This window comes from Ammodytes marinus (assembly GCF_949987685.1).
Source record: "Ammodytes marinus genome assembly, chromosome: 16".
Lineage (NCBI taxonomy): Eukaryota > Metazoa > Chordata > Actinopteri > Uranoscopiformes > Ammodytidae > Ammodytes > Ammodytes marinus.
The window spans coordinates 17,812,939-17,880,692 of record NC_137220.1 but is presented as its reverse complement, the minus strand read 5'-3'; the positions used below and the strand labels follow the sequence as shown (position 1 = coordinate 17,880,692).

The following is a 67,754-nucleotide window of genomic DNA, read 5'->3' as shown; positions in this document are numbered from 1 at the left end:
GGCCCATCCTCTACGTTGGAGCATTCCATCAGGCCAGCTATGGTGAGGTCTACTCTCTCTGACTGATGACTGATAGATTGCTCTACTGTGTTACTTTTGTTGTGATTTGATGTGTATATAAACCAAATGGATTTACCAGCTCAGCTCTCGCATCTTTTCCTTTTGACTTGACTCGACACAGTTGAGTTTCAGAGTCTGTTATATGAATGTCTGCTGTGTTCAACATCTCCAGCTGCGTTACCGTAACGACAGCATCCAGTCCACACTCCCCGAGCCACCGGAGAAAGCATCGCTTTACCGCAGGGAGAGGGAGAAGGAACACGACTTCCACCCGCGCAGGTAGTCACAGCCCTGTAACAATTCAAGACGTATCAGTTAAACTATAATAAGTATCTACACTTTTCCCCCCAAATTTGGGCTTGTTTGTATTTCATTTTCCTGTTATGAATGGCTGCAACGTTTGGTCTCTTTTAGCCTCTCGGACTTTGATAGCGACAACATGGAGATGGAGTATGGTAAAGTTTTTCCCCTGTTTTTGGCTGTACTTTACCTTCAATATACAGTATACTATTTTTATTAAATATAGTCTGTCCCTTCTTTAGAGGACGAAGTACAGCCGCCTTCTATCCACTCCTCTTCATCGTCCTATCAGTCAGAAGGGATGGACACTTATGACCTGGAGCAGGTCAACAACATCTTCAGGAAACTCTCTCTGGAGAGGTGAAGGCCACAGCGCACACACACTCACTTTTACCAGAAATGGTTACAATGAATGGACCAGCTTACTTATTACCTCATCTGTGAGGGAATTTTGGGTCTTTAGTTGTAATATTAATGGTAAAGATGAATAGGTCATACCGTATATGCCTATTAATCTTTACCATTAATATTACAACTAAAGACCCCAAATTCCCTCACTGATAATCACATGAATGAATGTATGTGTGTGTGTGTGCAGGCCCTTCCGTCCGTCTCTGTCCTCCTTCTCGAGGATCAGCTCCTCCCTGAAACCAGTGCAGGAGCTGTCGTTGCTAGGCGACAACCTGTTGAAGGACATCACTCTGGTGGGCGGCAACCACAGCGGGATTTTCATCTCCGCCGTCCAGCCTGGCTCCGTGGCTGAGAAGGTGGGGCTACGAGAGGGCCACCACCTTCTGCTGGTATGTAGTTTACTCACCATCTATGGGTCCTTCAACTCCAGCTTCACACTTTGGCTGTATGAAGAGTACAGGTTGAGTGAGGTACCTTTATGTTCAATTATAAAAACCATTGGCTGTAATAGCGGAAAAGAACCAGCAGGGGAAAACATGTACATAAAAATGTACAGAAGACAAGGTTGAAAACTTTTTTTTAATTTCTTGAGATGCCTGTTTTTTGTTTCTTTGTTTTAAAGACCTTTAACTATAATACAATAATTTGCAAAAGTGCCGAAAGTAGACATAAACAACCAAAAAAAATGAATGCTTTAATAAAATATCCATCCGTCTTGTGTGCTTACCAGCTTGAGGGCTGCATACGTGGAGAGAACCAAAGCATTTCATTGGATACCAGCACTCAGGAGGAAGCCCATTGGACGCTGCAGCACTGCTCTGGGCCAGTCAAGCTGCACTTCCGACCCAATTACGATGGTAAGATTTTTGGACTTCTTGATAAAGGTGGAGTCGGCTATTCTGGAGTACACTTGTTGTCAAAAAACACTTTTTGTCAAAATCAGTAAATATCTCCTCACAATCCGCTACCTGTCCATACTGTGTGTTTGTCTGTGTCAGTACTGACAGCCTAGGCTCTGTAAACGGGCATGTTGCTAGCTGCGTGGGTCCCTTTGTTTACATACCCTAGCTTTACATACCAGTGTACCGAGCATAGGCTGATTTTTCTTTCAGTGTACACACACAGTACGGACAGGTAGCAGGATCGTGAGGAAATATTCACTGATTTAGCCCAAAAAAACTGACTCCACCTTCAAGTGTAATATTCATAGACACTGTTTATGCTTTATAAACCTGTTAAACGTGTGTGCTTTCTAGCATACCGCCGTCTTCAGAGGGACCTTGCTGACGGCTCACTGGCTTCAGGGGACTCTTTCTACATACGGGTCAACCTCAACATCTGTGGCCAGTCAGACAGCTGCTCTCTGAGTGTGCACTGTAACGAGGTGGTGCACGTGCTGGATACCAGGCACCAGGGCCGCTGCGAGTGGATCTGCGCTCGTGTCGACCCCTACACCGGCTGTGACCTGCCCGACCGTGGCACCATACCAAGCAACTCACGGTACTATAGACAAGTTATTTTTTTTTTAATTATTTAAAAATATAAGCTTGGAAATTCTGACATTGAGGAAGAGAGTCGGATAAAACTAGAGATGTAACAATACACGTATTCGTACCGAACCGTCGCAAATACAGGCCGTACCGAGGTTCCAGGGGTGAACTGCGACACGTAATTATGGCATAAATAGCGTTAATATGACTTAAATATGGCGAATTTACTCAGGCTTATTGGTTTGATTGTGGTGCGGAACTTTCGCAACTTTTATTTGAAGTTGTTTTATTTGTCCGAGAACTTGCAGCAGTATTCTTTGTATATATATTTAAAAAATATATTTTATTAAAATAATTTGTACGTTTCATTTAATTTGAAACACTTGCTGAGTCGCTGACAGTTGAATGAATGAATGAATGAATGAATGAATGAATGAATGATTTTATTTGACTATTTGATATCAAATATGAACAGCAGCACTCTGTGTCATACATTAAAATACATAAATAGCCAGGGATAACACAAAAAAGCCCAAAGGCTTATTTCCATTGTGGTCCCTGTTGGGCAGGGAAACACACTGTTAACACACTGTTATTGTGTAACCAATAATGTTCTCATTTCATTATTCTCCAATAATGAACTCATGTTCCTCATTACAAAGAAGCAGTTTTTTTTTAGCATTTTTCCTCTTAACTGAACCAAACCGAACCAAACAGTGACTTCAGAACCAAGGTACGTACTGAACCGTGACACCCTTAGATAAAACCTTTTGGATTATGAAGGCTGCTTATATAATAACACATGTTCCATACCCAGCGTGGTGTTACCATTTCAATACTAGAAGAAGCAATGTGTCAGTTCTGCTTTAGTACTGCGGGATACTTGAGCACTAGGCAAACTAGTGATGTAACACTTGAGCAACAATGGAAAGTTTAGCAGGGGGGTCTTGAGGTCTTTGTTCTATATCCTCTTTTCAGGGTGCAAAGTTGCACTGATCTTCACAAAACAGCAGAAACATTCATCCACACACCATGGGGAAGAACTGGGCCTAATATTGTTTTGGATCAAATGGTTCAGAGTCTGAAACTAGTGAAAGAGGGACCTTTTTGAAAAAAAAATGTTAAGACAATTACTCAGTTATAAAAATACCTGCTGTTTAATTTTGAAGTCCATTGATCAATCAATTATTCAAATCGCTTTAACTTGTGTTAAAGCCACACACGATACCCCTATAGTGCTAATGAACTAGAAAGTCTCAATAAGTCACTGTTTGTGTGTGTGTGTGTGTGTGTGTGTGTGTGTGTGTGTGTGTGTGTGTGTGTGTGTGTGCGCGTTTGTGTGCTTGTGTGAATGCAGGGCCCAGCAGCTGCTCCTGGTAAAGATTCAGAAGTTAGTGTGTCGAGGGGGGAGAGAGGAGAACGATAGCCGGCGCAACAGTAAGGTAAGAAACTCGACCCTGGAACACTCGACGCTCCTCTTCCTCCATGAATGTTTTACAGAAATGTACATAAGCTGTCTGTCTGTGTATGTGCCTGTTCAGAGTATTTTACTGCCAGAAGAAGCCAGCGCCTCTCCCGAACCCAAAGCCAGCCCACGTATGTCTAGAGCAGGCATCTTCCTCACTCAAATACTACAGGTAACCAAGTGGAAAACAAAACTTCCTGTCGCAGAACCACATCTTCATGTCTGTGCAGTGCTGCACCTACTGTATGCCGCAGCTTTCACCCTCAGATGTTTATTATCTTTTACTAACATGCCATAGCTTCAAATTTCCTGAGGACACATTTCGTAATCACATTCTTGCAAAGTCTTGTACCTGCAAAACAATATCAAAACATGCAGTATGTTGCCTTTTTTGCAGTAACATATCTGCCTGCTTCGATTTGCAGTTTGTCAGCAGAGTGGATATCAAGTACAAGCGAATGAACAGCAGCGAGCGTGTGAGGATCATCAACTCAGGCAGCATGACACTACCCAGACCAGAAGGTGAGTACAGAGTCAGGCAGGGGGATCAGAACTGGAAGAAATAGATTAGTACAGAAAAGGGCAATTCTACAGACTATTAAACAATGTTTGTTGCTGCTGATAATTCACAGTTGAAACAAAAGCATCTCGCGTAAAAGTGCTGAAGTGAGTTCAAACATCGATCAAAGCGTAGATGAGAATAACTAATCAATAAAGCTGAAAGCCTCAAAATAAATTGTAGCCAGTTCAAGTGTAATGAGTGGACTGATAGATGATGACAGCTAAAGTGAAAGCAGTGAAAAGTTTTTTTTTTTTGGGGTGGGGGGAGGGGGGTTAGAATTCAAGACCTGACACATGAAAGGGTGTGAAGCTTATGTTTGAGCACTGAAAGAAGTCGAAATGTCATTTGAAGAGTAAAAGATAAAAAGCGTTAAGATGTCCGTTGACATTGACTTTCCAGTTGATGGGAAAGTGGTGAAAAATAGTTAAAAAAAAATCGGAGAGGGTGTGAGAAGAACAAAAAACTTAAAACTGCCATTACAGACTATAACATATTTTTTAGGGTTAGGGTTAAAGGGTTAGGGTTAAATAGGGTTAGAGGGTTAGAGGGCAGGGTTAGGGTAAGCATAGAATGTGTCCAGAAGAATAACTATATATTAAGAGGAGTGTGCACAGTAATTACACATTTTGAAAACTATTATTTCATTATACATGATTTGATCTGGTTTTCTATTCAAATGGCCTTGAACAATGGCCGTCTCATACTAAAGCCAGGTTTACTAAAGGATATATCATTGTGTGTATCATATCTTTCCGTATGTGTGCTGTAAACAGACGCTGGCGACCCGGACAGTGATCTGAGCAGGAGCTTGAACCTGATTCCGTACAGTAATGTAACCCACCAGCGCACCCAGAGGAGAAGACCGGTCCTCTTCACCCCTGCTGCTCTAGCACAAACCATTATCCAGAAAATGCTCAACATGGGGGGCGCCATGGAATTCAATACCTGCAAACCAGGTCGGTGTAAGGTCCCCCTTAAAGGTGCACTGTGTAACTTTGCTTGTGTCAGAGAAGTGAACACTAGGTAGGAAAAGCTACCCTAAAAGTTACTATTTCACTGTCCTTGTTTACAGCAGCAGAGCCCACAGTTTTGTTCACAAACATATTCTAGACTTACATTTGGTTCCAGCTGCCTCAAAATAATACATTTTTGATTTATGATGATAAAATGTTTTAATATTAAGAAGATTTAATTATACTGAAACTATGTTTTGTAAACTAACTGCAGGCTCTACCAATGTAAACAAATCTGCACTGAATCTGCATAATACACTTTTAAAGGAATATGTGTGTTCACCTTTTGTGAATCGATAATGGCATAGTTAACGGGGGACAGACAGGGGAAACAACTATTGAGATCCAGGTCATGTATTGTACTGGAGTGTGGTGTTAATGTTAATGGTTGTAACCAGAGAGACAGTGAGCGCACGATGGAAGATGACCTATAGTTTATAAGATGCAAATGATGAGTTTAAGTCCCCAAATAGAGGCATGTTAGACATTGTCCCTAGATCAGTTAATTTCCTGCGTTATGTAAAGTTACTGGTAGAATATTAACCACTCCGGTCTTGTGTCAAACGGACTGGAACATCTGGTGGCCTGAAGAGACCTCCTGTGTCGTCGGACGTCTTTGTTACATGTACAGTATGTTCCCAAGGGCAAATACCTCTAAGGTTTCTGTTCCCTGTCTGTGTTGCGTGTGTTGTGGTGATCAGTAGCAAATAAATAAGAGTATATGAAAGTGCCAGAATTACAGTAACACAACATTTTTTTAAATGTTTTGTCTATTCTTCTGTTTAGACTCCCTGTCCAAAGAAGAGTTTCATCTGAAACAGAATGTGGAGCCCTTCATTCACTACAAAGAGAAACACGCCACGTTTGAATGCATCACCCGCGAAAACATAGAGGCAGTCGCTACTAAGGTAAGCTGTCTTTGACTGGTGTGTGTGTGTGTGTGTGTGTGTGTGTGTGTGTGTGTGTGTGTGTGTGTGTGTGTGTATGTGTGTGTGTGTGGGTTTGAACACACTCTTTGTTAACATTTGAAGCCCATTTTATTCCACTCTCTTGACCAGGGCAAACACTGCCTGCTGGAGGCCGAGCTGGGCTGCGTCAAAGACCTTCTGCGGAGAGAAATCTACCCGATTATCATCCACGTCAAGATCTGTGAGAAAAATGTCAAGAAGTTACGGTGGGTCCAACGTGTCTCATTCATTCTCACACACTCATCTCTCACCCACACAGCTGCCAACCACAGCCCTTTTTATTTCCAAATGCAAATGCATGTCCATCCTTGCATGACACTTCTTAAAGGTGCAGTGGCGTTTTTCATAGCCAACTTGGTAGAAATGTATGTATATATGTTTTAATTATTGAATAATTGCTTGAAAATTATATATTTTTTTATTACCTTAGAATAAACGTTTTTATATCTATATAGGAGTGGGGCGCCCGACATGGAGGCCGCCCGGATTCTACAGTAGCTCAGAACGGACATACTTAAACGGCCTAGAATAAATAACTTAATGCATCTTCACCTCATCACTAAATATTGTGGAAAGACTATGACGCCATAATACATTCACTGTTATTACACCCTTTAGTAAAAGCAGGGTATGCAATTCAAACAACTTGTCGACAAGTCCACTGTTTTGACCCTCCTAAACAAAACAGTTATATCTGCCGATGACATACAGCATCCTGTAGACAATACTGGCAAACTTTAAAAAAAAGTGATACTGAGTAGCTGCTTTTTTTCTGTAAAAATACACCTTCTTTTGAAAATACAAAATGTCCTGTGGCTGCATTTAGGTCTGCTGAGTCGATGATAACAATGCCAATTGAAATTCGATGCTGATTGGACTGAGTGTCTTAAAATAGAAAAATCCTATATGAACCTCCAGTTACTGTCATTGTAATCATTCTGAGAATTTAAAAACAAAGCACAAAAACCACTGTTTGCAAAAGTCTCTACACGGGCCCTTGTCAGAGAGTAGCTTGGGTTCCGAACATTGCCACATTCACCGCAGCAGCGTTGCTTCCTTCCTGTTTCCTGTCCACACAGGAAGCTGCCTCTGCGCGTGGACTCGGAGGATGAGTTTGTGAGGTTGTGCCGGGCCAAAGAGAAGGAGCTGGAGGGCATTCCCTGTCTGTACGGCAGTGTGGAGCCCGACGCCTGGGCAGGGACTGACGACCTCATCAGAGTGATCAAGGAGCGAATACTGGAGGAGCAGAGGAAGTCCATCTGGGTGGAGCAGGACCTACTGTAGACACACAACAGCTTGTACATGGCAGACATAAACACATTCACAAACAAACTTGCTTCTATGCATATCTATTTATGCTCTAACTCAGAAATGCACACGTGGAGACTGTTATGGACTTAAAGGCATTATATATATTTTGTAAATGTGTTCCTTTCATTTGATATAGAAAAATAAACACAAAAGGTGTTCAAAGTTCTCTGAGCTCTACTTTCTGTTTCAGTCTGATCCTACTTAACTTTGATTATACTGCCCTCTAGTGGCTAATGAAAACAAATCAAATCGTAATTTCTATATATTCATACAAATGCATTGTGCAGTGCAGAACTTAATTTATTTTAAAGAAATATGAAGCTAAGGAGATAGTAATCGAATAGAGAATAAAGTGGAATAGCCTTTTAATATTTCAGAGAACATGTCGAGGTCTGAGCACAGGAAGGCTTTACACAAATACAAGGGTTTTGAAAGGGCCTACCACTTGTGACCACTTAACATGAAGCAATATCTCCGTGTGAGCCCTCCTGACAGCGTAGAAGTTCCTTAAAAAAGGCATTTTATCTCCTCGGTTTGTTTCATTTTGATTAATTTTCAAATGCCTTGAGGAAGTAAAGCTACACAGAGAAAAGACATGTCTTCTTGTAGCATAATTAAGTTGTTTTACTTATGGTCTGTGTAAAAGATCATCCCAGGGTACCTTAGTGGGGGTGTGCCGACCCCCCGGTTTGGGTCAAAGCTTCTCTGTGGTTGCTTAACTTTTACTTTAGTTTGGTATGTTGGCTGGTTTTCATCTGTGTTTTTAAAATGGCCTGTTATTGGATTTTGAAAGTTGTGGCAAGTTTCAATCCTGGGATATAAAAAAGAAAGATCGTAGAAATTGGTCATCAGTGATATGGATAAATAATACTGTGTGAAACCCCTTTGTTGATTTCTACAGCTTATTAAAGGCATACAAGGTCATTCTGGAGAATTTGTTTTTTGACAAAACACTTTTTGTCAAAAAATTGGTATGTAAACAAAGGGAATGTTAACTAAGCAGGCCCGGCCCCTTTGTTTATACATACCAGTTTACAGAGCCTAGGCTGTGTATTCAAAACAGATTATTTTTTCAGAGCGCACACAGTACAGACAGGTAGCAGATTGTGAGATATTATATTCACTGATTTTGACGAAAAGTGATTTGTCAACAAACATTCTCCAGAATTATGTATGCCTTACCAGTGTTTAGACTATAGCCTGGCACCGCCCGCCTATGTACTTCCATCAATGAAGTACGATGGTCTGGTAGGACCAGGCTATGTTTAGATGTTTTTTGTTTTTCTCAGAAGACACCAGAAGGTTCAATTCGACAAAACCCAGCAGGCCAGTTGGGGATTTAGAGTGACCTCTTTCATCACTATGCCAGATTATCTCAACATCTGCCAGGACTGAAATTCATACAGCAATATGCAATATTCCCAAAATATATCAGCCACATACTGTTTATAATACACCCTAAACATTTGTGCATTTTTGCTCTGTTTACTATTATACAAAGGCTAATATTTATAAACACTGACTATACTATACTTTCATTGTTTTGTTATTGTTTTATAAATGTCAGAACCAGCATGTGTCAACCTTTTAATCAGCCACGTCTGCCAGTGCTTGGACATCATGTTTTGAAATAATGACCTCAATTGCACTTTCTCTTCCCTTTTCTTGAGAATTTTTGAAATGTTTTTTACTGTGTGTGTGTGTGTGTGTGTGTGTGTGTGTGTGTGTGTGTGTGTGTGTGTGTGTGTGTGTGTGTGTGTGTGTTTAAAGTAGGACTTCTGGAGTACAAAGTTATTTAAAGCAAATTCATGAGAACACATAGCTGAGAGTAAAATAATAAGTGTGGGTGAAACGTGCGACTGAATGAAAGCAGATGATTGTGTATGCATGTGTGTTGCATCATGAATCAGCGCTCTGTGGGGGGCTCTGTGCTACCTTTGATGACACAGGATGAATAGAATTTACAAGGATTTGAAGCACATTAGACAACAAAAATGGATCCCCCACAGCCACCTTTTCCATATCATGATTCTTCTAGGCTATTCCTTCTTCCTTTATTGAAGATACACATATTTTTTTTATAGCAGACAAATCAGGTTATTTCCAGCATACTTTTCCTGGGAAAGGCAGTGTGTGTGTGTGTGTGTGTGTGTGTGTGTGTGTGTGTGTGTGTGTGTGTGTGTGTCTGGCGGGGGAGAGAGACCATCAACATAAATCATCCCAGAGTAAAGAGAGACACGTTACACTGGAGCTGACCCAGAAAAAGTAAATTTTTCCCTTCATGAGCTGAGCTCACTCTGCAGAAAACCCCGGCTGCGAACTCTCGCGGTGATTTACGTGCTCGCGCTCCATCTCCTAGAAGAGAAAAAAGGGGGGCTCTCATCCTCACAGGCAGGCGCAGCTGACGCGACGCTGGGAGCTTGTGTGCACTAAAAGAGGTGAGAAGAATGTGTTGTTTTTTATTACTATTTTTCTCATTATTAACATTTGACGTGATATTTCATGTCTCCGTAGCGACAACGCTTTTTTCCATGCACATTTTGCTTCAATGCCGAGCTCTACTTTGACACCTAGGTAGAGCCAGAGACACACTAACAGCGTGTATTGATAGTGAGGAAGCGCGTTGTTTTCCTTTATGATACTCTCTTTATGCGTATCTCTCCTCGTAATTGTGACTAACGGCTCCCCACGCGACGCTTTGAATAATTCTAGCCACATGTCGCGAGCCTCCCCGGTGTGAGGTACAGCCCGTTCCCGCGGCGCCGCGCTGCTCCCCAGTCAAAGGCTACATTGTGTCCGCTCGAGTCTGGCATCCGCCGGCGGCTGCTGCAGGCAGGACGGTGTGATATGTGATATATCTGTCCATGGCTGAGCTCTGGCTGTTGTTCACACACAGCTGGATGGTCACCGGCGTTGACCTGGTGATAATCCCAACGCACGATTTTTATAAGATTTATTTATGGATTATGATTAAAAAGATTGGTTTGATGAAGCTACCGCACAGAAAGGTGAATCTCATTTTTCTTTTATGGTGTCCATTCTAAGATGAGCAGAGAATAGGCTACGCTTTTTAAATGATATGAAAAAAAACCTTAAATGTTTTGAAGAACTGGTGATAGGATGGAACGGTTGCTTACTTTCAATGTTTTACATTTTAGATTCAGCAGAGTAATCCATAAAGAAATGATTAAAGTTGCAGCTGTAATTGTGTTACTTGTTGTTACACATAAACGTGTAAGTAACATGTTGCTCAAAGGAGCCCATTTGAGCGTCATGTCTTTAACAGATGAGCCCATGTTTTCTGTTTCTAAAATCTTAACTCGTAGAGTAGTTGTGGAGTAGAAGTATAAAGTTGTAAAGAATCTAAATACCCAATTCCCTTAAAATTGTACTTAATAAGACGAGAGTAGTTGAGTGAAATAACGTTCTACCAGTAACATGAGATGTTCTTATTTTCTTCCTCTGCTAGGTCTGGTATGATGGACATAATGGCAGTAGCAGTTGGTGTGCAGAGAGGGAGGGGGGTGTAGTGGTGTGCAGTCTCAGGAGAGGGGAATGATGCTTTTCCATGTCAATGGTCCCTTCAGTGTCGGGGAAGAGGAAATAATACGAGGACTGTTGCACCAGGGCTCCAAATTTAGACGAGTGTCAGAATGGAAAAGCGACGCCCTGCCACTTTAACACTGCACACAGGAAGGAGGAGATGGACCGAAGATAAAACGTCGGATTAAAAATTGTGCTATCTATTCCTGCAGGCAGCTCTCCATACCGTTATCGCCTATTCTGTGTCACTGCTTGGGCACAGTATGCTTCAGTGTGTCTGTCTGAGCGCTGAACGTATCTAGGTTAGGTGTGTAAAGTGTTTGCAATTGGCCACGTTTCATAGGTTGCTAACATTGGGGCTTTTTATTACTTCAAAAGGTGCTCTGTATAAAAGTGTGCCAGCCAGTGCTGTACTATAATCCATAGGAAGCCTGGTGTGGGTACAGCAGGATACTTGTGCAATGCAAAAGTTATTACTTGCCGGTATGCAGCAGAGCCCCCCCTGGCATGCAGTTATTTGACAACCACTTGTGATTTTACTGCCGCAGGTGGGAGTTGAGTGAACTCGGAGAGGTGAAGGAGAAATTCAAAGATTTTAAGGCTGTAAACTGTCTCACTTGCTTTGCTGTAGTTTTCAAGCTCAGACTCTTCCTTTGTTTTTATTTTTCGACTTGAAGTCTGATGCTCTGCCTAGGTGACTGAAGAGGAGGGATTTTGGAAACACAAGGAATACAGCACTGCACCGCTATTGAAACCTTAAATGATACATTTCCAAGTGTTATTTCGTAACCTTGATGTATTATTATACTTTACATTTAACTTGGTTTGTCTTCAAAGAGCCTTTGTTATCTTTGTCTTAAGGCGACACACTTCAGGTGAATAATATTTAACTTATAGATACAGTATCCTTTTAAACTTTGATGATTACTTACATTAAGAAAATGTATATTAAAGATTGTTCAGACAATTTTGAATAAATATGCAAATTTGACAATATATAACTAATATTATACTCTAAAGTAATTACAAATCAGATTAAAAAATTAATTTTTTATGTTTTTTGCACAAAATTAACATTTGATAATTAACAATATTTGAAAAAAAATCCTCCTGTAATAACCTTTAGAATAGTGCTAACTAAGAAAGGTTATGGAAGGTTTAGTTGAGGTAACTTGTGCTTTAGAAGTTGAGATTTTTGGTTCAGAGTATTGAAAAAAAAAGTATGAAAGAAGACCTGTTATGGAAGCAAACTGGACAAATATCTCAAAACGGACCAGTGCTTTAAAAAGTGAAGTTTTTACCTGCAATGTTTCACCTCAAAATGTTTTTGGCTAGCCAACACTAATGTAAAAACTTCACCTGAATTTAGAGCTAGAGCTAGAGGTTGTTATTAATCTCTGTGGAATATATAACGGATGCTTTCCCCTGTCTGTCTGCAGGGTGCTGCAGGCATGGAGCAGAGATGAGAGTTGACACGTGGATGGCCAGTTCCACTCCCTGCAGTGCACCCGCATCCTGCCATGGACTCTGCTGTAGCTGCCATTCATCTATCGCCATGGTAGAGGAGAGCTGCTGGATCCCGATTCTGTTGCCACGGTGACCCCATCTCACAAACCTTTTTTTTTTCAATTCAACCTGTTGCCCTGGTGATCAAACAAGAGGACCGACGTAACTATTTTCAATCTGCTGCCATGGTGACGCTATAGAGACGCCTTTATCAAAGTCAGTTGCTATGGTGATACTGTAACCAGCGAGCAAGCGACAGTCACCATGGGAACGTCCAGGATGTTCCGCATCTTTGTGGTGCTGGGCTCGGCCTTCATGATCCTGCTGATCATCATCTACTGGGACGATGTGGGAGCGCCACACCTCTACCTGCACACCCCCGTATCCCCGGGCCCCAAGATCCCTCCGCCCCCCGCCCCCCCACAGAGGCCCCAGACCTCCTCACGCGCCCCCCCCTCATTCCTGTCAGACATCGACGCCTTCGTCAACCAGTTCCTAGAGCCGGGGACAGGTGAGCCCACAGAGCCCGCCCCCGCCGACAACGGGAACCAATCAGAGAAGGCAGAGGAGCGCTATGTACCACGGCAGGAGTGGAAGATTCACCTGACTCCAGTCGCGGCAGAGCTTCGTGAGAGACAGGTTAATACATTCAAAAATGAATATTATTATTATGATTGTTATTGCCTTAAAGGTGCACTATGCAGTTTCAGGGGAGGGTCATTTGTTTACATATGCAAAGCCTGCAGTTAGTTTACAAAACATGTTTTCTCTACATGTAACTCTTATCCTATTGAATAATTCTATCATCTTAAATCAAAACTAAATTATTTTGAGGAACCTGGAACCAAACGTAAGACTAGAGTATGTTTGTAAACAAAACTGTGGGCCCTGCTGCTGTAAACAACAACAGTGAAACAGTAACTTTTCAGGAAGCTTTTCTAACTTCAAACAGTGTTCAGGGGAATCCTATTTTCCTGTGAGTAATTTCAGTTCATTCAGTTATAAGAATATACCTTAGAAAATTCACTTCTATGACACACCCAAAGTTACATAGTGCAACCTTTAATGTTTTTTTATCAGTTTTTCTATGTAAAGACCGTCGTCCCACCTTCACGTGTGTCAATTTGAAAAGAACAATTTAAATTGCCAATAATAAAATATGTTTGTTGTTACAAAATGCATAACCAGGAGCAGCGGCGGAGGTTGCTTCAGGAGATGTGCGCTAATGACAGCGTGGTGTTTCCTGGCAAAAACCGCTCGTTTGACGACATTCCAAACAAGGAGCTGGATCACCTTATTGTGGATGACAGGCACGGTATCATCTACTGTTATGTTCCCAAGGTACGCAACACCTACAGTGCTTGGTTCAAATTACACTTACTGTAGTATACTTAGAATGCAAGTTAAATGCCCCTTTTGGCCTTTATACCCATACAGAAAAAAACAGTTTATTCTCTTTCTAAATTAACATACACTTTTATTAAGACATATTTAATTTTTTATTTAAAACGTTATTTATTTGTTTCAATAAATGGTAGTTAAGAGCTTGACCTCTTAAGTTGTAGCTTTTTCATATCTGAACGCACACACACACACACACACACACACACACACACACACACACACACACACACACACACACACACACACACACACGTGAAGTATTGTTTTTATGCCAATACGAATCCCACTTATTTCCTCCAGATTCTACCCACTGGGAATTCACTGTAATAACTGCAGATTAATGTATTGCCCTTAGGTTGCGTGCAGTAACTGGAAGCGCATCATGATAATCCTGAGTGAAAGTCTGCTGCGGGACGGCGTGCCCCAGAGAGACCCTCTGGCCATCCCCAGGGACCTGGTCCACAACAGCAGCATGCACTTTACCTTCAGCAAGTTCTGGAAACGCTACGGCAAGTTTGCAAAGCACCTCATGAAGGTTTGTTCAAATATTACACTATATGCATTGCTGTAAATGCAAATGTGCTGCACGGTGCACTATGAGGCTAAGTGCTGGTGAATTGGCATTTTTTTTCCACAGGTGCAGAGCTTCGGGGCTAAAACTGAATTGTTGTTAAAGTGACAGTGACACCTGCTAAAGCGTTATGTACAGTGTAGCCGGTACTGAAAGTGCTCCTCTCTTAGGACGTGCTTGTTTGATTTGTGTCAAATCATAGTATCAATCTCATATTGTCACAACAACTAGCTTGAACTCTCTCTTAATGATTCTGTGCCCACCACACAAAGGACATCAGCTTAAAGGAGAGGTAGGCGATATGGTCCTTTTAGGAAACTTGCTGTCAGTGACAGCAGTTAGCAGTCCCCTCCCTTGTCCCTATGTCACCACCACATGTATGCGTGCAGCCATCTTGGTCAGATAGGACCACGATGGAGATCAGCGAGTCATCATTCACGGGCACAGTTACCCGCCTCTTTAGAGCGCTCTGTCTACTGATTGGATAAAAACAAGCGGGATACTCAAAATCTGATCTGTCAATTACTGCAAAGCTGAATGACTGGGAGACATGTGTTATGAACTGCTCATAATGTTTAAATAATTGCTGTATGAATATAGAGTAATTTGATACATATATGTAGAATAAAACATCTCTTACTTCTCCTTGAATTGAATTTATTTCATTTTGTTGAAGGTGAAGCTGAAGAAGTACACCAAGTTCCTGTTTGTGCGCGACCCCTTCGTGCGCCTCATCTCCGCCTACCGCAACAAGTTTGAGCTGCGCAACGACGAGTTCTACCGGCGCTTTGCACAGGTCATGCTGCGTCGCTACGGCAACCAGCCCACGCCCCCGGCCTCGGTGGACGAGGCGTTCGGCGTGGGCCTCCATCCCTCCTTCTCCCACTTCGTCCAGTACCTGCTGGACCCGCAGACGGAGAAGGAGGCGCCCTTTAACGAGCACTGGAGGCAGGTGTACCGGCTGTGCCACCCGTGTCAGATCCAGTATGACTTTGTGGGCCACCTGGAGACTGCGGAGGAGGACGCGGAGCAGCTGCTGCGCCAGCTGCGCGTGGACAACGTGGTGGAGTTCCCCACCTCGCACCGCAACCAGACGGCCAACAGCTGGGAGGCCGACTGGTTCAACACGGTGCCTCTGGAGGCGCGCAGGGAACTCTACAAGCTCTACGAACCTGACTTTAGGCTCTTTGGCTACGACAGACCGGACTCCATCCTCAACGAGTGACTCACGTTTTCTACAAAAAGCTGACCACACCCACACACACACACACACACACACACACACACACACACACACACACACAGACACAATGTTTTTTATATGTCATTAAAATCAGTGCCATGCTCAACTCAACAAAATGGGACACCTGCCTATTGTTGTGGGCCTTGCAGATGTGCTTTGCAGATGTGTTTTCCAGGTCTTATCTGCTCAACATGGAACAGACCAGACCATGAACCATGACTGTTTTTAAATGACAAAAGATAAAAAGAAGCACAGAGTGGGCGGAGGCAGTAGACATGTGTTGATATTGCCAGCAGAAAGTGTTTTTTAAGATGTAGCACATTCAGTACAGCCCTTAAATCAAAAGTCCCAAGCTTGATGTCATGCCACGTCTTGTCATGTCACTGTTGTGTTGTGACTGGCCTGTGATGATCACACAGGCTTTGTAGCAGGGTCGCCAAGTGAATGTGTCAAAAGTTTGGTCAAACAAGGTGTTACTAGATTAGTTTAAAGTGTTACTTTTCATCTAATGTATTCATGCTAGAAAGGGATTTTTATGTTGAAGGGAAAACATAGTAATGATATGACAGCTGTTGACATCTGAACAAGTAGATTTCTGTTATACCTCATAAATACACAGATAAAGTGGATCCTCACGTTACGTAACACATAGATGTCACCACCTTTTACGTCAAACCAAACCTGGCACATTATGGGTTTGAGTGTGGACAAGTCCATTAAATGACATGCATAGGAACATTTGTTCAGCTGTTGGCTTTATAAAAAACCCGTTTCAGAGCAAGATATACATGCCACATGGCAGTTTCATCATATAGAAGCACAGCAGCTTCAGGCTGAATAGTATGACTCGTCTCAGCACGTCTCTGAGACATAAAACTGGTTCCTTTTGTTTTCATTTTAGCTGGATATACACACACAGGGCAGTTTTCCAACTGGATTATTTTCATTCATATCACTTGTTGTTTCCAGGAAGGTGATGATGTAATAATTTTTAACTGCAGCTACTAACAGTGAAAAACATTTGGTAAACCCCCCTAATAATTGCTTTTTTTTGTTTTTGTCTTTGTTACCTTTTAATGGCACTTTCATCGGATGCAGTATTTCTGTAGCAAACAGTTGAGCACATTTCATGAAACCAACAAGGAGTGTTTTTCAGTATATGCAATGCTACATACTAGTTGGGTTGATGCTAGCATTTTAAGTACAACCATAATGTTGGTGTTGGGTGAGGCTATGGTATTAATGTCAGTAAATTTCCAAGTAAAGGTTGGATCATTGTTTTGAGTCAGGATTAATCCCATCATGCCCTGGGCGTGTATCGGGCTTCATGTTTTATACGCGAGGAGAGGGAAGGTGAGATAGTGCCTTTGGTTGCAAAAGTTTACACAGCAGAAAAAAAAAAAATTATTTTTGTAGCAGGACTTAATTTTTACTTAAAAAAAGCCAATGCATTGAGAGCTGTATGAAGTCACAACAAGGTATATTTGATATACTTGGCCTTGTTTATCATGTGTGATGATTATCATTTTGTGAAGAACAGCAAACAGCGGAGCCCTTCAGCAAAATTGTCGAAGAACTATCTTTATGGGAATTTGTGTGATTGAGGATTCTGTTGGAACTCTTACAGTGTGTTTTCTTGTGTCCAGTGTATCACTCAGCTGCACGCAGGATTACTGTATGCTTTGTACTGTACCTGATGTCATGGGCAAGCTATTGTGCCACATTATTCTGCAAGTCACTAAGGTGTCCATGTTCACACTATTGAGTTAGTGTTGTCCCACTGCCGTTTGGTCCATTTGTTTTCTATGGGTGAACAAGTTGTACAATATTTCAATATCTTTTTTTTTGATCAAACTTTGACTCCATGGTAACTTTATGCACACCTGAATAGGATAGAAATACTCAGTGGTTGGTTTTCCCAAAGGTCAGTCATCATCACATATGAGTAAGTCTCAATAGAAACACAGGTCTATGCTTCGTAGTTTGGTCTTGTTCTTTTGTTGTATTTTCCTGAGTTGCTGTCCTGATGTTAACCATGTCAGCCATTTTGTTCTTGGCTCTTTTTCTTTTCCTTTGAAAGTGCACATACAGTGAGAGATGGAATCATTTTTGGTTGTGCAAAGGGAATAGTTTACTTCTTGGCAGAGTAAAGCCTATGAATGCATGCTGCTTTGTGATGGGAAACTCAGTCTTGGAATGTTTATAAGGTTCAAGTTTTTTCATCCACAGTGACCTGATGCTCTAACAGCATTGATGCTTTGAACAGCTTTTGTTTAGGAACAGTATGTTGGCTGAAGCTGCAGTGCCAAACCTCACCCTACATGTTTGACCTTGTGCCAAGTCCTATCATTAAATAGTGTTGCAGACCAAAAAAGAACCTAAATCTATTTTTGTGGTTTCATGTTTTTGTAAAACATAAAGTCATAAGAGACTTTGCAGTCTTACAAACGTGTTCCTTCTCTCATACAATGAGGTGAAGGGCAAAGTATTGTTTGAATTGTGTCAGTATTATGGCGTCTTGCTTCATCTGCTCCTTGTGCAAGTGGAATAAAGGTTTTGTGGAGGCATGAGCGGAAATGAAATGTCTCTCTGTTAATAAAGTGAATATAAAAGAAAGAATGATCCATTCTATCTCAGTTATTATGATACAATAAATCACACAATCCAATTCACATCACACTGGCACAAAATGAATATTGACCTGCCAGATTAGCATTTTATGAGAAGAATTCCTCTCGTATTGACTCTACCCCTTGAAGCGGAGTAATTACTTTTTGCAGTGGTGGGACTAACGTGAACGCATTGCGGAAAAGAGGGAGGTAAATTTCCTGTGTCAGGACAGCAGAAAGGAAAAACTGCAGCCCACAGAAATGTCAACAGGAAATGCTGACAGTTTGAGCACAAACAAAGAAACCTCGGGATGTGTATATAAATCAGAAAAGTTATAGAACACAAACCAATCAGAAGCAGACAACCTTCACGATACATTCATGACAGCATATGTGTAACATGTATCAGATGATAACGCCAAAGCTCCAATGCTTAAACACTGAATTTTGGAAAAGCAAACAGTTCATTTCCTAACAACTCTCCATGTCTACCTTCAGGTGTCACTGTGCTCATTTTTATCCAAATCTTTATTATAAGACCTTTTGGAGACAGTGTGTGTAGACCAAATCTGCAACATGGATGGGATCCCTCACTGGCTCCCCATCCAAAGGACTGTGTGCCCTTAAAGCAAAACTGTTAATTGACTACCTTTTAGAAAAACATGACAAGAAAGCGATTAAACAGCCTCCATCGTATCAGCTTTTTTTAGGTTTCAATGATGACAAAAACAGCAACTGTTTAGCTTGTTTTATTTTGAAAGCTTTTTTTTTTAATGTGTGATTAAAGGTTTGGGAGGACATGAGAGCATTTAAAATCACGAGTGTACGCTGCCCTCCAGTGGCTAAAGTGAGGAACAACATTTAATTTGTGTAAAACATAACGTTTAAATGTCTGTATAATCATTATTCGTAAAAAAGAGAGTATTATAAAAATGTATTGACTGAATTACTATCAGATTACTATGCAAACTTAATTAAGAGTGTTTACTGCCCTCCAGTGATCACAGTGAGGCAGTAGCCTACATGAAAGAAAGGCAAGTCAAGTTAGCTGGGATACATTACTGATACTTCCACTCAATTCCTTTATTTATGCTAACTGCTAGCCATGTTAGTACCAAAATTAATAATACTTGTGGGAGTATTAATATTATGTATTAGCCTACTGAATCGTCAGATTTATGTTGCATTTTGGGCAACCGGTTTATGAAGCAAACAGTTATTTCTTTATTAATTTTAGGCTACTGCACATTTACACAACACTATAACAAAGAGGGCGGGGATTGGGGTGATAAACAGCACCTTTTGGCAAACCTGTATAGCACAAAATATTCAAGAACAATGCACTCAATTCATAAAATATCAAAGTAAGACATTCATTTTCACTGGGAGTAAACATTGTGCTTCCTGCATTTTAATATCAAAGTCCATACACAACAAACGGTTCAGTAAGCACCATGTTTTAGCACCACATACAAAATAATACCAGGCATTACTTTCAATTCTGTTAAGTCACTTAAGTGTACACTGTCTTACCATATGTATACAAACCATTGCTGGATTTTTTCAAGAAAGGTTGAGAATATTGATCTCACGTCCACTTCTCTCTCTACGCTATACGCTCTCTCTGATGAGGTATCCATTGAAGGTGATGTAGATGTCCACGTCGTCGCTGTATACGGCGTTCTCCCGCTCCCTCTTGTACAGGCGGACCCACACCTCGTCGCCTAGCACCAGCTCCAGCATCAGGCTCTGACTCTGCATGATGGAGCGCTCGCTGGGCTGCGCGTAGACGATGGCGCGCTCCGTCTCGTTGTGCATGATGTGCAGGTACGTCTCCTTGAAGTTCCACGTGTGGATGTTTACGTTGAAGAAGTAGACCCCCGGCACGCGGCACAGGAACTTGCCCGTGAACATGTCGAAGTGGCCTTCCAGGTTGACGAAGACGGTGTCGAACAGGAGCGCCTGGTAGGACTCCAGGCTGTGCAGGGACTTGCGGCGGCCCACGGAGAAGGCCGAGTACTGGACTTTGCAAGGATCTCCCGGAAGACCCGAGTGGCCCTTGGCGCCTTTGGGGCCGCTGGGACCTATGGAGCCGGCAGGGCCTTCTTGTCCGGTTTTACCCGGGGTTCCTCTGTCGCCACGATCTCCTTTGTCACCTGCATAGAGCGATACAAAGCCGTATCATTATAATTCAATACATTATATAGAAAAAATAATGAAAGAACAAAAGTAGAAAAGTAGAAAAGACCATTGGTCTTTTGAGAAGAGGGGATTATTGATGACTAAGCCACACACACCCCAAACAAGACTCCTTCCTTCGACATTTCTTTCCATTTCACAAAGTGATCCCTAACGTTTGAAAGTCCTGTTTCTCCAAAATATGAATTTGTCTGCCTTATTTAAGAAAAACTTGCCGTAGGGTAGACCAAGGATGGATTAGAAATGGTAAAATAGCAGGGCAATGATGATGGACAGCTGTAGAGATGTAGGCTTAGATGTCCATACCTTTGAGAATGGTCATGTTGATGTAGGTGCGCACCTCTGGCACATGGCTGAACGCTGCTGGCGGAGGCTGCTCTCCGCTGCCCTCTTCTGGCTCCAGGTGATCACAGCAGCGCCTGCAGGGAGCAGGGGGAGCGCCCGGAGGAGGAACTAAGGCCACCAGGGAGAGGAGGGACAGGAGGAGAAAGACGCCCAACATAGCTGTGTGCCTATGTAACGACACAGGACACTACAAGATGATCACAAGAACCTCATCATTTTACACTTTTTAGCTTTTTGATTGATTTCTGCTGGTGGATCTGGATCCTGGTAACTGGATCCATTAATTTGACCCACATGCGATATGATCTGAGTCAGTGCTACAGGGGGATTTCCCCCTTTCAATACAAATCACCGGTAGCAACTTATTTAAAATTTATGAAACAAGTGTGCAAGCCAAACTATCAGTTGTTCAGCAGCTGCTCGTAAAATAAAACTATCATGTGTCCTGGATGTAATTTCCAGACAAGTCGAAAAAGAGAAAGAGGAATATGCCATCCAGAGCCAGGGAACATATTTAAAGTTGAATCAGGAATCAGTAATTGTGGGGGAATAAACAAATAAATGAACAATGAAGCCTTTAACTTTAGCAACAAAACCAGCATATTTGTTTCATGAGTTGTCCATTCATTCAGACTGGCTGTTTTAAAGTAATGTCACAGAATATTTTTGCCCGCGCATGTACACAGTGTAACAGTTCCACGGGTGCAGCAAAGACTCACTAATGCGCTTCTCATCCAAATCCCAAAAGGAAAGAAAATTGCAAAATAATGTGAGAGGGCAGAGCTCCAAGGTTCATAAATCACAGATAACATAACCCTGCAGGCAGAACCTCATTTAGCACACATCAGCCCAGGAAGGTTGACACATTGCGAAAGTCAGTGTTGCGGCTTTTGTGTAAGAAAGACACGCTGAATGTTTTCAATGGAAAAGCAATGGCTGTCTGCCAGACTCTGTGCGATCAGCCAGACTGTGTGTACTGAAAGGGGGACAGTTTGTGCTGCTGTGTTTAGATTGAACAGCTGTCTTGCAAAAAACCACAAACACAGAAGATCAAATTAAATTTGCTGATCAGAATAAGGATTATAGTGTCTACAATACAGCCTTTGGTTGAACCAAATGCTGATGGTGATATATTAAATGGTGTAATTTGCACTCAACTACGGTCAGTTATTGTTTATTTCTCCAAGCATTTACAAATTTGGTCAGACATGTTGGCAGTTTTCATAACAAAAGCGGCGTTGTTGTTGTTTATGTCGGACCACATGATATCATAAGGTGATTCCAATATTTGATCCATCTCTACACACATGTTGGGCACACACACATGCATGGATAGTGGGCCAACAGTCCCTTTTGTTGACTTGATTGTCAACATTTCTTGTTGTAAAGTAAATCAATGGACTGCAAAGAGAAGAATCAAAATAACAACAGGGAGACACAAAACAACTGCAAAAAAGACACAGAACAAGCACAAAGAAGTACAAAACGTCCTCAAAGAGACATGTGGCCATAGTAAAAAGACAGAAAACGTCAAAAAACGACACTTAGTGCCTACAACCAGACAAAAGACTTTCACAAAAAGACACAATGTGAACAAATGTGAGTGACTAACTCAAGGGAGGCATGCATTGCATTGTTTATAGTCGTCTTGTGTGTCTTTCAGTCTGCATGTCTTGCTCCACCGGTTGGGGGGCCATTAAAAAAATATACAGAAGCCGTGATTAGTGCTTTTGGGGGACCGTAGCCTATAGCCAAAGAAACCCTGATAAGAGATTGTCATCTGTACTGTGTAGCCTATGTCTACTACTCTCACACAACCTCAAGCAATAGCAGAATGTGTTTGTGTGTGTGTGTGTGTGTGTATTCAATCAAAATATTATTGTTATATCCTTATGGTGTCTAATCGAAAGCCATTCATCTTCAGTGGAACTCTGCTGCTTGTGTTGAGGATCTGTTGAGGTTTCTAGGCTGAACCACAAAAGGTCATACAGTTTGATATGGCCCAAGAACCGGATATTACATAACTTGCCTACATGGAAAGACACACTTGAACTGGAAACTTGAACATCAAATACAAAATGCTGGAATCTCATGAAGTTACAAAATAACTTTAATATAAACTATAAATATGCAAAAGTAGGCTATTGCAAACACTTTTAATTCTACATTTTGACAGTATGAAGTTCCAATATCCAAGTTTGCTGAAGAAACACGCACGCGCGCAACAACCTCATACTTCGTGCACATTTTTTACAGGATGCCATGCATTCGCCCAAAGGCTATGTGTGGAAAGCGCCTATGTCTACACTGTCTCGTGCCGCCTCACGCTCAAACAAAGTTGCAATCACGAAGTTCTTCGGCAAATGATCCAAAATTAGCATCACAACGCGCCCACGCAGCAGCGCCCACATGCAAGCAGCGCTCAGGCCGACTGATAACTGAGAATATCTGATCGAAGCTCACCTCGTTCACGTTCTCTGCAGCCGCTTTCAGTCCGCCGAGGAGGTGAGAGATAGAGAGAGCGAGAGCGAGAGAGTGAGTGAGAGAGAGAGACAGAGAGAGAGAGAGAGAGAGAGAGAGAGAGAGAGAGAGAGAGAGGAGAGAGAGACAGAGAGAGAGAGAGAGAGAGAGAGAGATTCCCGAGTCAGCAGCCTTCTCTCTCTCCCTCTTTCTATGTGGGAGTGAGCTGAGAGATGTTTCCTATAGATCCCTCCTATTTCCATGAAAGCAACAAGTGTCACTTGTTTAAATTGTCGGTATAGTTGACAGTAACATTTAGGGGAGAGTGGCAGTCATATCATGTGTCAAATATGTGCTCCATGACCCTGGTGTGAAAATACAAAACTTGTGCAACTGCTTGAGACAGATCAGATCAAATGTGCACAGCAACAGTGAATCTGATCAAACAACAGGCAAAGGCATAGTAAAGTAATACAAAATGAATGGTGCATTTGCTGTCATCTCCACTGGATAAAGCCATCAGCAAGAAGCAATGCACAGTGGAGCCTATAACTCTAGTGGACCACACACTCCCAGGAGGATCTATTCCTAGAGTCACTAAACCCCTGGTCAAATCCCCACCCTGGGGTCTGCATTTCCTTTATGCCAAATTCCTTCATTCCTCCCATCTGTTGTAGTTGAGTTGCAGAGAGAGAGAGAGAGAGAGAGAGAGAGAGAGAGAGAGAGACACTGGAAAACTGCTCAGCATGTTTTCGTTCATGCCAAAGAAGCTAATCGAATTGAATTGAATAAGTACAAATTACAGAGAGGCTATGAGCTATATTTCCACCGCTGAATTAGACCGATGTGTTGTGCTACAAAAGCAGATGACGAAAGAGGACCATCACACAAAAGAGGACCAACACACACCATCCAGGCCCCGGGGACCTGGATGGTGTGTGTTGAAGGATTATATGATGGGCTTAGCTTTTCATAATTATTCTCACCAGTGCTAAATGCCTCCACTAGGCATACTTCATATGTTATATGTAGAATAATCTTATGATGTGTACTGTATAACATTTAAAGGCAGTGTCTCCCAACCCTTTTACTATACCTTATTTATTTATATATAATAAATCACCCTGTTAACCTTTTGCATAGAGGTGCAAACATAACGGCACATGTTAATGATGTATTCACTTAATTAACCATGCTTTAACCTTAGGCATAAACACTAAACCCATCAATAAATGATAATTAAGACCAGATGGTGTCCCCATTAAAGACAGTTGCAGAGTATGCACAGGTGGGCAAACTAACTCCATCTCCCCTTTGCGGTCATTTGCACAGCGAATAAGAGGAGAATCATGGGAGAATTATGAAGCGTTTGTGCACACGTGTAACATGAGCACAGCTGTTGAACATTACTGCCGCTGGGTCTTGATGGTCGAGGTTTCATGGACTGTTATGCCGTCACAACAGGACAACATTCCTCCTGCTTCCCAGCCCATTGTAAGCTGTTAACAGACTAGTCTGAAACCACCTGACGCGGGCCCATTTTCTCTCCATAAAGATTTACTTCATTGAGTAATGAAAAGTATACATTTGGCCTTCCAGTTGAGACATTTTCTCCTCAGACCATAGCCTAGCTGCTCATTTTGTTACAGTGCATAACAGTGACTTTTAAACCTCAAAAGTAGAAGCAGGACTGGACATGTGGCAGTTGGGTTGATTCACATAACAGAAGAACAACAGAGGGAGATCAGCTATTTGCATTCCAGTGCTCATAAATGGTGATTGGAGAGTTCTTTAGGCCTAAAGCTGATTTTTTTCTGGCAACCTCACTGATCATATTTCCCATAAAAACATTGTTAGTGGCAGCGAAATCACGGGGCATTTAAAGTTGAAAACCAGTCGAGTTTCAGACCTCGAAGCGTTCTTGTGGTTTCAGCCCAGGGAAAACAAAGAGGATGGACAGTTGGTTAGCAAGAATGTGACATATATTGCGACTATTCAGAATCATTTTTAGCAAATAGTAGTGGGCTATAATGCTCATTTGAGTGGAACAGTTTTTGGGAATATATCATTTTTAGGTTTCTTAATGAGATTTAAAGGAGAAGATTGGGACCATTCTCTATGTACTTTGAGTAAAAAGCTATCCCAAAAATTGGTTAGCTTATTGCCCTAAGACTGTAAAAAGGGGGAAAGCAGCTAGCGTGGCTTTCACCAAATCTTACAGCATTATCCTCCTATAAGCAGCAGTATAATGCCAATTTAGTGGACATTTTGGGAAATATTTTGTATTCGCTTTCTTACTGAGAGTTAGACTAGAACTTAAAAAAACACTTTAACGTCTGTACGTTAAGTTAGATACCCCAAAAAGGTTGGTTAGCCTTGCTTAGCCCTACGACTGTAAATTGGGAGAAGAAGCTAGCGTGGCTCTCGCCGAATGTAACAACATCTGTCTACCAGCACCCCTTAAAACTCACTAATTATATCTGGTTTGTTTTCGGTACAAAAACTGGGATTTAAACCTCCAGGCAACTCCGCTCATTTCTTGTCAAGAAATAGTCTGGCAAAGAACACTCTGTAAAACAGCAAGTTACAAAGTGATACAGATTAAACAAACAAGATACAGTGTGTTAATTAGTTAGTGGAATTTGTTACCTTTGGACAGAGCTATGCTAGCTGTTTCCATCTATTCCCAGTGTTTGTGCTAAGCTAAGCTAACCAGAGTCTGTCTCCAACCCTCATATTTAAGGTGCAGACGTGAGCATCAATCTTCTTGCTCATTCTCCACTGGAAAGTGAAAAAACAACAGCTGTTCTCTTATTACATAGGAACAAAAATCTTGTGGATCTGTCCCTGATTATCCTTGCTGCTTTGGTAGGCCTACGACCTCCTTCACATGTTGGCCCTCAATATATATAAAAAAAAGGGGTCTTTGGTCTTTCCCCCACTACTCCTGACAGCAGTGGTTCGGCTTTCTGTTTCCACTCCACATAAAGCGGTGGAACTCACAGTCAGCCTGACCCCACATCCTCCCATTTCACTGTGGCTTGGATCCAAGACAAGCCCTGTGGTTTTTTTTTCAAACAGAATATACAAGTTTTTTTTTCTCTTTCTCTCTCTCTGACTCTCTCTCTCTCTCCATCTCCTCTGGCCAGCTGGGTCAAAGCTTCCCCCCAGCAACTGACAGAGCAAGCAAAGGAAATCTAAACAAGCTGAGAATGCCAAAATACTTCCAGCTGGAATAACGCCCGCTGGACACCCTCGGTAGATTAACGATCATATGTGTTGAATCATCAGGGCAAAAAGGAAATTAATGCGAGGTGATTGAGATACATGATTTTTTAGTTGTACAGACAAGACAACATTGGCACTAAGCAGACCATCAACGAGGGGAAGAGGAGGCGAGGAATTCTCCCAGATTCACATTTTATGTTCAGTTTACTAATGTCACCTAGTGGTCGAATGCACATGGTACATCAAAGATATGTCTATTCTGTAAATGAGAAATCTAATTGTGGATTCATTTTACCCAGGAACCATGGGTAGCAAACCATTTGCTTACCAAACCCAGTGTTAGATTATAGTGTTTATGCTATTGTTGTGAACATGAGTTTCTTGTGAATAACACTGTCAAGATAGATTAGTTTGAGGTGAATAACAGTAATATAAAAAAAATAAGACCAACAAAGTCAAAGTAACCTGTCCTATTCTACATAGGTTGCTATTTAAAGTCAAGTTTATTTGTGTAGCAATTCAAATTACATTATAAAAGGACATTTAAATATAATCAAATAAGTGCCAAAGAGCTAAAAGATTAAAAATAAATAAAAACATAGATAGGCATAGAATACAAAAATAAAACATAGTGCAGTGAAAGAAAGAAATAATTATTTGATTTAATAAAACAGAAAAGGTTTCAACGTTGATGCAGTGGACCTGCACTTTTCTGGGAGCCTGTTCCAGATTTATGGTACAAACAAACTGAAATTTTGCTTCCACATGTTTAGTTTACGACTCTGGGGACGGGAAGCAGAAACCACCTGAGAGGTCTGAATGCTTCATAATTTAGCAGAAGATCAGATTTTGTTTTGTTGTTGTCCTAAACCATGCTTTATAAAGCAGCAGGGTTATTTTGAAAATATAATTTGGAAAGACAGGAGGCCAGTGTAAAGATGTCCGAATGGGTCTGTGTAATGTTTTAATATAGCTTCTGCATTAACATTTGAATAACCTGACACTCAGCAGGTTACATGAAAAGTGCTAACTTTATACAAATATCTCGACTGGGTGTGTGATTCAGTGAACTGGCTCAACATGACATTGGTGTGACATACAACAGGTTAAGCTCTTGTGAAAAGGAAAGAAGAGATGGAAAAGCACTGATGAAAAGCAGCAGCAGCATCTTGTGTGGCTTCTCTCTGACATGGCTCAATATCGTAAATTCTCTCCAGTGAGGTGAACGGATGTCGCTTGTTGAGTTAAATGTCAAACCACACTCTAATACACACGCTCAGTTACACACACCACCAGGACCACCTGACCGGACATGTAAACACTCAAAACTATACACACACACACACACACACACACAGAACTTGGGCTGTCTCTCACACTCTTTCTCAAGTCGGCTCACATGCCCATCCCTCACAGCCCTCCTTCCACAACGACACAGGAAGTCAAAGGGTGACCCATTTCTACCAGAGGTTTTATTTTGTTTGGTCTCTGCTGCACATGTCACTGAGTGCAACGGAAATACACTGAGCATGTAGAGGCAAGAGTAGCAACATTTACCGCCGACCTCAAGGATTTACATGAATCTAGAAATAGCAATCAAATAGAGATTACACCAAATCTGTTAAGCATGTGTATTGTAGATGGTTAAAGTTGACCAGGTGCAGCTTTAATTATAGCTTCCGTATCTGACATAATGACTTTAGGTGTTGATTTGATCTCTTAAACTGCATCAATTCATTTAATAAAGATCTACAAATAGATAAGATTGATTCACAAGCACATCAGTGGCAAACCAGCTGCCTTTCACATCAGATCAGATTGTGCGAAAAGTATAGCAGACATCATATCTTTGACATAAATCCTTCATTAAAAGGAATGTGTTACTATACACAGTACATAGTCAAAAAAGCATAATGTTTTCCTGCTTTTTAAAGCTTTCCACAGAACCGTTAGCAGGAAATAAGAATTTTATTTTGAAAAAAAATAGTCTCTTTTAATGAAAAAAATATAAGTAGTTTTAGAAAGATCTCACAACATGTCTTCTGTGAGTTAAAGTAATAAAACGCAAACAGAATGTGTGTTGTTTTGTACATATAAAAAAATGTCATTACAAACTGACAGCAGCATTTAGTTTAGTATATATTTCTGCAGAGACGCAAATAAAGCCGATTTTAACAAACCAAAAAAAGGATAGTTTGAAGTACTTGTTATTGTCACACAATACTGTACATTTTCAACAATGAGGTATTGTACACCATACCACACACTGTCTGTATCAGCTCAAAAATTACCCAGCAGTCCCAGTCAATTGGTATATAAACAGCATACACAATTGTTGAATGTTAGGAAACTCTGTTTTTGAATGTAAATATTTTATTATTAACCCAACTCTGCAGCATTGTAACTTTTCAGATGGAGTTATTGCTGAAGGTTGTCTGTAGCTCTTTGAGGGTCAGATACCCCGTCTTACAGGGCTCCACAGGCATGGAGGAAGACCGGCACATGGCACCAGCTGTAGGCCAGGCCGTGTAGCTACCGCTGGCCGTTGACGTGGGTGCATCCACTGGTCGGCTATCAGAGGACACCTGGGTTGGATTGGGAGCGTTAGCATGGGGTGGAGGAGAGGAGGGGGGGCACATGCGGGGTGTAAGATGGAGAGGGAATATGAGAAGAGGAGAGCTATGGTGGTCATCCGAAACCTCCTCTGCTTCCAAATTGTCTCCTTTATACTCTTCTTCCTCCCCTCCGATGCCAAAGCCAGAGTCTGGGCTCAGCGGCTCCCTCTTCAAGCCTTCATACATCGGAGACGGGCTAATGGAGAGGTGGAGGTTGTGGATGTCATCCTTGTAGGTGAAGTAGGCAGGATTGGGGTCCGTTCGAGCAGAGCCACCGGAGGAGCTGGACATGAAGTAGCCCCTGTTAGAGAACCAGGAAGAGGAGGACGAGGAGGAATTGTCGGTGACCCCACTGGTGTCCGAGCCGACCGAGGGGCAGCCGTTAAAGTATAGCATGGGGACGGTGGTGGAGCAGAAGGAGGGAGAGGTGGAGAGGACCACATCCCAACTCCTGCACAACTCAACCGGGGAGATGTGGTCGCACGGGTGGGCCGTAAAGAATGATTCGGAAGCTGACAGAGGATTCAGCCATTTCTGGGTAGAAAAACAAAACGAAGAGATTTACAACAGAAAACTACACATGAGGAATGACGCATTTCAGACACTTCATGTCAGACACGTCATGAATTGAGTGCTTTTTTGGATGCGAGAGCAATTGTTCCTCTGATTTTCTTCAGGGTTGGTTAAGTAGACAAACCCCACCAAGAGGAAAGCAGTTTTGCTACTCAGCATTGGATAAAAACATGTGGGACAGACTCTGCAAATTGAAAATAGGCAAGGAGGTCACGCAACAGTCAAGAGTGAATTGAATATGTATCTTTGTAGAATACGAAACATGCAAAATGTAAGTAACTTTTGAAAGCAGAAAAATAAAAGTATTTTTAGAGAACTGAAGAGACGAGAATATAAGTGGTCCCGGCATTGAACCCTGGGGTACTCCAGGCAGGAATAACAGCTATTACACTAGAAGCATTTTAGAATAATAATACATCTTTCTGGCATCCCAGGTGTCCCAAACCAATGCCACAGCTTACTGTTTTGGAATGCAGTCAATACATTAATGTTATTGTATGGCTATGAATTGCAGTCTTCCGTGAGCTGCAATCATTACTGACATTTTATCACTTTAGCCTAATCGGAGTCCTCATGATGGCAAGGTTTTGTGTCATTTTCTGGCAAGTCCTTTCATTACCATGCAGCAAGCTAGGAAACCGACAATGCTACGATATTGCGGCTCCTGATCTAGCAGTCGTGCTTTTAAGACATGTTATCAGACTTCACATTCAGTGACAAAGGTAACACATAAGATAAGAGCGTTTGCTCTACAATGCTATAGAGTTATGGTTGGTGCTGATGGAGGCTACTAAGGAAATATGTCTGAATCAATGTCTACAGATGAAAGTTAGAAGGCCTTACATGTTTATTCAGTCAGTGCGTTTACATGCAGACTCATAATCGGGTAAATAAACGAATAAGACTTCAACAGGACTTTTAAACTGCATGTAAACACCTTTATCCAATCTACTTCGCACACAAATCGGCACATTAACGGACAAGAGAAGTTGGATAAGAACACCTAGATAACTCGTTCATAGTCGGCATTCTCTCTGCATGTATACAGGGATCGGACATCGCATATCGGACTTCTCGTTCTGTGCTTGTGTGCCTGCGCGTTATAGGCTACACCATGGGTTATTGCCGGAAGGGAACCGGACGTGGCTCTTAACCACTTGTTGAAAGGGCTACAGTGCCACCTAGCATAGTGGAGACAGCCATGCATCGGACATTTATCCGATTCCTGAAAGGCCATGTATACTCAGACAAGTGACACGGTCCGTTCGAGTGTCCAGTTCGATAAATGTCTTAATCCAATCTAGTTGTGCCATGGAAACACACTGACTGAAACACTCAGTTGTTGTCAAAAGCTAATATGCCAGGGCTGATTGAGCATTGGTTTGTAATCCTTTACCCTAGCAACAGCAGAAATAAAGAAGTCGAAGTGAACACATCATCACACTTGAATGACATGTTACCTGTGGGTATAAATAGTACTTTGTGGTAACACCTGCAGTCTCTGACTCACTTGTGTCCAAATGTTCTGTGAAGAAGGATATGGTGATGATGAACGAACATTTCTATTTACCTTTAGATTTCCTCCGTGGACAGAATGGAGAGTGTGAAAGTATTTTGAAGGGTTTGGCACTGGTTTCCCCTCGTGGAGCCTGAAAAACAACAAAAGAGAGCCATTCAATTAGACATGCCACACACACACACACACACACACACACACACACACACACACACACACACACACACACACACACACACACACACACACACACACACACACACACACACACACACACACACACACACACACACACACACACACACACACACACACACACACACACACACACACACACACACACACACACACATTATTCTCACCCCTTCCTCACGCTTCTGTAAACGACCAGCATCACAACAAGAACGAGACCCAAGCTGAACATCACTCCCCACATTATCAGTGAGGTCCAATCCAGAAATAACTCTGAAACATACAGCTGACATTACAGGCTGTAAAATGCATGCACAACTAAAAAGAATAAGTACGTAATTTGCTCTGGCATATAGTATACCACACTAATTATTTTAACAACCTCAGAATCTGATTAGGCCCCATCCGTTGGCTAGCAGGTATTTCCCCAGACCTTTACCAGAGGCCTACAAGGAAGCAACCCCAAATGTTGCTTTTTGGTCTGTGCTTGGTAACAACCCCCGATCCAGACTTGATGACTACATTTCCCAGCTAGTCCGGGATCATTGAGACATGCAACATACAAAGTGTTGTTACCTTGATCCTGTGATGTTTCCACCACATCTGTCGCAACCATCCAGGAGGTTGTAGGACTCCAGTCGCTCCAGTGGCTCTGTATCTTATTGGGTTTGACTCTCACCCTGACCTGGCAGAATCCCTTTAGTCGCCAAGCAGGTATTTTTATTTTTAGTTCTTGTGTGGACAATCTGAAGGACTCCTGATAACAGATCATAAAAAATAATTAATGTAAATGTTAACAACCAACCAAATCACAATTTTTCAGAGTGGTTTATAATATGAACAGCATCACTTCTGATTTGCATATGTGTTTGAAATTGAACACTGCAACATTTTCTGTGACTTTAGCACTGAACCTATAAAAAAGCATGTGACAGCAAAATTGCTGATCAAAATATATCAGCAATTTTGGAGAACGCTTCTCCTCATGATCCTCTACCTGTCCGTACTGTGTGTGTGCTAAAAAAAAGAAATCTGGTGTTGATACACAGCCTAGGCTGTGTAAACGGGTATGTAGACAAAGGGGCCCACCGTATATAGCAACATGCCTGTTTACAGGTTTTTTTACATGATTTTGACAACAGGTGTTCGCTGACTGAATTGCTGACTCAACCTTTAAGACAAAGTTTTGGTGAATTGGGAAGTGACATTTACAAGTGTTTTGTGGTAGTAAAATTATCAATTCAACTAAATGGCCACAATGCAATAAAATGTGAGGAATTTATGAAGTAAAAATAAATGGACAAATCAGACTTTCTCTAGAGATTGCAATGTTAAATCAGTCAGTTGGCCGGCCCCCAAACTTTGGACCGGACTAAAATATTCAACAACCATTGGATGGTTTCATGCAATATACACATAGCCTGGCATTCCCAGACCTGCCACTAGGCGCTGGCAAATTAAATTTGCTGCGCGTGTTGGTCTGGACACGCTCCGTTGAAGCTTTATCAAGAAAACCAGAAATCTGGCTATGGTTTCAATTGGTTCTATCTAATATGGGCGCGCCAGAGCCCTTTATATGGTACTCTGGGGAGGACGTAACCGGATGACGACAGTGACGTGCATGCGACGTCAAAGCCGTGATAGTAAACATCAAAGATGGCTGGGGATATGTTGTGTGAGTTTGAGACTGCTTTGGCCTCGACCCTTAACGATTTGGAAGACGGCACTCAAATCTTTCATTAGCAAGTAAGTGGAATGTTCTGTTTTGCCGACCGACAACGGCAAACGTTTAATTTAACAGTTTAACAGCTGTTCGCTAAACAAAAGGGGCTTACGTCACCTTGTGCATCGCTCTGATTGGTTGTAGTGCGTAGCCCTCTTACTTTGGTCACGTCTAACTTTTGTTCACAAAAGTAAGATATTTTTCTTTTCTTGTTTTTTGCAGCAAAATACATGTTCTTTCAACCAAAAAAAACTTTAGAAAAGACTTTACAGTTACGTGCCCAGCTATGGAAATGTTGTGTTCACACGCTGTTTTCCTCTGCCCCCAAATGTCATCGGTTATTTGCAGGTTTAGCCTTTCCATCTTAAGCTGTCATCATCTTATTGCTAATTACCAAACATTAGCACGCTAAAACGTGTTAAACTAAGATAGTGACAATGGTCAACATGATACCTGCTAAACATCGGCAAGTAATAATTGTTTCTTTGTTGATGTTAGCATGATGATGTTTCAGCACCACTGTGCACCACCAATGACCATACTGTCATATTAGCATTACCAGGGCCTTGCCTTGTGGATGTAGTCTTGTGACTCTGTGCCTTTGATTTCCTATTAGGTTCATATAGCATGTTGTGAAAAGTTGTTAAGCAAATATGAGTTGTCTTTTTAAAATGATAAAATATCCATTCGTGCATGCATGGCACTCACCTTCCATGTCTGGTTTTCCTGTGTGATGTTAACTTGGAAATCAGAGGGTGGAATGTAGACAGAACGAGGAAAACCTGGACGCCATGATATCCAAGTCTCATTAGCTTTGCTGCTGACATTGGGAACACCTGGAGGATGCATTTTGACTGTTTGAACACACACAGAGACACAAATGCACAAAGTTAGGTAAGAAAAACCAACTGTAAATACAGAGAGCAGAGGTGTTTTAAAGTAATTTTTCAACGTTGTTTTTTAATGAATGAGTCATTAATTAATATATTAATTAAGTCAACTGTCTTTAAAAAACAGATTCATTTTGGAGCAATATACAAAAGTCACAGGGAACTTAGAAAGTAAAAGCCACTCACTGTGATTGTATGGTATGTAGTTTGTTAGGTTCTCCATCAATGTCCCATTACACTCCATACTGATGTAGGGCATGTCTTTAAGACGGTTGAATCTCTGGTGGGCGTTGGACACATAATATAATCAATATCACAGGGAAGACAAGAGGAAACTGCATGTGAAAAACAACAAGTTGTTGTATGTATAATTTCTGCAACTGATTATTGTTATGGATTACTTATTTTTCTTCAGTGCACCATTCTTTCTATGATGGCATTTCCATAAATTCAAAACATGTATATGGAATGAAACCGATGAGACGTTTAAATGATCTGTGTTGATGAATGATACATGTTGGTGACTTACTTCATTTTCAAAGACAAAACTGCAGCCTGGAGGATGGTTCCTGAGCTGTTGCACCTTGCATGTTCGACTAAGTAAAAAAGAAAAAGGACAACAAATCAACACGGACCGCTGCAGAATGACCAACTAGAAAAGAGAAAAGAGTGCAAATATTTCCCATCCATTATATTCTGGCAAGCAGCTATGAATATATAACATCCCTAACATCTTACATCATTTGGTCGGGAACTCTCACTCTATTCCTTGTTATCCTGATTCTCTTCACACCGGAGATACTGCAGTCCACACCAGGGGCGAGCGGAGACCTGGTCCATGTACAGCTGACGTTGTTTACAAAGTCATTCACGCAGGAGAGCCCTGAAGTAGACATAACAAAAGACAAGACAAGAGAGAGAGAGAGAGAGAGAGAGAGAGAGAGAGAGAGAGAGAGAGAGAGAGAGAGATTAGGATTGCGTCAATATGCTTTGAGAAAAATAACATATTCATTCTGAAGACAAATGTGAAATGATGTGTTAGTGTCATTATAGTGTCATTATGGTCCCTCTCTTGTGCCTGAAGGACAATAACATACAGACTGTTGCAGTTAGGAGCGGACTCAGTGATACCTTTGTGAGAGTGGGCTGCATCCACTGCAAACAGGATCACCAGGACGTACAAGGAACACAGGAGATGCATGGCCACAACCACAATATGACTGTAGACAGAGAGGACCGACAAATATCACAGCAATTCTGGAGAATGCTTGTTGTCAAAATCATTTTTTTCCCCAATATCAGTGATATCCTCATGTTCCGCTACCTGTCTGTACTGTGTGCGAGCTGAAACAAAATCCATTGTTAAAACACAGCCTAGGCTCTGTAAACAGGCATGTTGCCAGCTACGATGGCCCCCTTTGTTTCAATACCAGTTCATAGAGCCTAGGCTGTGTATTAACACCCGTTTTTTTCAGTGTGCACACAGTACGGACATGTAGCATATCGAGAGAAGATATTCACAGATTTTGTCAAAAAGTGATTTTGACAACAATCATTCTCCAGAATCGCTGACTCTTCCTTTAAAGTATAATCTAAACCAGTAGTGTTGAATATACTGTACATTCACATGTTAAGTGGTTGAATGTTCTCATACTGTATGAGAGTGTAAATTGACTAAATGTTGTATACATGTGTAGTCCAAAAGCAGCATCTAAGGTATATACAGGGACAATCAATCAAACAGCTAACGGATCATTTTCTTTCCAATTTATAAGAAAAAAATATGTAGAGAAACTCATTTGTGAAACCTGGATGTCGCAACTGAATCACTAATCACCATCAGCTCAGTGCTGCATACTGTTGAGAGTGAGAAAAACAATACTTGATCCACCTTAGGCTGATCACTCATCTCGAGAACTATAGCAGTTATAGAGTGAAACATGACTGAAAAACACCAACACCTGCTCTGGTGCATTACAGAGATGTACTGCATTAACTGAGTTACAGAAAGAGCTTTCTATTGGTTCGCTGATAATTATCCAGTGTCATACTTAATTATAGTTTACCTTGGCTGACTTCATGTTTAACACTCTGTGGAGAGATATGCTTTGAAAAAAGATATGCTAAAAAAAATAAAGGAAAAAAAGAAAAAGGTTGAGGAGTAGACATATACAGATCTTCTACAGATATTTCAGAGTTCAGATTATGATTATGTGACACAGAAAAGAGCAATCTTCTCAATGAAGTCACACATTTTGTCACCAGCTCGAGTCATCAAGCGAGAAATGCTGTTTTTTTTCCATCGCAGCCTGAACTGGCTATAGTGGAAAATGCAGACGTGACAGCATGATGATTGTGCATATAGTAACATAATGTACAAGGGAATTTTCTTATGATAACAACACATCAGCAAGCCTATAACACATCATATAAATTAAATTGAATAGAGCATCAAGAGCCTCTGCAAGAAGATGATGATGCTCTACTACATTAAATATTAAATAATGTAGTTATACGTTTCTTACAACTAAACATTATTAAAAAATAAATAAAAATAAAGTGATACAGTACCTTATGAGTCTTGGCCAGTCGGGTTATCAGGGGGTCCCTGTGAGGAGACACATTGTCGCCTTCGCTGTCAGACTGTCGAGTATAGAAGATTTCTCTTTGTTTTTACTCGTACATCACTTTGTCACTGACTCCCTTGTGCAATCACTCTCTTTCTCTCTCTCTCTCTTTTTGTAACTAAAGCTCATCCCTCCATCTCCTCATTCTCACCCATCTCTCTTCTTTAAAGTGCCCAGTGACATTTTCCACTGGTAACCACAGCCTGTGCTGTGTCTGGGGCTAACAGGAAGCCTCATGTGGCTTTGATGAAGCTGTGAGTGATAGTGAGAGAGTACGGGTTGGGGTTGGAGTGGAGGAGAGAGAGAGAAGGGGGGTGGGGGGGGGGGGTGCTCTGTTTGAAGGGGACAGCACCTCCTCCTGCACACCAGTTTTTAAGCTATACCTGCTGGACCTCCCATCACTGCTTTCAAGATAATTGCACTGAAAACTAGAAATACAAAGCCACACCACATCCGGTTTCAATCACAACGTAAAGTGGGTTGTACAAAGAGAAGCTTGCGCGTGTTCCTATGAAGTGGTTTACGTCAATGAAACTGTGTTTAAAACTGATGATTACCAATGATAAAAATCCCTGGGGTTATTTAAGATGCAAACACACAGCTTCAAAATCACTGCTGTTACAGCCGCATCCACTGCAGACACACACACACACACACACACACACACACTTAAACACATAAACACAAACACAACTACTGTTTCTGTAGAGGTAAAGAAAAAAGCAGATAGAAAGTTAAAGCAGCAGCCTGCTCTTCGCTCAAAGGTCACTAAATGTTTAATTTCTGTAGCCACGGCCTCAAGAGATTTCTTACGATTGCCAGTTTGTCCATTGTGATCTGGAACATTTTCTTTTTTCTCAAATGTAAAACATTTGGCACCTGCCATTTAGGACATTTGACTGTTTCCTAAATGGCAGCAGAGTCTTTTATTTTGCATTGCACCAGATTTCACCTTTGTCTTGTGAGAGTCCAAAGCACATGTTAATAACCCCCTTATTTTCGAGTCCTAAATAAAGTTCAGTCATGAATGTCAATCAATCTACACATAGAAAATTAGTCACGTGAAGAAAAGATGGCAGCGAAAGATTTATAAGTGAATCCGTTAACTCAATAATATTGAAAAGTTTATAGGCCAATGCCAAAATGTGATTGCCAAAAGTAGACAATGGCACAGCAAGCCTATAAAGGTAAGATCACTCCAGGTTTGAGTATCTACAAGTCTCATCTCCAGTCATAAAGTTCAATGATGGGCCATTGTGCAACGCTCATCCACGGTGTAGATAGGCCTACAAACCACAATGCATTCACGCATATACAACAACAACTGTTGCAACACAATATGTTTGAACTCAGCAGTCGCCTGCATGGTTTGGGTGCCTGAGTGGGTTCAGGCTTGCAGTAGTAGGCCATAGGGTGATCCGATTGCACCTGCCCCTTATAGCTCCCCCTGAGGTGTCAGCGTTAACTAGCAGTGGTAACAGGTGGAGACAAGGGGCAAGGTGAGCTGGGTTTGTAGCACACAGAAGAGTGTAGCCTACAGCTCTCAGCTAAAGGTCAACGTCCGCCGAGCCTGAGGCGGTAAGCTGTGGCGAAGACCATAGTGAGGTTTGTTTGCTCGGAAGGCAACCAAAAAATGAGTCTCCATCAAGAGACCACAAAGACGAGGGAGGTTGCTCAGTGGGGGAGGAGGTGAGAAAAGTAACCAGGGAGGGCATTCTCATATTGCAAAACATGTAGCTCTATAAAGTAGGCTAACACAACACCACTCTTTTACAGAGGCACCACAGTTTACATATAGCGCTATGTACAATTCATGTTAAGTAGGGCCCAGAATTGACCTGCCCATTAATTTGCTGCAATTTAAATCACATACAGTCCCAACACTTAATACAAGACCTACGTCTCTCTTTTATGAAAAGTCAAAGGAAATGCAGTGAGCCTACAGCACTATTTGGCAAAACATGTGGTTGGCAGTGTAGCTTTGAACTAAATGGTAACGTTAACGAGTGGCTAACAAGCTCACAGTGACAATCATACATGATGATGTTTGTCTGGTTCATTGTTTTTTACCACGTTCAGCATTTTAATTAAGCGCATTGGCATGTTTACACTTGGTAATTTGCAAAAAAAAAACTATATTGATGCTAATGGCCAATGTGGCTCATCATCAGCCAATTGAGTCACACACTTTATATCAGCGCATACAAAATACAAGATTGGGGAGTTGATATTAGCTGATTTTGACTTTTTTTGTTGATTTATTTAATCTATATTTGCAGTACAAAAGCTGTGCCACAATGAAAGTAAAGTCATTTGAAAACCTGCACACAAAAAGAAAAAGATTGCATGAAAACATTTAGGGATAATTTCTCTTTAATTTGTTTTTTTTAACTGTAGGCGCAGAGTGCTGAATTTAGTATTTTGTTGTCCATTGTGTACTGTTTGAATTAAAGAATATATTGTTTGACTAAATGTGTTGTTTGAAGGAAATATCAGATGTTGTTGCATGTGTTAAATGCTTTGTGAATGTGAGAGCATTCTGCAAACAAAATGTGTTATTTTGGCCAGAGTTTAGCTCTGGGTGTGAACGGTTTTGAAAACGTTAATTCTTAATGGTCAAATGGATTCCAGCAATTGAGAGAAACTAAAACAATATGACGTACAGTTTAATCTCAGAAGTGAAGTCGCCATATTTCAATACCTCTTTAAACGGACTACAAGTCAGTTACTGGTTAGTTTAGCTGTGGAGTGTACTATCTGTACAGTGCGTTCCAAATTATTATGCAAAGGATATTTTTCTCAGATTTTCCTAAATAGTCGATGCAAATGACAGTCAGTATAATTTTCAAGTCATCAACCGTTAGAGTATGATTAAAATTTTATTGAACAAACCTCCCAATGATAACAGTATTTTTTTCAAAAATAAAAAACTCAAAATGCACCGTTCCAAATTATTATGCACAACAGAGTTTCAAAACATTTTATAGGTTGTAAAGAACTAAAAATGGTCATTTGTTGAATTTGCAGAATGTGGAGGTCATATTTAGTGAAATCAAAAGCTATTTCAATCAAAAACATCTTAACAGGCCAAGTTACATGTCAAAATAGGACCCCTTCTTTGATATCACCTTCACAATTCTTGCATCCATTGAACTTGTGAGTTTTTGGAGAGTTTCTGCTTGAATATCTTTGCAGGATGCCAGAATAGCCTCCCATAACTGCTGTTTTGATGTGAACTGCCTCCCAACCTCATAGATCTTTTGCTCGAGGATGCTCCAAAGGTTCTCAATAGGGTTGAGGTCAGGGGAAGATGGGGGCCACACCATGAGGTTCTCTCCTTTTATGCCCATAGCAGCCAATGACACAGAGGTATTCTTTGCTGCATGAGATGGTGCATTGTCATTCATGAAGATGATTTTACTACGGAAGGCACAGTTCTTCTTTTTGTACCACGGAAGAAAGTGGTCAGTCAGAAACTCAACATACTTTGCCGAGATCATTTTCACACCGTCAGGGACCCTAAAGGGGCCTACCAGCTCTCTCCCCATGATTCCGTCCCAAAACATGACTCCGCCACCTCCTTGCTGACGTTGCAGCCTTGTTGGGACATGGTGGCCATTCACCAACTATCCACTACTCCATCCATCTGGACCATCCAGGGCTGCACAGCACTCATCAGTAAACAAGACTGTTTGAAAATTAGTCTTCATGTATTTCTGAGCCCAGTGCAACCGTTTCTGCTTGTGAGCATTGTTTAGGGGTGGCCGAATAATAGGTTTATGCACAGCTGCAAACCTCTGGAGGATCCTACACCTTGACGTTCGCGGGACTCCAGCGACTTCAAATACCTGTCTGCTGCTTTGTAATGGCATTTTAGCAGCTGCTCTCCTAATCCAATGAATTTGTCTGGAAGAAATCTTCCTCATTATGCCTTTATCTGCAAGAACCCGTGCTCTGAATCAGCCACAGAACTCTTCACAGTACGATGATCACGCTTCAGTTTCTTTGAAATATCTATTGTTTTCATATATTGTCCAAGGTATTGCACTATTTGATGCTTTTCGGCAGCAGAGAGATCCTTTTTCTTTCCCATATTGCTTGAAACATGTGGCCTGCTTAATAATGTGGCACGTCCTTCTTAAGTAGATTCCCTTTGATTGGGCTCACATGGCAAACTAATTATCACAGGTGTATGAGATTGATTTCAATGATCCAAGGCGTCCTGAGACACAAAATCATACATGAGTGTAATTGAAAAACAAAACATTAAATGTTTGACACTTCAATCCAATTTGCATAATAATTTGGAACACGGTGTAGATCAGTACTGACTGATGTCATTGTCTAATCTCACTGTATGCGACTTTGAACGGTCCCCTCAACCTCCTCTCTCTGTGTAGTAAAGAACGGATGCAATGACTTTTAAAGTTCCTCATTATATATAGATCTGGCTTGACAGGAACAGCAGTAGGTAGTGACAAAAGGCAAGTTTCGGTGGTTTATTCTGAAACCACCTCCATTCTGTTGCTAAGATAACTAACCCCTTCAGCTGCTACAGCGGTTTAGGTCTTCTACATTTAGTTTGTGTAAGGATACATCTTAGCACCCAAAACATCTCTGAAAGTAAATACACTGAGATGAATCAAGTTTACCTTCTGTTATTTATATGAATGCATGCTTGCACGTACACACAGTGTTGTTGCTGCCACACCTTAGCACCCTAATGATTACAGCTTGATTTAATACAAAAAAATATATATTTTATCCAACAGATGTTTTTTTTTGGTGGTATTTTATTATCTCCTTTATATATGTTTAAGCAGGAGGCTCCCAACATGCACAGTTGCAAATCACACTTTATTATAGAATTTCCAAGTAAACCCAAAGTGTGTATCACGAGGGTGCAGTGTGTGCTGTGGTCTAAGGGAGAGGGGCCTCATTTTGCTGTTCGCTTTTTTTCCATTTCCGTCAGTCTCTTGTTGAGCTTCTGGTTCATGATGTTTCTCTCTGTCCACTGGACTGCACCCGAAACACAGTAAAAAAAAACTCACGTTATGAACGATCAAATATATGAAAAATAGAGAAAGAGAGGGAGAGACAGAACGAGAGTTCCTACCATAGATAGTAAATAATAGGTTCCTACCCATTTCGTCGGTTTTGTGGCCGTACCAGAGATGAGGGTCGGTTGGCCAGGCAATCGGGTGGTGGCTTATGTAAGAGTCCCTGGTGAGGGATTTCCATGTTAAAGGAGCCCCTATAGAGACAGAGGGTTCAGTGGGTTGAATTAAAGGTGCTATAGAGGAGAACAAGTGTGACATTTTTTATTTAATTTATAGCTATACTAGTGTATCTATAAGTCACAATATGATCGTACTGGATGGAAAGTTAAGGTTGTTACATTTCATTCCCAGAAAACGTGCAAGAAGCAGGGGAACCTTGGCCATACTTCCCAACCTATAGTTACCAAAGTGAGGGGTTTGGGAAAATTTGAGCTTCAAAGTCATTGTTTCCTGCATTATAGTGACTTTAAAATAATGAAAATAACAACAAATAAAAATAAGTATCCTACACTGCAACACAATTTTTGTTCATTATTATCTATTACTTGTATTGTCCTCTGTACAGGATAAAACAATCCACAGAGCAGATCCCCCCATTACATTTGGATTATTATTATTATTGGGCTATTATTTACATTTTAAGGTTAAATGTCTTAATCTTGTAAACTTTGAGAGGAAGTTTAAATCTGATGATTTTTGTGCTCTGTAAACAACTGTCTCATGTGTGTGCTGCATGTCTTGTAGTCTATAATTTGGAGATAATGGCTGACATCATTTAGCCTTCTGGGAGCTGGACTTTCTACAGAAATATGAATATAAATAAGTTAGGCACTAAAATATAAAAGGGTGTGTCCTGCGTGACCTGTTTGTTCGCTCGTTACAATCGCGCACCCCTCTCGTAGCCTACATCCACACCTCCACACACACGTAGGAGAGGGGAGAGAGAGAGACACACACACAGCCAACCTCCACACTCCTTGGGAATCGGCGCTCGGGGAGTGGGAAGGGGGGGTGATAATAGCCTCGTTCGACTTGGAGCCGTCTTGCTCAGACCTGCGCAACTATTACGCGCGTCTTGCTGAGCGCACAACAGAAATGCTGTGCGCTCAGCAAGCCGAGCCTCATAATTGTGCAGGTCTGAGCCAGACGGCGACATCTCAAACGAGGCTAATATCAGACAAGTGAACGTACAAGCAGGTTGTCTATCTGATATTATCGCCCCCCTTCCCCTTCCCCGATCAGCGTCGATCCCCGAGTGCGGAGGTTGACTGTGTAGCTTGCTCAGAGTCACTTTTTTTCAGCGCGCAGCTCACGGCAGCGCACTTAAAGCGCACATACAAGCTTCTTCTCCTTTTTTTGAATTGCGACTTACAACCAGTGAAGAGTAGGCTTTATCTGCATACGCTCGCGCAAAATATAAACTCGCCTTCAAAATAAAAGCAATGCCGTTGTATTCCATGCATGATTTAAACTTATTTACGTTTGATTCTTAATTTTCCATTGACCTCACGCGGGCCAGTCACAGCCAGCGGGCCACACAATGCCCAGGTCTGGGCTACGAGGAACTTTCAGTTGGCATATGGTTAGGCACGCTATGGTGCTAATGGGCCTAATGCTTTGTGCACCCTCAACAACACCACAATGCGAGCATTTTTTAGGAAGCGAGTGAAAGAGAGACAGCAGGATGCATCGCGATGAGGTAATGTATTTATTAAACTATGTCAATTCTGATTTAGTTACGTTCAGAAAACACAGGTCATTTATGATCATCGGAAAACATATTAAACTGTTTCATAAACATTTAAAAGTTACTGTAGGCGGCGGTTTAAGTAATGACTCCAGAGAGCATGTCATGGATGATGGATGAATAGATTTAAATTGGACTACGTGTTACTCTTCTGATCATAATTTCAATTCTGCATCAGTATTCGTCCAGTAATTTCACTGGTGAGTGTATACTTACGGTATATGACAACTTATGTATGGATGAGGCCATGATTATGTAATTCTTAGAATTAAAGAGCTAAGTGTAAGACATCGGTTGAGCCACTTAAAAGTACAAATGTTGCCGTGATAACTGTACAATGCTGCAACCTGAGGATGCCTATTGTTATATTTGAAAAACACTTCAAATCAATTTTAAAGTGGCACTATGTACAGTAGCTTACGTTTTTGTAACAATTAAGGGATGATGTTAAATTTTGGACTGTAGCGTGGCTGCAGCACTAGACAAGTATTCATTTAAAGCTTAGATACCATTAGGTAAAATAAGCCACTCATATCAGACTAAGGACGTAACCTAGCAACATAATATTACATTGAGAATAGGAGTGTTTTATTGCCTATTTAGCTGTTTTTGTAGAAGGCATACTATATTTATTTTCTTCAAGGCTACATTTTTCTTGATTTGCCAAACAACTAACACACCTGGCCGACAAGCAAATATAGTGTGGGAGAGTAATTATGTGTGTTCGTCACACACTTCAGTTTGCAGCAGCAGTCACATCTGAATTATTCAGCAGAACAAAACACATTGTCTTTCAACTACTCAGGATTTAATTGATTGATTTATTTACAATCAATGTTGCCTTTAAAATATTGTTAATGTTATCCCAGCAACATACTGACAGCAGTGCATGGAATAATAACTGGAGGTCAGTGTCCCAAAACCAGTACTAGTATTATTCACATCTGAATACTATATTGTGAACCCACTCACCACCATGCAATAGACTCGACATTGGAAGCACAGACCTGGAAATATGTTGCTACGAAGAAAGTGGCCCAAGCTGTGATAGCTGTGGGGAAACGGAAAGGCTGATTCTGGATCAACATAGTGAGGCAGCAACAGGGGCAGCACCTGAGGGCTTTCCACAGCCATCCCCTAAAGCACAGCATGTTCAGAGGAAATCAGCAAAGACAAAAACAAAACAAAAAACATTGTTAACACGCAGCAGCACAAGCCGCAGAACAAAAAAAAAATATCATTAAGTTAGGTTTCTCACCTGTTTCTTTGCTGGTTTGGGGTCTGTTTGGCTATTTGAGGTCATGCTGTCACGTACGTGATACTGAACCGCAGGTGTGGTGGGTCACAGCTAAAGGTGTTACATTTCTTCAGAATGTCATGCAAGACACCCGAGAACAATATGTCAGGTTTCAGCTCTGGACAAGCAAACACTTTTTTTAAATACTTTTTTTTTTGGTCCTGTGTACACCAAGGTGTTAGGATCAACGCAGAGATTGCGGCATATTGACGGAACAACATCACTCCAATATGCCAATATGCTGGCTTTGCTTGCTTCTGTGTTATTTACACAGAACCAAGCAACGCCGGCCTGCTGGCGCATCAGTAGCCCCTTTTACACAGCGTTCCGGAATGAAAGAGGTGCTTGTAAACAGTGTCAGGTGTGACGTAAACATTTAGCGCCGCGCCGGTCAGCTGCTTTACAACAACAACACTGGCCGGTGAATTGAGAGCAGAAGTGCTGGAGCTTGCAGTAAGAGGACCGTATTTTAGGCTACTGCCCCCACGATGTGCCGGTTGATCTCGCTAAGCGCTGAGTACAACATCTCTGGGACTGTTAACCAAACTGACAAAAATCACTCCGCTGCTCACTGCTTCACCTCTGTGTCTGTGTGTGTGTAACAGGTTGGCTGTGTGAGCGAGTCTCTTTGTAAGGGCAGCGATATGCCAATCAGACATACACATACACACAGTGTGTGAAGTCACGTTACTGTAGACAGAAATAAAGTGTGGATATACGCTCAGACTTAGGATAATAATAGTGGCGGCGATCCGGTCGCAGTCTAGCTTAGCCTAGCCTAGCTTTCCCATTGTACAACTTACCCTGGGCAGAAACAGACTCATACACTCTGCAAAATGAAGCATGGGGGGTTGGATTGAGCAGCGGACCTTATGACCAGCTAGATTATACGCCGTTCCTTTTATTTGGTGATTTTTACGGGACATCAGGCCGCCGTGGTTAATGTTAAACACACGTCCTTCAACTGCTAACATGGTCGCATGTTTAGAACGTAGGCTATGGAACGTCAAACGCCCCCGTTCCGCAACAAGCTGGCCGCGTTTATACAGAGAGGCGGAACTGATTGTGTCGGGAATCTTACTACCCCAAGAGGTAGTAAAATTCCCGGAACAATCTCTCGCACCTTTCTTCCCTCGTTCCGCAACGGTCGCATTTATACAGCAGGGCGGAGGGCCGAAATTCCGGCATATTCCCGGCTTTCACTGGCTGTGTAAAAGGGGCTTATGAAGCACACATTTCCTCTTCACTCCTTCATTGATGTGCACATTTATTATGATGTTTTTCAGTGCCATAGTCTTGTTGCTTTAATAAGCGCTGAAACCAAGAAAATATGAAAGCAGTATGGTTGGTCAAAGGAAATACAGACTGAAATTTCTCAGTTACATCTCTTTAAATGCAGGCTTTAAGTGACCAAGGAAAAATGGGTCTCTTTATTTATGCAGTGTTTTGCAAATGCAAGATAACACTCAAAAGGTAATCAGATGAATGTGAATGACAATATACAGATAATGCAAGAAGACGAAGCATCTCTTTGCGTGTTCTTTTATTTATTTTGGGCGCTATTGCTGTTATAACCAATATTTTAAACTAACAATGTACCAAATGAATGTGACAGGGGTTAATAGAGAATGATCGCCTGAATCTGGGGCTCCATGCCTATAATACCAAATATTCCAAATGCAATTTAATACTATTTTGTGCCCATTTCTTTTATTTGTAGCAACATTTGATATGCTAATGCTTCTTTTGCACCCCCCTTCCAATCCCACATAATTTCAATACATCTTTTCCCATAATATAAATTCTAGTTATATATTTAAAAGAAATCCATAGATGTTATTGTTTGTTTTTTAATTCAACTTTATTTCACAATTGTATGCCATTTATTGTGTTCTTTGTTATAATACCACACACAAATGTCAACTGGCTAAAACAATATAAAACATAACTTCCACAATTTTTCATTATTTATATTATGTACATGCACTCATATATTCAGAGGCAAAACAATTCTCAGGCCTTCGCTTACTCTCAAGTGCACTTTCACCTTGTCTTCCCTGCTGGTTGAGAGGCCATTCCAATGAGGATTCCTTCAGCTTCTGTTTTCTGCCAAATTCGACTCGAAGATTTTACCAGCTTTTTGATGAGTACATTTTGAAAGCATTGTGGGATAAAATGCCTGGAAGCCATGAAACTTGTCTTCTATCTGGAGCAGATGCCAAGCTGGAGATGAACGTGCTCGTCGCTGTAACTGACAGACAGTTTCACTCCCAGTTGGATTCACTAAAAGGATCTTAACGACTAAAGTTTTTTTTTCCCGCTTTTCTGCAATAAAGGACAATTCAAACACAGGCACAAGCAAAGAGCCTACCCATAAAAACCCTTCTACCACCTGTAACTGTTCGCCTCTCTGAGCACCACATCTTACTTACATTAATGCCACCAATATACAAGTGCCAATAGGAGTGTCACAATTCTCATTATCCTCAAATCGTTTTAAGGTCACAATTCAATCCAATTCTTTATCGATTTATTTTTTAATTTTAGCACAGATGGCTTTGCGATTGTAGTCTTTGATCACAAGTGTTATGCCATGTTAACTAATTAAATTAAATCTAAATTTCAATATATGGTCGACATGGTGTCATGAGTGATATAATCCCCTTTAGGCTATTGATTATTTGCAATGTACGCTACAACAAAAAGGCCCTATTGTCAAATTTAAATAATTTATTTTGAAATGTGAAGTGGCCAGGAGAGGATTTAGAAACACTGGTCTAGTATATATTCATCGCAACACTGGCACATAGCAAACTGTGTTTAACTCACCGGGTGGCAAAATACATCCACACTTGAAGTTCAGCTGTCATTTCAGCAGGTGCCATGGGGTCTTTTGGCTGCAGTTACAGTAGGAGGTAAGTGCCAGCAATGAATAACATTTTCTTTTTTGTTTTCTTTGCATGGCTGCTAAATGCGACTCTGGGGGCGGGAGAAATCGACGATTCCACTTAGCACTACGAAGGTTGAGATCATGACGTCGTTTTGATCGATTTCTGACTAACAATGGAGATCGTGACACTCCTAAGTGTCAGGATTGTCTTTAACCTAATGTCTTGTTTACGGTTTTCCTTTGATGCTTTTCTGGAAACTCACACGTGACAGGAACAAATCTTGGGTGGGAACAGGAGCCCGATGGGAAGCCTGACTTCTATTGGGTCTCTGACTGCTTTGTCCAAGTTCATAATTTTTAAACACTTATCTACAATACTTCTGGGATTCAATGATTTGATAAAAAGATTTCGAGCGCTCTTTCGATACATTAGTGTGATGTACAGTATCAATGGAGGCACCAGTAGGGCTGTCACTTTTTCATAAGGTTAAGTTCGGACAAATTTAAAATGATGTGAAATTCAAAGAACCCCAATGTGAACTTTTAACCCAACTTTTAAACACATATTTGAATTTCGAATACAAAGTGACGTCCCTAGGGATGAGTGAGTTTGGCGGGCACTCGTGACAAAACTGGAGGTATGGATTACATAAGAGATACAAATAACAAAGGTCATGTTGACAGCAGAGTTCTTAGATCACCGGCTATGCATTAAAAATGCATAAAGACTTCTTGAAGGCAGGTTAAATTACAATCATATTGAATTCTCAAAATAAAATTGAAACTTTGAAAAGAATGAAAGAGAAACAGGCTCAGTGGTCACCTGTGTGATAGTATAATAATAATAATCATACTCAAAAAGGGCTTTCTTATTGGAGTGGTCCTGCAGGTGCTGCCTGCCTCCTGTTTGTAACCTTTGATCAGTTCAGGCTGCTCAGTCGGGTTGTGGCCTGCTCTCCTCTCTATGTGGGGGCAAACTTCTTGGCCTGTGCCCTTACCCGCTTCTCGTAGTCCATCCTGTTCTGACTGGAACACAAAAAGATTGACAAAAAGACTTGTTTTAAACATACTAATGTTAGTTATGAATTCCATTTAGAAGTTCCATTTGCAAGATAACAGTGTATGTAGTATACACTAACATTACTTCCTTTGTGTATTCACGGCCCCAACAAGTTATGACTAGTGCTAATGAACCAGAATGGGTATTATCTTCAAATTAAAATGAAGACAAACAGTGACTCAAAGCAATGTTTATGTTGCAATGGCTCTCTGAATATAAATGTAAGTTTATCTCGAAGGTTGTGACATTTAATTCCTAAAAAATTAAAAAACAATTAATTCAGGCTTGAATGTGTAAAGTCTTCAACGCTGACACACTCACCAGTAAATTGTGTAAGCCTCTGCTTGTGCTGGGTCTTGGATGTTAGGCTCGTTCAGGAGCTCCTGGATACCCAACAGGATCTGAAAACACGGCAAGGCATATAGAAATGGCATATAAACAATAGACAAGTTCACAAGTAAAAATTATAAGAAGGAGGCTACAAATGAGTGAGTGTGCGGACCTGTTTGATGGTGATGGCAGGCCTCCAGTCTTTGTCCTCCTCCAGGATGGACAGACACACGGTGCCGGACGGGTAGACGTTCGGGTGGAATATCGGTGGCTCGAACTTGCCTGGGTGGAAATCGTCCAAACGAGAGTCAAACTTTCAAGATTGATGCGAGAATGTCATGGGGAAATTCAACATTTCTATTACATAGTGAAATATAGTTACTACCTGAGATTTTTTCCATTCAATATTGTAGAGGATATGGGAAAGCGCTGTCATTTCATATTTGTTCCTCACATGCATCTGCCAACTTGAATGATCATATTTGTTTTATTTTTCCACAATCTGAATGCAGAGACTTAAAATGCCATTTGTGCATGGATTGGAAAAAAATATCTTTATAAGTGAGTGGCATGTCTTGCTAAAGTTATATTATTTACACAATGTGGTGCACTGACTGAACCTGGTACTTTGGACTTTGTGGCCCAAACCCTTTATTTCCTGAGCTTTTCCTCTTTCATTGTGAATAGACAGCCGCACGTTAACTTTACACCTCTCCATACACAGACTGTTAACTGTGGAACAAAGCATGGAGTAGTACTCACATTTGGGTGGTGAGGAAGGGTAGTCGTCTTTGAAGAGCATTCTGAGTTTGTAGAGTCCTCCCTCCCACAAGGTCTAATGAATGAATTAGGATAAAAATGACTGCTTTAATAAATGAACGGAAATTAGACAAAGGTCTAATTTAGATAAAACAGTTATGACATTAAAAGATATTATGATAAACATGTATCTCACTTTCATCTGTCTCTCGAGGGGACCAAAACATTTTTAAATTACCAGTAACCTGATAGAACTGTTCTTTAAAATCATGAACTTGAGATACTTCTCCTTTGAATTATTCTTTTTTTTCTAGCCTAAGGTCAGAAGATAAAATCAGCCCAAGTTTTTAAAATAATGTTACAATCTACCACTACAGTGATTGTGAATGCAGTAACCAGCAGCGGTTGAGTTGGGGGTGGCAAAGTTGAAAGCGCCTGCTGCCACTGCTTGAAGAAGACACATGAAAGTAACCATTTAACTTTGATATGCAATAATGCAACTGTAGCTAACTCACTCCTTTCTTCCCCGGGATGGCACATTCCCAGTTCATCAAATTCATGGTTCCATCTGGGTTCTTGGTAGGAACAGCAACAAAACCCTGTGCAGATTTACAAGAGTCACAAAATATCACTGAGCAATCCTGGTTTGCCACATTATAATAGACTCAGGTGTCTGCAGCACTCGTGCATGTTACAACAACAAATCTGTGAAATCTGAGAAGCAGGGGGTAAACCGTGCTGCTGCTTACAAATGGGTGGTCTTTCCTCCAGGCTTTGCGCTCCTGGGACAGTCTGCTAAGAGCGATGCCAGACATTGCTGCTCATTAACGCCTCCCTATGGGGGAGAAAAAGATTAATTATTCAATTCAACCTGTCCACACACGGGTAAAGTAGCCCTAATTATTTCTTCTGAAAATGCCCGTATATGTTGTTTTATTAAAAGTGACGAGTAGAAAACACTAGGTTCATGTAGCCACCGAAATGTAACAAATATACAACACTAACTTAAGTAAAATTTCCTAATTTTAAATAGACTTACCTTCTGTTTTATTCGGCTAAATATCAAAAATACGCTTTGTGGAGCAACGTTAGCTTCGTGTTGACGGCGACCGTAATAAAAAAAAACCTTCGACGTTAAAAAACAAAACTACCGTAGCAATTAGGGCGTAAATGACCGAACACAGTAAATCCTCGATTTTTTATACATTACCCAGACACTCTCAACCACATATATTGGTGTTATTTTTGTCAATTTACCACAGTTGTATAAAACAATGTGACTCGTAACACCGTTTCGACAGCTAGCTCGACGATATAAAGGACCCCAATTTGTTTATTTCGTAAGGACCTTCAGGCAGTGTACGGGACACCCGAGTGGCGCACGTCAGAGTTGATCGGCCATCTTTGTTGTGGCGCTCAGTCTGGGTTGTTTCTTTATAATAGTTCCATGTTCACGTCCGCGGATGAATCGTTCATTTTGAGTCAAGTGCCAAAATCTGAAAATGTATGATGCTTTGAATTTTTCACATCAACCTGTCTTGGATTCATAATATTCGGGAAGTACGCATTGTGAATGAGCACTATTATTGAATAAAAAAATTATATTTGAGCAGCTTTAACATTTTTGATAATAGGCATACTTTAAACCATCTCCTAAAGCTACAGTGATGTGCAAAATGGTATGGGTGAGAACTGTAATTATTTGTAATTCACCTAAACAAATACTGCAGCAGTAGATTTGCCAAACACCTTTCCTGCGTGTATACATCATAGATAGTAAATAATAGCCTATACATCTATGTGGTAACTGCAGGCGATATCTAAGATCAGTAGCTCCTCCAAAATACAGCCCAGTTCTTCCTTTGTGTGTGACTAAAAATGAGGCTACATATTGTGTCTTGTGTTTAAGATTGTGATTATAGACAGTTTATAATTTTACACTATGCACATATTTAGCTGATTTGAGCTTTACTGGGTGAGGGTCAGAGTCCAAATACATAGTGGTGAAGCTGCAGTCAGTCACAGAGTGGGGGTTGATGTATTTGAATCACCTCTACAGATACAATGAGCAAAAGTCCACAGCTCGAGATGAACTGTTCAAAATGAGCTGTTCGTTCTCTTCTGCCCAGTGGCAATGCTGTTTTGTTCTGGGTCTTTACAGTTTTTGCAACATAGCAACAGATGACATCACAAACAATGGTTAGGTAACCCATGGACATATAAAGAAAGAGGTAACCCCATACTCCCTATGTTAAACAATTTAAATATGACAATGCCAAAGTGCCTGTAACAAAAGACAATGATTCAGGTTGGTGGAGGTGCACTGCACAGGTTTCACTGTGATCTACTAGGCCACTTTTAAAATGGGACTATGGCTCAAAAATTAATAAAAAGCCTTTGTCACATAAGTACTCATTTCTCCTACAGGAATACTGCACATTGCACCGATGCACATATTACCACAATGGCATAACAGAAGATAGAATACCTTATTTTATTTTTGAAAATCGGGCATATTGCCAGACACCTCAAAACCAGCACAGGAACCGGTCTGAACTGGTTTTGATTTTCTCTGCGTCAGCATCAATTTTTTTTGTGTGTGTGCCATCCATCACATCTCAGCAAAGGCTGCTGTTTTCTTGTGGTCCCATTCTTTTTTATCTTATTTGTATTACCCCACACCCTGCCACCCTTTTTTTCGTTCAATGTAACCTTTACAAAATTGGTAATGTTATATTTAATATCAGAACTCTTTCGACTCAAAATCCATGTATGACAAGATTTTTTTTTTAATTGTCTTCTTTAATCCCATGGAAAGTATTGTGCCCCACTGTCTCACATGGCCCTCTACAAAAATCTAAATATTTACTTTTCTTGTTACTGAATAAAAAAGTTTTTTCCTTTCTGTCATGACATATTTGAAAGGGAAAAAACTGATATGACACCCTTGCCTGTATACGAAAACAAGGAGTTTAAGCATCCATTTATTTTGACAGCTGCAAAATGAACACATTCACACGACCTCCTTCTACCAAGGAAGTGCATTTCTTCCCACAAATCAAACGTCCCCCGGTTGGAACACTGCTAAACCCTCTGGGAAGAGAGTCCCATACCATTTTAAACCAGACACAGTGAGTGACATAAACAAACAAACAAAACCCATATCACATTCTCTCAGTATTGTGTAAATTTTTTCTATGAAGTACAACTTTCCTATGATAGAAAGGTAATTAGCATATAATGTAGAGGAGGATTATCATTCAGTAATGATTTAAAACAAGCTCACAGGGCACAGTTTTGTACAGCATGTAGGCCATACGTTCACCTCCGTATTAGTAGAAAGTACACTATGAGGCTAGTTTTACAGTCTTTGTTTATCACTCTCGTTGGGAGCAAACACAAAAATTAACTGATCACATCATTGGTTTGTGGTCCATTTTTAGTTCACCCTTCCTTCCCCTGTCCCTCTGAGATGATGTGCTTGGGAGACGCCCTCTTGAACCACTCTGTCCAGGAGCCATCGTAAACGCACACCCCGGGGTGCCCTAGCAGGTGAGCCGCCAGCACCACGTGACACGCTGTCACCCCAGAGCCGCAGGTAGCCCACAGCGGTTTCTCCAGGTCCACTCCTGCCTGGAGGAAGAGTTTGGACAGGCCCTCCGTGTCCAACTCCTTTCCAGAGCCATCCATGAAGGAGGGGAAGGGCATGTTGATGGTGCCAGGGAAATGGCCCGGCAGCGTGTCTGTGAGGGAGAGACATTGGTTAAGCCTACATTTTGGGGAACAATAAAATGTCCTTGAGCTGTGACAAAGGATAATAATAATAATAATAATAATAATAATAATAATAATAATAATAATAATAATAATAACTCAAAATCCACTTAATATATTTTTTTCTTTCACTTTAGGCCACATTGGATATTTGCTCTATTTTGGTTAAAGGTGCATTATACAGTTTAAGGGGAGGGGGATTTGTTTACATTTTCCAAAGCCTGTGGAGCATGCTCAGAGCACCTCAGCCTGTCACAGTCTCATAGACTGTATATATGCAGCGGAAGCTCGACTCCAACCGCATTATCTTGGTGTGTTAGCTTGGTTTTGAGATATTAGATTAAGTAGGCTAGGATTTCTGTCAGACTAACACAATAATCCGACTTTCTCTATCGCCATATAGACATCTAGGCCTAGGCCTGAGTGTTCCAGGGACTCAATTTTCCCATAAGGAAAGTTTGTTTTTTCAGTGTATTACAAAATGTTCCCTGCTATGGAACACCCAAGTTACATAGTGCACCTTTAATCTGAGAGAGTTGACAATTTGACACATGATATTAGTATAGGCCTGCACTGAATATCATGAAGGCCTACCTAGTTGTTGTAATCAGAAATGTAGCCTATTTAAATTGACCATCATCGCACTAAACATTTAAAACAAGCAAAGTTCTCACTGACTCACAACAGGTGTTTTGATTAAAAACGTGTAAGCTGCTCACCATCTCTTGGCTCCGGCTCGATGCCCCTGAACCTCCCGGCTGACCTTGCATCCACCACCTGGACCTTCTTGGTGCTCATGTTCTCCAGCATTTCCTCGTAGCTCTTCACCCACGGTTGAGTGACGGCCGCCTCGAAGTCTCTGCGCTCCGGCTTGGACCACTCCGAAGTCACGGGGAAGCCTCCAGCCAGCCAGTTTTTCATGCCGCCGTCCAGCACCGACACCGAGCTGTGTCCGAACAGCCGGAACATCCACCACACCCGGGGCGCGCTGAACGAGCCGAAGTCGCTGGTGTCGTATACCACCACATGAGTGTCGTTACCGATGCCCAGGTCACCTACGTAGCGCGAGAAGACGCCGGGTGTAGGCAGCATGTGATCCAGCGCGGAGGTTAAGTCACTGCAAACATCGATGTCAAAGTAAGAAGAGCCCGGCACGTGCTTCTGAGCAAATTCAGCTTTCGGGTCCCGTTTCGTTTTAGCCAGGTACCACGAAGCGTCTAGAATGCGAAGTTTGGGTCCAACGAGGTTGTTCTTGACGGCCTCAGCCAGCCACGAAGCGGACACCAGGGCTCGGGTCTGCGCCGCCATGATGGGACACTGGAGGACTGAATGGATGGTCCTGTCTCTTTAAGGACCGGATGGAAAGTTAAACATTTGGAAACCCGTAGTTGGACTTTGAAAATTCATATTGTACCACCCAAATCTGTTGTTTTACTGCAGGGCTATGCTTTTTTGCCCCTTGTGTAATAGGCCTACTTAAGCTATTTAGACTATTTACTGTCTCTTTTATTATTAACCTATTATTATTATTCTCTTATTTCCATTGCATTTGCAGTATATTTTCTTGGTCCTTTACTCAGAAAGCCGGCGTTGGTAGTTAGTTGATGGAAGAAGACACAGTTTGAGGCAGATGAGGAGGTCTCAGGAACAATTCTTTTTTATTCAAACAACAAAACTCATCCTGCAGTCAAAACGAAGCCAATAAGAATTTAAAGTGTTTGTAGCAAAATAAACTAATAGAGGTACCTACACAAAACAAAAAGCTATGAAGAGTTCCTTAGTTTGAGACCTGACTTTTTCCAGAATTGTGGCTGCTTTTAACCCTAACCAGCTCCACCCTAATGGTCAGAGGGCAACCTGAGTTTAGTCATCACCTAGAGTCGATATGTCACGTTGGCCAAGAAGTCTGATTCAGCAACTTTTAAGACAATGCTGATGATGATGATGGCAGGGTCAATAAACTACTGTTAACTCTTAGCCAGACTGTCTTTGATTAACTCACAAGACAGTCACCTTTGTGTGAAATTTGAATGATCTACAGGTCAGCCTTGAGGGTTTCCTCACTCAGGCAGCTAACATCCCTGACTTTGCCCCCTGCCAGCTGAGGCATTGTCTTTGTCTTGCTCTGTAGCAGTATAGGCCTAAATATAAAATGTATAGTATCATAATACACTACAGTAATCTTAAAATGTGTCATAACGAAATACACTACACATTCTTTTACGACCTTACACAAAAAGCACATTGAAAAGTTTAAATCTGAATGTAAACATGTTGCACTTGCAGTTGTTGTATTGATACATGCAATTGTTAATGTTGCCATGTTTTTCAACATGCACATTTCAAATAAAGTATAAAAAAAATCAAAGTAAACAATAACAAAGCAGGACTTTTATCCTTCTTTTTGTACAACCGGAAATTCAATCAAAGATGCACACATTCTTACCCTTTCTTTTAATAAGGAGCCATTGCGCACATACAAAAATAGCCTACATTAATTTGAATAGTTCACTAGTATCAGAACTCTTTGGAAGAAACTTGATCCAGCTACATTAGCTTATCTCAGTCAGGGGTTTATAAGGGTGTAGCAGAGAATAACATAAGGAGTTATGCATTTAGCAATTCTTCCAAGGCACTTGTGCTTTCTTTCATGTGCACACCCACCAAAGCACCAGCAGGCTGTGCCATATGACCGTCACATAGAACAAAGATTTGGTTGGAATTGTGGTTTCGCAGGAGCTGGGGAAATCCTCAATAATAATACTATATATAATTCTAATACAATGGCATTTAGCCCATTTAGAAGCAACAGGAAACCGAACATTTTAGCAGCATCTCATCTTCATAAAGAAAATTAACTCAAGGCAACAGTCATTACATTTAACATGTTTCATCATATAAGAAAATCAGGACATCCGATAGGGTTACACACTTCTGCTTCTTGGCAATACATCTCATACCATTAAAACGCTTGTTTATTTCCCTTTTAAATTGTGCCACATTTGTAATGAAAAACACTTGTGGGTTGAACAGCAAATGAAAAACAAGCCATATATTCTCTGCCAATGCCAAACAGCTTGTTTGCAGGTGCTAGGCTGTTGTGGCTGTGTATGGTTCTTCCGCATGCTACCGAGGCCCCTGTTAAATTATTTAATTTTTTAATTGCAAATATGTTTTGTTTCTTCAGAATTCAATCGTCCAATCCAATAAACAACACCAGTCAAGAGTCAATAGCAGAATAAGCTGTTTGGCATTGGCAGAGAAGATTTGCCTTGTTGTTCATGGCCACAACCCACATACTCAACTCTGCTGCTCAGGCCACAAATGCATTTGATTTACAATTGTGGCCCCATTTGACAGGGAAATAAACAGGCTTTCCAACGGTATGAGATTTATTGCCAAGAAGGATTGTTACAACAAAGAATTACTCGGCCAAACACAAACTGCCTTACTTTTTGTGCTAGCTTTATAAAGTTGACATATTAACTCTCAAAGACACATGCAAATATTTATAATTATTTATCTATACAAATATATTTGATCAAGGTGATGATTTAATGATGTGATGTATCAACCAGTTGCATAAAGTGAACAGTTTCAGGCTGACTTGTAACTTTCACTCCCTCCGTCTCTGCCTCCCTCAGGGCTTGTTTTTTAACTTGGAGAGGACGTGCTCTGGTGGGGCTTTGGAGAACCACTCGTACCAGGATCCATCGTACACGGATGCCCCAGGGGCGCCGCACAGGTGGGCAGCCAGCACCATGTGACAGGCGGTCACCCCCGAGCCACAGGTCCCACAGATTGGCTTATCCAGGTCCACTTGGGACTCCTCAAAGAAGCTCCTCAGCGCCTCTATGGAGAGCATCATGCCGTCATCATCGGTAAACCTGAAGAAAGGCATGCATTTGGAGCCAGGTATGTGACCTGGTTTCACACCTGGGGGAGAGGGACAAATAAGTTTTTACATCTTTGCACACAACAGTGATGGGGGTCTTCCATGAAACACGACATAGTAAAGTTGGACAGTTTTGGTTCATTCACATGAGAGATCTCTGAAGGATTTTTGTTCTAGTTCTGGTTTCAGGTGGAAACACCGGATACCACGCATACTTCTGTGCACCAATCGTGATCTAAATCTCTGATGACAGTATGTGGCAGTTTGCTTCTGTTTACGTTTGTTACTTGACACCAAAAAAACAAAACAATAAGTATGTGTTTGTCTTGAATTTTCATTTGTCTTTTTTGTGGCGACAAAACACTTTATTTTATTTTATTTGAAACCAAGCTGGGGCTTTAAATGATTGGCTTATTAAGCATATCAAATGGATATTAATGAAAAAAAATAACACTACAGTCTTCTAGTTATGTATAGCCTTCCAAACAAATAAAATGCCAACAAAAGATGTTTCATTTTATTATAACATGTATTAGCCTGTTTAACCAGGAGAACCCCATTGAGATTACATTTTTTTTTCAAGGTTGACCTGATTCACAATGGGGTCATGTTAGGACAAAATGATGAAATCCAAAGCAAAAGCCAGCAGCAGCCTTTAAACATTAACTTGTGTCTGTCTGGTGTGTTTTGCAGAGTTTGCTAGTGTCCGAGGCTTGTGTGCACTGAAAGTCTTAAAAAAATAAACGTTTGGGGGTAATTGGAAATAGCCTACTTGAATATGTCTATAACAAGCCTAGCCTACACTTAGTTTAGGCCTACCCTCTCTTGGTTCCGGTTCTCTCCCCAGGAACCTCGCATAGGGCCTCACGTCCACCACCTGGAAGCTCTGCTTGGATATGTTGTTAGTGATGTCCTCGAACGACTTAACCCATGGGCGATGCGCGGCGGCGGCGGCGCTGAAGTGTTCTGCTGCGGGCTTGGTGTACGTGCTCTCCACTGGATGACCCTCCCTCACCCAGTTCCTGAAGCCGCCGTTAAGCACGGACACCTGCGGGTGACCGAACAACCGAAACATCCACCACACCCTGGTGCAGGAAAAAGCCCCAAAGTGACTGGCATCGTAAACAATCACGTGGCTGTCGTTCCCAATGCCCAGGTTGCCCACGTAGTCTGCGAAGAACTGCTCGCTCGGGAGCATATGATCGAACTTTGAGGTCCTGTCGGAGCATTCGTCGATGTCGAAAAAAGACGCTCCCGGGATGTGGGTCTGCGCAAACTCCTTCTTGCCATCTCGGTTCATAAAGGGCAGGTACCAGGACGTGTCCAGGATCCGCAGACGGGGTCCGACAAGGTTGCGTTTGACCGTGTTTGCAAGCCATGCAGCAGAGACAAGAGTTTGAGCTTGCACTCCCATGTTTAACTAGGTGATTGAAATATTGGCAGGCAATCAACGATAGCGTCTACTAATAGGTCCGGAGTGAAACAGACCCTACCAGGAAACAGTCATATTGAAACAACAGGACACATGTGTAAATCAAGTTTATTTAGGCCTAACTGATGTTGGACAGTTAATAGGCTATGTAGCCTAAAACCTTCAATGTGCTCAGCAGCCACACTAAGCAAATATTCACATTGCTTTGAAATCTATACAATCACCTCCATGTCCTCTTCCCCCCACTGCTTTGCCACCTTTTCATGAACCTCTGCCTCACAAACACAGTAGGCAGCACTATAGCGACTGTCTCAGCCCTAATAGGCTACATGCAGTAAGACTTCGGGAAGACAGAAACAATGAGATAAAGCTTTTTACATTTTTAAATTTGTCCGTTTCACTGAAGCCTGCCATAAAACAATATCTGTACAACAGTATGTCATCATGCACACGCAAAACACATAAACACACGATTCCAATCCCTGGGGGTATAGTTGCACTGTGCATTCCAAATATGGAAGAGGAAGTGTGTAATTGTTTGGGAGTATAGCCTAGATGTGTATAAAGTGCAAGTATGCAGATGATTTGTGTGTGTGTGTGTGTGTGTGTGTGTGTGTGTGTGTGTGTGTGTGTGTGTGTGTGTGTGTGTGTGTGTGTGTGTGTGTGTGTGTGTGTGTGTGTGTGTGTGTGTGTGTGTGTGTGTGTGTGTGTGTGTGTGTGTGTGTGTGTGATTGGTCCTACTGCTAATGCCCATCCTACTGCAACATAGGTTCAGGTTACACTAAAATCATGTCACCGGGCCATGCCTTTAAGTGTGATCTGTGATTAAGTAGTGTACATTTGTAACTGTAGACATTTTGACACTCACAATGAGAAAGGGACATGTGTAAACAATAAACTTAATGATGGCTGAATTCCATTTAGCTGCTTCAGGGGCCGGGTAAGGTTCAGGATTGGTTTCAAGAGAGTTGCCTCTTTTTTTAAAATCCAAGATGGACCAGGTGAAAACTAGTATGCTGTCATAAGTTATGGCCTTTAAGGGATAGGAGGACGGGGATGGCTGAAAGAGAGAGAAAAAGGGAAAGTCCACAAGAACAGAAAGCTACATGCTTATTTAGTTCAATTAAGGGGCAGCCCACTAATTCGCATAAGGCTATTATGTAGTCTGGAGAACAAAAAGGTCACCTGACAATCCTAAGGTTTCTCCATTAAAACGTATAAGACAGGGATAGGAAATTAAATTAATGGGTCTCACAACTCTGCTTATCCACAGTAAAGTCCAACAGCTAAATTAAGGTCACAATGTGGGTTGATAACATTCCTGGCATTAGGTTTAAGCATTAGTGTGGACAGGGGGTTTTGGTTGGCGCTTTTGGGATATAGTATCTGAAGTGTGGACTTCCTCTACATTTTGGTAATGGGGCTGTCACGAAGCGGGAGCACTTTGGTTTGTGTTGGCTGATCATGATAGGGCTTGGATTGAACAAAAAGGCGCACCGCTCCCAAACTCTCACATGGCAGGCATTCCACAGCTCTTGCCTATTGTAGAAAATACACAAAATAATAGTATATAAAGGTAGTGATCCATTGAACCTCTTCCTGTCTGCAAAAAATAAAATAAAATATTTTCCAATGTATTCACTTCATATTTTACACACATATGGACTAGCTCAGCTTTTTGTATGTTCTGCTCTGAGCATTGATGTCCTAACTGGCTGCTGTGATGACCCTTTTTAAAGCTGCTGTGTTATTAGTGATACTATTAAAAAGCTGTAAGCTGAGGCAGACATGTAGATAACAACGCTATACTGACAAGAAATAGGACAAATGACCTTTTGTGAGAATTGAACACCTTTAACCTTTCGTTTAGATTTTGATACATTCGTATCTGCCAATGAACTCACCGCTCCTGCCAGGAATTCAGCAGGCAACTATAATACCTCACCTTGATCTGCTCCCTCACGCAGTTCCCTTGGCCTGCAGCAGACATGCTTGCTAATTTCAGCTGGGCCTTTGGAAGGAGCTCCCTCTGCTGTTGTAAAGGTGTAAAGGTCTGGGTCAGGGTGAGAGAATTTCATTTGCTATTATTTTTAGAATAGAAAATAAAATAAATAAATAAGAAGAATGTCAGTATTAATGTCAGTTTATAATATACCATAAAATATAGTCCTACAATAAGAAATTAAAAATATAACAATAGTAATAGGCCTATAAGAATAAGAAGTATATACATATGTACAGTTAATCTGTTATGTGAGCATTGGTTGTGGAGATGGAGTCTAATTAGTTGTATGTGAACTGAATTTGGCCAATAAAGCGGATTCTGAAACTTATAGAAAATGTTTATTATCTTATCTCCGCATAATGCCATTATCTAAATGTATAAGATTACATTTGGCCATGCTTAGATAATACTTCCTTAATACCGGCATTGCTTTAGGACTTTCCTATAGGAAGGAGGGAGCAGGAATCCTCAGTGAGAACCTGTTTTGTGTTCTTTTTACTGTTCCCGTAATGCAGAGCCAGTGACTCCAATTTCCTTTTTGTACTTATATAAACTCACTCCTTAGACGTACTGTCTGCCTCCCTCAGACCTCAGAGGGTGACTGGCTAGGAACTTGATTTTGTTTTTGGGGGTGTTTTACTTAACACGTCACCTGGAAAGGCACAGATACATAGAAAAATAAGTGATACCCTGATACAATATGTTAATTTGGAAAAGAATGATAACGAGTTACATCCCAAAAAGTCCAAGTGAAATCTTTGGCGGTTCAGCCGGGGTTGCACAAAAATCATCAGATGGTTGACCCACTATCATGTGATTCTTCTTTTCTTAATTCTGGTAAATCAGCCGCACTCGTGCAGCCTCAGCAGGAGTTTTCAATACTTTGTGGATTCTTAATCAGATTGATTTTTTTTAAATGATATCCTCGTTGCAAGTGACCACATGTATCGTCCAATTCATACTTTCAGAAAAAGGCAATCATTGCTGCCAGAGAAGAAAAGCATTGGTTTCAGGATGACGATCTACTCTACATTAAAGGCCCATGTTTTGCTCGGTTTAGATAACCCAACAGTTCATAAAGTACTCCTCTTACACCTCAAAATGTTGCTTACAGTATGTGGCAATGCATCAGTTATACACTGATATAATAATAAACAAAGGACATTATGTTGAATGTACATCATGCTGTTATGCATGACATACCTTTTCCTGTAATCCTTAAAGTACCCACATATAACTTTTTAAACGTATTGGATTTAGCATGAGGTACATGGGCTCCCTTCATTTAAGTTAATTGTACCACTTAATACTCCTTCCTTTACCGCTTTGGGTTATTTGGCTGTTACTTAGATATGGGTTTTTTTCAGTTCTGTGGCCCCAATATGGTGAACCAGAATGGGACAGTTTTTCTTTTTTCAGCCATAAGTATCCAGCTAGACATTGTGCCATGTCATTGTAAAAAAACGATTAATGTCATAAGCTCTGTGTAGATTCTAATCTTACCAACATGTGACAGGAGATGTTTTTACTTGTCACGAATATAAATCACTGGTGTCACTAATGGCATAAGTGATGGCTCAATGAAGTCATGTGAGTGAGCCAGCATGAACAATACCTGGAACATGGGCTTCTGATTTGAAATGTCTGTTTGGCACAAAAATAAGCCACAATGTCTGTTTAATTTGGAGGCAGTTGTGATTTTTATATATGTATATATTTGTAAATATTCTTTATTTATATACAGCATCTTATGTATCTGGACACTGGGTCCATTCATACCTGTATAGCAACGATGCCAGGCACAAATTAACAATAGGATGTGAATGATAGAGGAGGAGGGGAAGTTATTTGAGGCACCTGGTACAATGTTGATGAAGTTAAGATTTGGTGCAGTTAGAGTGTGTAACAGACATGAATTGGTTTAGGACACACAAACAAACGGGAGAGTCAAACTGAGAGGAGACGGAAGAGATGGAGAGGGATAGAGAGATGATGACTGTGGTATTTGGAGAAAGCGAGAGGGGGGAGGCAAGAATCTCAATTGCTTAATTGAAGTCACTGGTTCTATATTAGAGACGAACCCTTGTTTTTGTAGTCCAACCAAGTTTTCAGACCAATGACTGCTCGGCCATCCTGCCAACTGGTCAGATCTTAGAGATATTTCCATATTGAGGTAAGCGGATTCTTTCATTGTGAGAAAGTTTTTATGTGTGAATAATGTAGGGAAGCAATGGTTTATAATGATATGTTTACATATTTGTGAAGTTTCTGAGTCAGCACAAGGCACAGTATAATGAAAACTCAATGATGAGTCTTGATTTTTGTACTGTAGCTTGAAAAGGGTTTAGGTAATCTAAATGAAAGATCAACATCAAAAGTAAGTATTCTATGGTCACTTTTGTTTTCAAGGGAATTTTGTTGAATTGAATATAGCGGCTAATTAGTCTCAAGTCTTCGAATTAAAAAAAATCATGAAAACAATAACTACATTAGTGATTCTGTCTCTATAATTATAAACAGTAAGTTCCTAAATTGGCGATTATGTCATTTTCTTAAATACAAGAAAAATGCATTTAGCAACAAAATTAAAAAGACACCAGAATAAAACCGACATCTATTAATATTTCATATTTTTAACAGCACAGTGTCTCATAGAAATGTACAGACGTCACTGTGAATAAAGATAATGTGTTCTCAAATGTGAACTGTTGATAGCAATTTTGATGGCTTCTTATGTTTCCCGAAATAAATGTTTCCGTGAAGTTTTTTTTTTACATTGACCATACATCCACTGCCTTCTGGCAATGGCAGAAATCCCACAAACCGATAGCTCAAAATCTTAGCTGATAAAACAGAAATGATCTGCATGGCTCAGGACCACTGGGGTAAAATAAGAAAATATTTTATTTGGGTGAAATGGCCTTTTAAAGTAAAAGAATTAAAGATGAGAGAAATGTTTTAACTTTTTAATAGATTTTTGTGCTTGGGTAATTCTGCCTGGTTTGAATCTTGCATAACACAAGTCGAGTGTCCTGTATTATTACATTGAACAATGTGTATTTTGTAGTAGTAGTAGTGGTACTGCTTGTATTCAGTATTTGTGCTATTGAAATCACAAGACCAGTATCCTTGCCGAACTAGAATCCTTCCTCGGATAGAGTACAGACAGCCAGCATTGTGTGGATGATTTGAACTGATGACAAATCAGGAGAGATCTAATTTTCCAACAGTCATACGAGGGGCCTTGTCTGCATTACCTTGACAACAAGCGACAAACAATGCTAAAATTCAGTTTTGTGTGGAGGAGTGGCGAAAAGGGAGTAATTGTTTTCACGTGAGCTCAGTAAGAACTCAGGGGGTATTGTCTCACACAAAATAGAAATCTGGATTCATTTCATTGCATCTACATTAATTGACAATGAGACCTGTGTTAGACTCAGCAGTCCCTTGAAATAAATTAGATAATTTACTTACTAGTACCACTAATGTGAGAGCGCTTGTACATCATGTAAAGGACACTGTATGGCACAGTGATGTTTTCACCTAAATAATATTTCACGGTTATATCCAATGTTTGTTGAGAAATTTCACATAAAACCAAAATTTGTTCCACATTGTTGCGCTAACTGACTGTAATTAACTATGCGTACGTTAGAATGTTTTGTTACTGCTTGTGCCATTTCTGTTTTGAGGCTTTTTTAAAGATTATATACAGTACATGTTGAAACAGCCAAGCATTCTTAGCTACCGTACATGTAAGCTATACACTGCATTTGCATGTTCATGGTTTTCTTTTTCTGAGTTCAATCAATTTATCTACAATACCCATCAACACTTCCAAACGATTTACCTGGCATCTTAATTGAATATTTCTCTCTTATTCTCCTTCTAAGCCTCCTCAATTTCGACAGGATGACCCTTCGAGACTACCCTGTTCCGGAATTGGATGTTACCTTGCAAGAAGTGAGCCGTGTCCTTCAGCTCACTTTGAGTCCTGACCTTTACCCCGAGTTCAAAAGTACAATGGAGCAACAGAGGGAGCTCCTTCGAGGGGCACAACAAAAATTTGCAACCATTGCTGCAGGCCATGAGAATTGGGTGACGGAGCAGTTCAAGCACAGTCTGCTGTCTGTTGCTGACCCCCTGCCCACCTCCACAGCCCTCCCTGTTGTTCTTCTTCCTTCCCAACAAAATAAATGTACCCAGCTGGGGAGGGCAGCTGCTCTGCTCTGGGCAGCAGCAAAGCTGTATAGTGAGCCCTTCTTACTGGAGGGCAATGTGCCAATGGAGCGCACACAGCAGTCTGAGGTATTCGCTGCCAGTCGGATTCCTGGCAGGACTCAAGATGACATTAAGGTGAGATTACTGACAGGTTACAACTGGACAGAGAATTTGGGGTTTTAAATTTGTAGGCAGTTAATAAGAGAGTTGAATTACCTACAAAACTACCATACACATAATAATCAGATTGTGTTTGAAACAGAAGAATTTAATGAGACAAGAACACAAACCAACCAGACAGAGCAGCATAATTCAACTTTTTAGCCTTTAACTTTAAGTAATAACTCTTTCGTTCAGTGGTGATAAGGATTTTAAGCAATTTCTGATCTGTAGCTTTTCCATTTCATTTCCAGGTCTACCCAAATAGCCTCCATGCCACCATCACCTGTGTTGGAGGAGTGTTCCCAGTTGACATACTGTGGCGTCCCAGCACTGGTGGACCAGTTTCTGCTCGGTCATTCAATGACATCTACAGCCAGCTAGCTCAGGTGATGGATCAGCCAGTTGCAGGAAAGCACAATGATCCCTCTCCCATTTGCAGCGTCACAGCTCTGGAGCGTAAAACCTGGGCCGCCACAAGGGAAGAGATACTGGGGCAAGGAGGGGTAGCAGCGGCATCACTGGGGTTGATGGAGAGTGCCGTGCTGACACTTTGTCTGGAGGACTGCAACGCACCCTCTGAACTGTCTGATATCCTCAATGCAGTGAGGCTGGGAGGAGGAAGAGAGAGACCATTTCTCAGATATTACGACAAGGTATTGGATAGAATCTGAATAAGGTTTTTTAATCAAGATGAGATCAGATTACTCCCTCCTGTAGGACATACTCTCTTTATACTGTATATCCAATAGGAATCCAATCTTGATGTATTCACTTTTATTAATTGGTTTATGAAAAGAGAATATAAATCTGCATATCTGCAACTTGAAAGTGGATAACAAAAAAAGCTAGTAAAATGTTTTGATTGTTATATGAGCAAAATTTGAGTTTAAAACCAGACTAACCAATCACTGTTATTTTTTGACAGGTGGTGAACCTGGTGGTGTTCAAGGACAGCACAGCTGGGATACTGTTTGAGCACAGTGCTGTGGATGGGATGGTGGCTAGTCTTGTGACTGAACGTGTGTACCATCTCTCTGAGACTGCTGACTTCAGCCTAGTCCATATTGACACAGACAATGTGAATGGGTCTGTCAGAGTAAACAATGTTAATTCTGTATGCCCAACTTCTCTATCATTCCCTTTGCAATCTGTTAATATCCCCATCTGGAACCATAACTTACAGGCTACACACCCAGTTCTTACTTTTGATGTGCCCTCCTATCCTGATGTGTTTTCCACTCTCAGAGGGCAGAGAGGCCTGTATGATTCTTGGATTAACTTCTCTTTGCAGCTGTCCCTGAAGCAGACTCTTGGGGAAACTGCTGCCAATCACATGCTTGTCACACCTACCCATATGCGCCACTACAAACATGGCCGTTGTGATCCTACATACTCACTTACCATGCATTCCCGCAAGTTGGTACGTGCCTTGGCATCTTGCATTGGCCCAGATAACACAATCCAATACACTACCGACCTCCTACACTTGTTCCATGTTGCATTTTTGGAGCATAAGAGTCTCATCAAAAAAACCAAAAGTGGTCAAGGAGTTGGTCCCCACCTAGCTGCCCTGCGTCGATCTTTGGCATCTGATAATCCGCTTAAGAAGTTCCTTGACCCCTTTGGATGCCCATCTGTGTACCTCACAGGTACAGATTTGATGGAGGGAGTGGAATGTGCAGTAGGGAATGTTTATGCCCAAGATCAGCTTGCTGTAACCTACCTTGGAAAGACAGACAGGGTTCGAATTGTGCTTAATGGCAAAGGAAGCTTTGCTCTGACCCTAGAAAATCTCAAAGAAAGCCTCAAGAAAAACCTGAAGTCAGTGATGCTTCTAGCTGTTAGATATGCCATTGCAAGCCAAATGGGGGCCCTGGACTGTATTTTCCAACAGGGTCAGACTGAGAAAATGAAAGGAGAGAGTAACCACTGCTCAGAAAGCCAAAACAATGGCAAAGTCTCAATTGAATCGTCCTCTGCCATGAGCTCAGACTTCACTCTGTTGATCCATGGTGGCGCTGGAGAGGAGATAATGTTGAACACCGATGTGATTGGGGTTATTGAGTTTGCTCTACAGACAACCTTAACCATTGGATCCCAAGTGCTTCAGCAAGGTGGCAGGAGTCTAGACGCAGTTCAAAAGTCAGTGGAAGCTCTGGAGGACTGCTTCCTGTTCAATGCCGGTAAAGGCTCAGTATTCAACAAAGATGGCAAAAATGAAATGGAGGCAACCATTGTAGATGGTAATGCAATGAGGGCAGGATCTGTAGCTTGTGTGCAAAGCGTGAAGAACCCTAT

At 41.2% G+C, this 67,754-nt stretch overlaps 6 protein-coding genes across 7 annotated transcripts in view; 2 read left to right on the top strand and 4 right to left on the bottom strand.

Annotated features, from left to right (window-relative positions):
• Window positions 1-7,668, top strand: part of card11 (caspase recruitment domain family, member 11) — a 22,528-nt gene extending 14,860 nt beyond the window's left edge. Inside the window, exons 12-25 of the mRNA XM_080043803.1 lie at window positions 1-42; window positions 233-339; window positions 475-515; window positions 603-720; window positions 959-1,160; window positions 1,502-1,628; window positions 2,028-2,271; window positions 3,619-3,703; window positions 3,803-3,898; window positions 4,152-4,248; window positions 5,062-5,244; window positions 6,088-6,209; window positions 6,360-6,475; window positions 7,349-7,668. The exon at window positions 1-42 is cut by the window's left edge and continues 143 nt beyond it. Coding sequence (XP_079899929.1) covers window positions 1-42; window positions 233-339; window positions 475-515; window positions 603-720; window positions 959-1,160; window positions 1,502-1,628; window positions 2,028-2,271; window positions 3,619-3,703; window positions 3,803-3,898; window positions 4,152-4,248; window positions 5,062-5,244; window positions 6,088-6,209; window positions 6,360-6,475; window positions 7,349-7,553 — 1,785 coding nt within the window. The 3' untranslated portion in view covers window positions 7,554-7,668. The remainder of the gene's footprint in view (window positions 43-232; window positions 340-474; window positions 516-602; window positions 721-958; window positions 1,161-1,501; window positions 1,629-2,027; window positions 2,272-3,618; window positions 3,704-3,802; window positions 3,899-4,151; window positions 4,249-5,061; window positions 5,245-6,087; window positions 6,210-6,359; window positions 6,476-7,348) is intronic.
• Window positions 7,669-9,987: 2,319 nt separating this feature from the next.
• Window positions 9,988-18,442, top strand: LOC307263244 (carbohydrate sulfotransferase 12-like). The gene is made up of 5 exons (XM_080044357.1): window positions 9,988-10,018; window positions 12,563-13,268; window positions 13,818-13,970; window positions 14,389-14,568; window positions 15,281-18,442. Exons 2-5 carry the CDS (start codon window positions 12,894-12,896, stop codon window positions 15,827-15,829), a joined length of 1,257 nt encoding a protein of 418 aa, XP_079900483.1. The 5' UTR covers window positions 9,988-10,018; window positions 12,563-12,893; the 3' UTR covers window positions 15,830-18,442.
• An 811-nt stretch (window positions 18,443-19,253) lies between these two features.
• Window positions 19,254-23,575, bottom strand: c1qtnf6a (C1q and TNF related 6a). 2 transcript variants are annotated; one of them, XM_080043140.1, is made up of 3 exons: window positions 23,464-23,575; window positions 20,962-21,167; window positions 19,254-20,612 (listed from the first exon to the last, which is right to left on the bottom strand). In XM_080043140.1, the coding sequence occupies exons 2-3, from the start codon at window positions 21,155-21,157 to the stop codon at window positions 20,068-20,070; spliced, it is 741 nt and encodes a 246-aa protein (XP_079899266.1). In that variant the 5' UTR covers window positions 21,158-21,167; window positions 23,464-23,575; the 3' UTR covers window positions 19,254-20,067. The 2 variants fall into 2 exon arrangements, with proteins under 2 accessions (XP_079899266.1, XP_079899267.1); XM_080043141.1 differs by having other exon boundaries at window positions 20,962-21,187; window positions 23,464-23,487.
• A 5,135-nt stretch (window positions 23,576-28,710) lies between these two features.
• Window positions 28,711-35,413, bottom strand: il2rb (interleukin 2 receptor, beta). Its single transcript, XM_080043568.1, has 9 exons — window positions 35,329-35,413; window positions 34,936-35,080; window positions 34,727-34,793; window positions 34,384-34,477; window positions 34,016-34,161; window positions 32,161-32,341; window positions 31,755-31,857; window positions 31,447-31,525; window positions 28,711-29,837 (listed from the first exon to the last, which is right to left on the bottom strand). The coding sequence occupies exons 1-9, from the start codon at window positions 35,396-35,398 to the stop codon at window positions 29,097-29,099; spliced, it is 1,626 nt and encodes a 541-aa protein (XP_079899694.1). The 5' UTR covers window positions 35,399-35,413; the 3' UTR covers window positions 28,711-29,096.
• Window positions 35,414-46,776: 11,363 nt separating this feature from the next.
• Window positions 46,777-51,273, bottom strand: LOC307262314 (SUMO-conjugating enzyme UBC9-like). Its single transcript, XM_080043149.1, has 7 exons — window positions 51,007-51,273; window positions 50,717-50,802; window positions 50,483-50,566; window positions 49,971-50,043; window positions 49,381-49,490; window positions 49,200-49,279; window positions 46,777-48,844 (listed from the first exon to the last, which is right to left on the bottom strand). The coding sequence occupies exons 2-7, from the start codon at window positions 50,780-50,782 to the stop codon at window positions 48,781-48,783; spliced, it is 477 nt and encodes a 158-aa protein (XP_079899275.1). The 5' UTR covers window positions 50,783-50,802; window positions 51,007-51,273; the 3' UTR covers window positions 46,777-48,780.
• A 1,600-nt stretch (window positions 51,274-52,873) lies between these two features.
• On the bottom strand, window positions 52,874-59,050 carry mpst (mercaptopyruvate sulfurtransferase; the record flags this gene model as incomplete). The annotated part of the gene is made up of 4 exons (XM_080044573.1): window positions 52,874-53,710; window positions 54,461-55,086; window positions 57,389-57,677; window positions 58,456-59,050. 4 exons carry the CDS (start codon window positions 59,048-59,050, stop codon window positions 53,412-53,414), a joined length of 1,809 nt encoding a protein of 602 aa, XP_079900699.1. The 3' UTR covers window positions 52,874-53,411.
• Between the last annotated feature and the right edge of the window lie 8,704 nt (window positions 59,051-67,754).

Bases quoted from the DNA above. Each gene is read 5' to 3' on its own strand.
- c1qtnf6a (XM_080043140.1), bottom strand. From the start codon at position 21,157: ATGTTGGGCGTCTTTCTCCTCCTGTCCCTCCTCTCCCTGGTGGCCTTA. The intron at 20,613-20,961 runs GTATGGACATCT...CGCTCTATGCAG, and splicing joins CAACATGACCATTCTCAAAG to GTGACAAAGGAGATCGTGGC.
- LOC307262314 (XM_080043149.1), bottom strand. From the start codon at position 50,782: ATGTCTGGCATCGCTCTTAGCAGACTGTCCCAGGAGCGCAAAGCCTGG. The intron at 50,567-50,716 runs GTAAGCAGCAGC...AAATCTGCACAG, and splicing joins GGAGGAAAGACCACCCATTT to GGTTTTGTTGCTGTTCCTAC. The intron at 49,280-49,380 runs GTCCGCACACTC...CCGTGTTTTCAG, and splicing joins CTGCCATCACCATCAAACAG to ATCCTGTTGGGTATCCAGGA.
- LOC307263244 (XM_080044357.1), top strand. From the start codon at position 12,894: ATGGGAACGTCCAGGATGTTCCGCATCTTTGTGGTGCTGGGCTCGGCC. The intron at 13,269-13,817 runs GTTAATACATTC...ATGCATAACCAG, and splicing joins CAGAGCTTCGTGAGAGACAG to GAGCAGCGGCGGAGGTTGCT. The intron at 14,569-15,280 runs GTTTGTTCAAAT...ATTTTGTTGAAG, and splicing joins TTGCAAAGCACCTCATGAAG to GTGAAGCTGAAGAAGTACAC.
- il2rb (XM_080043568.1), bottom strand. From the start codon at position 35,398: ATGCATCTCCTGTGTTCCTTGTACGTCCTGGTGATCCTGTTTGCAGTG. The intron at 35,081-35,328 runs GTATCACTGAGT...TGTCTACTTCAG, and splicing joins TGCAGCCCACTCTCACAAAG to GGCTCTCCTGCGTGAATGAC. The intron at 31,858-32,160 runs GTAACAACACTT...TGTATGTTTCAG, and splicing joins GGAAACATCACAGGATCAAG to AGTTATTTCTGGATTGGACC.